This window comes from Gopherus flavomarginatus, chromosome 11, assembly GCF_025201925.1.
Source record: "Gopherus flavomarginatus isolate rGopFla2 chromosome 11, rGopFla2.mat.asm, whole genome shotgun sequence".
In the NCBI taxonomy this organism is placed as follows: Eukaryota; Metazoa; Chordata; order Testudines; family Testudinidae; genus Gopherus; species Gopherus flavomarginatus.
The window spans coordinates 19,650,740-19,722,437 of record NC_066627.1 but is presented as its reverse complement, the minus strand read 5'-3'; the positions used below and the strand labels follow the sequence as shown (position 1 = coordinate 19,722,437).

The following is a 71,698-nucleotide window of genomic DNA, read 5'->3' as shown; positions in this document are numbered from 1 at the left end:
TTGTGGGATGCGAAGAGTGACCAGTGTATCAATAGTGACTGGTTTGGGGAATCATGATGCAGGTTCCACCATCAATCACTCTCCTGTTTTCATTTTCTTTATGTCCTTTCACTCTCTCTGTAAAGACCCATCCATTTTCTTGATGGGATGGACTGGTCCTGATACCCTGCTTATTCCATTGTGCAAAACCTTCATTACCCTTTCTCTGGTGACTGTGGGCTTTATAGAAGAAAGCTGCCTCTTCTGCATGCTGCTAGCAGAGGAATCACCCTGGCGACTGCTTGTGTTGATCATATCTAAATTAATGTGATGGGGCAATTGTTCATGTTTTGCATTTCCAAACAGGGCACTTAACCAGACCAAAGCAAACAACATTCTAACACAACTGAGCATTGCACACAGTGATTATTGCATCAAGACCACATCTTCAGGTTGAACTCACTTACTGGACTCACCCAACTATTCAAGATAGCTGACTGATGTGGAGAAAGTAAATAAGGAAGTGTTATTTACTCCTTCTCATAACACAAGAACTAGGGGTCACCAAATGAAATTACTAGGCAGCAGATTTAAAATGAATAAAAGAAAGTATTTTTTCACACAACGCACAGTCAACCTTTGGAACTCCTTGCCAAAGGATGTTGCGAAGGCCAACACTATAACAGGGTTTAAAAAAGAACTAGATAGATTCATGGAGGATAGCTGCACCAATGGCTATTAGCCAGGATGGGCAGGGATGGTGTCCCTAACCTCTGTTTGCCAGAAGCTGGGAATGGGTGACAGGAGATGGATCACTTGATGATTACCTGTTCTGTTCATTCCCTCTGGGGCACCTGACATCGGCTGCTCTTGGAAGACAGGATACTGAGCTAGATGGACCTTTGGTCTGAACCAGTACTGCCGTTCTTATGGTCTTAGAGATCTAGGCTGGGATTTTCCATGCATTTCAGTGAGAGTCAGACCTATGTCAGCATTGTGAAGGATTGGGTCACAGAGACCCCCTTGGGATTGCCATCTGATGTGCTGAGACTACCTCTGAGCCCATTTCCCCTGCCAGTTTGGGACTTCACTATCCTGTCTTGTTGAGCCAGACACTCTTGCATGCTGCAAACACAGACCCAGGTCTGAACCACATCCCCTAAAAGCTGCAAACTTAACTGAAAACCACTTAGCAGGAACTCCTCTCTCCAGCACCCAGACACCCAGTTCCCAATGGAATCCAAATCCCAAACAAATCCATTTTACTCTGCATAAAGTTTGTACAGGGTAAACTCATAAATTGTTCACCCTCTATAACCAGGGCTTTGGAGTAGAACCTGGAGCTGGCGCGCGGAGCAGCTCCGGAGTAGTGAAGCTGCAGGGTTTTGCCTGGAGCTGGAGCCGAGCCAGAGCACAGCTCCAAAGCCCTGTCTATAACACTGATAGAGAGACATGAACAGTTGTTTGCTCTCCCAGGTACTGATTATTTTCTCTGGGTTAATAAGCAAAAAGTGATTTTATTAAGTATAAAGTGGTTTCAAGTAATAACAGCCAGAACAAAGTAAATTACCAAGCAAAATAAAATAAAACACGCAACTCTAAGCTTAATACAGTAGGAAACTAAATGCAGGTAAGTCTCACCCTCAGAGATGTTCCAAAAGCTTCTTTCCTAGTTAAAAAGTCTCCCTGGTGAGGTAAAAGAAAGGGAGTGGGCACCTGAGCAAAAAAGCCAATGAGATGGCTAGACTCCTTTTTAAAATTGGGAAAAAAAACCTTTCCCTTTGCGTGCTGTTGTTATTCTCCGGAGAGCGGAAACACAGAGCAGCAATTCTGTAAGTAGCTTTCAAACCAGGTATGAAAAAGCATCAGTTCATACCTCGAACCACTTATTTAACAACCTAGATATGTAAGTAGATCAGAAATGTTTACAAAGACGTAAGTAGATTTATTTCTGTTTATTTCTTCTTGGCTTGTGGACTCCTCTGTTCTATCCCCAAATTCTTTTTGTTTTGCTTATAACCTTTAAGCTGGTCCTCAAGACGGTTGTTCTTGATACTTAATTTTCCTATGAGGGTTTTTTAAATCTAGCAAAAGCCTAAGTTCTGGGTGCAGGGCTGGCTTGAGGAAGTGCGGGGCCCAATTCGAACATTTTCAGCGGGGCACTGGCAGGGATGACTAAAAAAAACAAACATGTAAAAAAAAGCCTTTCATTTCTTCCATGTATTATTTACTTTCCATAACTATATAAATAATACAATTATATACTATGTACATTGCATCATATATGCTGTTGATTGCTTATTAATGACCGCCATTTCACATATGTGGGCCCCTGCCACTCCCTGCGGGCATGCACATGTGTGGGTCCCAGCTGCTCCCTGCCCCCCTCATTGAAGCAGGTGTGCAGGGTTACTGCCCTGGGAACTGCAGGGCAGCTGTGGACATGGGGCTGGTTGGAGGCAGGGCAGGGGCTGACTGGAGGTAGGGTCTAGCTGCAGGCAGGGCAAGGGTGCAGGGCTGGCTGCATACAGGGGGGTGTGGGGTGGGCTGGCTTCAGGTGGGGCCACAGGGGTATGCAGCAGGGGTTGGGAGGTCTGGAGACAGAGGAGTGCGGAACTGGCTGGCTCCAGGCAGGGTAGTGCAGCGGGGTTGGCTGGAGACAGGGCAGGAGGTTTGGGGCTGGGTGTGGGCAGGGTATGCAGGGCTGGTGCGGGCTGGGGTGTGTGGGGGCTGGCTGGCTTTGGGCAGGGCCACAGGGTTGTGTGGCAGGGGGTGGCTGGAGACAGGGCAGGGGGTTTGGCAGGGGCTGGCTGTGGGCACGGGGTGCAGAGCTTGCTGGGGGTAGAGCTGGCTGGGGGCAGGGCAGGGAGTGCAGCAGAGGCAGCTGGAGCCTCGGCCCTTTAAATAGCTCCCAAGCCTCCCACTATCCCAAGGCTCTGGGGGTTATTTAAAGGGCCTGGAGCTCCCCCGCTTCTACCCCACCCCGGACCTTTTAAATAGCGGCGGAAGCCCTGGAGAATACATGGGGGCGGCGGGGCTCTGGCGGTTATTTAAAGGATTCGGTGGCAGAGGCAGCTGGAGCCCTGGCCCTTTAAATAGCCCCCGGAGACCTCCGCTATCCCAGGGCTTTGGGGGCTATTTAAAGGGCCCGGAGCTCCAGCTGGGAGAGCGGGGCTGCAGGGTGGCTTGCCGCGCTCCAGCCAGAGCTCCGGCTCTCGGCGCGGGGCCCTCTTAGGCGCGGGGCCCGATTCCTGAGAATCGGCTGAATCGGCCTAAAGCTGGCCCTGTCTGGGTGTATTTTCTTTCTTTTTGTTTTTAATAAAATTTACCTTTTTTAAGAACAGGATTGGATTTTTGGTGTCCTAAGAGGTTTGTGCATATGATGTTTAATTCACTAGGGGCAACAGCTAATTTTCTTTGTTTTCTTTCTCAGCTTTTCCCTGGTGGGGGGTGGGTGAAAGGGTTTGAGGGTACCCCACAGGAAGAAATTCCCAAGTGAACCTTCCTGGGTCGCAAGAGATTTTTTTGCACTTGGGTGGTGGCAGCATCTTCCCATCCAAGGTCAGAGAGAAGCTGAGACCTTGGGAGTTTAATACCAGCCTGGAGTGGCCAGTATTAAGTTTTAGAATCCTTGTGGACCACACTTCTCAACTCAAAGTGCCAGAGTGGGCAATCAGCCTTGACATGGTGACAAAGCAGTGGGATCATTTTGAACCAGGAGCACAGACCTCAGGATTTTAAAAGGACACATTTTTCCTTTTGGCTGCTTGAAAGCAAGGGAGGTTTTTTTCTTTCTTTTCTTTTCTTTTCTTTTCTTTACTGCCTAAGAGGGAACAGGCATGCAAGGAGTTCAACCTGAAAAGCCAGTGAGTCAAAAAGGCAGAGGTTTTTTTCTAGCTTTGTGGCAACGGAATAGCTAGGCTAGAGTAGGGCAGCCCTCTGCATGAGGTTGAGCTCAGGCACTGAAACCCTAGAGAAACCAGTCTTCCCAAAGCGGTACGCGATGGAGAAAACAGACCCAGATCAAGCCCAGAGATCCAGCTCCATGACAGAAAGGCAGGGAGGGGATGGGGGAACCAGGAACTTCCCAGGAGGGAAGAGTCAGCCTTCCCCAACCCAAGATCCAGATGCCAGGATGAAGGGATGCCTTTAATTCAGACCAAGTTCTAACTGACGCAGAAAGGAATTTCTTCCTAGAGATGAAGCACTTGGAAGCGGAGGACAAGCTTTTGGAGGCGGAAGCAGAGGAGAAGATAGAGGTGAAGCACTGGGAAGTAGAGTTGAAGCACTTAGAGCTGGAAAGGGCTAAGCTGGATCAAACAGGTAGCCCTAACAATCCTTTTCCAGGTACCGCTCCCCATTCCAAAAAATTCCTCACATACAAGGTAGGCAATGATACAGAGGTCTTCACAGACAATTTTAAAAGGGCCTGCCTTGAGTACAGCACCCCTATAGACCAGTATATGGTGGAGCTAAGGCCACAACTCAGTGGACCCTTAGCAGAGGTGGCAGCTGAAATGCCTAAAGAACACATGAACTTTTCAAACACAAGGCCAGAATTAGGATGGGACTAAACCCCGAGCATGCCTGTCAGCAGTTCAGAGCCCTAAGGTGGAAACCAGACATGGCATTTTCCTGACACGCCTACCACATTGTAAAAAATTCGAATACCTGGATATCAGAAGCAAATCTTAAATCTCTGGAAGATCTGTCTCTCCTAATACAAATGGAGTAGTTCTTAGAGGGTGTTCTTGAGGACATATAAAGGTATATCCTAGATGGGAAGCCCAAAACTGTAATCAAGGTGCAGGAGATCGGAGCCAAATGGGTGAGGTGGCAGAGAAGAAAAAAGCTAGTGGCAGTTGGTGCGGATACCAGAAGGGGCAACCCTATATGACATCCCACCATCGGGGTCAGCCCAAAGCCCCACTTCGCAAGGAGGAGCCCTCCACACAGCCAGGGAGAACCCAGATGCCCTCTCATCCATCACCCTGCTCTCCAACCACCCACCTCACCCCAGCCCACAGTCAGCTGGGCGATGCTTTAAATGTAATGAGCTGGGGCATGTGAAGGCCAACTACCCCAAAAGCACCAGCTGACTATAATTTATCACTCCTGAGTCCCACCTAGAGCCTTCAGGCCCAGATGCCTCAGAAATACCTACAGAGCAAAGGGAAACTGTAAATGTGGGCAGAAGGAAGATTACTGCGTGGAGAGACTCTGGACCACAGTGTCAGCTATCCACCAATCCCTGGCAGACCCCAAATTAATCGATGCAGAGGCCCAAGTGATGGTACAACACTTTAAGGCCAATTCTTTAACTTGCCTGTGGCCAAGTTGCCTGTCCAGTACAAAGGCTGGTCAGGAATATGGACTTTTGCACTCTATGATGATTATCCCATTCCCATACTGCTGGGAGAAGACTTAGCCAATCATGTGAGGCTAACAAAAAGGGTGGGAATGGTCACCCGCAGCCAGGCTAAACAGGCCTCCACACCTATATCAATTTCTGAGCCTCCTACAGAGACCCAGCAAGAGGTGGTGGAACCAGTCCCCAAACCAGGGTCTATGGCGGTAGTTATAGATCCAGTTCCTGGGACCCAGCCAGAACCAGCCCAAGAATCGGAACTGGTGGAGCAGTCAGCACCAGAGCCCATGCTTGCAATCCCACCACAGTCAAGGGAGCCAGCACCAAAGGGCGCCACAGAGCCTACACCTGCAGCAGCAGCTAAACCGTTGCAAGAAGCTCAACCAGAGCTGGAAATACCACCTAGTGCGCCAGTGGAGAGAGGTTCACAGTTGATGGAGACACCTCCATTACCTGCATTGCTTCTGGTGAGACCAAGCCCAAGTCCACAGCCCAGTGAGGAACCAATGTTTCCAGCATAAAGGGAGCAGTTCCAGGCAGAGCCGGAAGCAGATGAAAGCCTCCAGGGAGCTTGGACAGTGCTACAGAGCGACCCACCACCTCTCAGCTCTTCCAATAGGTGCAGATTTATTGTAGAAGGAGGACTTTCATACAAGGAAACCCGTTTCTGGTGGGCACAAGTAGGACTGAAGTCTTCAAAAAGAGTTGGTAATTCCAACTAAGACCTGGTCTACTCCACGAGTTTAGGTCGAATTTAGTAGCATTAAATCAAATTAACCCTGCACCGATCCACACAATGAAACCATTTTTGTCGACATAAAGGGCTCTTAAAATTGATTTCTGTACTTCTCCCTGACGAGGGGAGTAGCACTGAAATCGACATTGCCAGTTCGAATTAGGTTTAGTGTGGACACAGTTCGACGGTATTGGCCTCCGGGAGCTATCACACAGTGCACCATTGTGACCTCTCTGGACTGCAATCTGAACTCAGATGCACTGGCCAAGTAGACAGGAAAATCCCCACAAACTTTTTAATTTCATTTCCTGTTTGCCCAGCCTGGAGAGCTCATAAGCACAGGTGACCATGCAGTCCCAGAATAGAAAAAGAGCTCCAGCATAGACCGTATGGGAGGCACTGGATCTGATCGCTGTATAAGGAGACAAATCCGTGCTATCAGAACTCCATTCCAAAAGATGGAATGCCAAAACATTTGAAAAAATCTCCAAGTCCATGATGTGGACAGAAGCCACAACAGGGACTCAACACAGTGCCACGTGAAACGTAAGGAGCTGATACAAGCATACCAGAAAGCCAAAGGATCAAATGAACACTCCAGGGCAGAGCCGCAGATATGCCGCTTCTACGCTGAGCTGCAAGCAATTCCAGGGGGGCCACCACCACTATCCCACCCCTGACTGTGGACTCCGATGATGGACTACTCTCAGTCGCCATGCCTGAGGATTCTGCGGACGGGGAAGATGAGTAGGAGAAGGAGGAGGTTGAGGAGAGCACACAGCACACTGTTCTCCCTGACAGCCAGGATCTTTTTCTCACCCTGACTGAAATACCCTCCCAACCCTCCCAAGGCAGTATCCCGGACCATGAAGCCATAGAAGGGACCTCTGGTGAGTGTACCTTTGAAAACATAAAACATGGTTTAAAAGCAAGCTTTTTTTAATGATTAATTTGCCCTGAGGACTTGGGATACATTCGTGGCCAGTACAGTTACTGGAAAAGTCTGTTAACTTGTCTGGAGATGGAGGGAAATCCTCTAGGAACATCTCCATGAAGCTCCCTTGGAAGTACTCCAAAAGCCTTTCCAGAAGGTTTCTGGGCAGTGCAGCCTTATTCCATTCTCCATGGTAGGACACTACTATGCCATGCTAGTAGCAAGTAATCTGGTATCATTACACGACAAAGCCTGGCAGCGTATGGTCCCGGTGGTTGCTGGCATTCAGGCAACATCCATTCTTTATCTCTCTGTGTTATCCTCAGGAGAGCGATATCCTGGTTGAAATATGTGAATTTAATTAAGGGGACATTCATAGGTGGCTGTTCCTACTGGGCTGTATGCCTGTGGCTGAAAAGAAATCCTCCCCGCAGTTAGCCAAGTGGTATGGAGGTTCTTCACCTTGATCTGTTCGCGTTTGGCTAGCAGAGATCTTCCCTGATACCAGCCACAAAGTTGAGGAGGAGTTAAAGCGATCATCCCAGAGAAAAGGATGCAGGGGGGTTTGTCATAAACAGATAGTTAAGGGTTAATGTCTCTTTTATCTGTAAAGGGTTAACAAACAGGGAACCAAACACCTGACCAGAGGACCAATCAGGAAACAAGATACTTTCAAATCTTGGTGGAGGGAAGCCTTTGTTTGTGTTTTTTTGGGTTTTGCTTTGTTCTCTCTGGGTCCTGGAAGGGGCTAGACATGCAACCAGGTTTCTTGCAAATTTCCCTGCTACAGTCTCTTATATATTCAGAATAGTGAGTATCTAGTAACGGTCAGGCGGTTATAGTCTTTTTAATTGGTTTTCCTTTATTTGCAAATGTGTATCTGGCTGGTAGAAATTAAATGTGTATCTGGCTGGTAGAGTTTTAATGTGGATTTGGCTGAAAGTATTTTAAATTATATTTCTGTTGGAGGAGGATTTTTGTCCAGTTTCTATAAGCTGACAGACCCTGTAATATTCCATCTAGAAGTTACAGTGATTTTCTTTATTCTTTTTTTCTTTTATTAAAAGTTTTGCTTTTAAGACCTGTCTGATTTTTTCCCCTTGTTGAGGCTCAAGGGAATTGAGTCTGTACTTAACAGGGAGGGAGAAGGGTGGAATCCCTTTGTTTTAGATTCACGGAGCTTGAATCTGTATATCTCTCCAGGAGCCCAGGGAGGGAACACCTGGAGGGGAGGAGAAGGGGAGGGAAATGGTTTATTCCCCTGTGTTGTAAGAGTCAAGGAATTTGGGTCTTAGGGTCCCCAGGGAAGGTTTTGGGGGGACCAGAGTGTATCAGGCACTAGAATTCCTGATTGGTGGCAGCTTATCAGATCTAAGCTGGTAATTAAGCTTAAGGGAATTCATGCTAATACCCATATTTTGGATGCTAAGGTTCAGAATTGGGAATTATACTATGACAGGGTTAGTTTGGTTTCTACTGCTGGATGTTAACACAAAAACCGCAGCCCTAAATGGACAACTCAATGGGCTTTGCTTGGTATGGGAAAGGAGGGTGCTGCTGTTATGAAGGTTGCAGAAGCCAAAAGACTATGGCTTACCATTGCCACCTGCAAGCCGAATTCTTTTGCCCAGCGTGTTTGATCTCTAGCATCAAAGCTACAGGCCCTCAATATAAGATGCAAAAAATGACCTAGTATCGAAATCACGTATGCTATGTAATGTGAATAGTGTTGTTCACCATGAAAGAGTATACCCATTGTTCTGTAAAATGTATCTTTTTAAATACTTCTCTCTCTTTTTTTTCTCCCGCAGCTGCAAATGTTTCAAGCCTCCCTCCTCCATCCCAAAGGCTATCTCAGATAAGGCGTTGAAAAAAATGCACATACAATGAAATGTTCTCGGAGTTCATGCAGGCGACCCGCACTGAAACAGCTCAGCTGACAGCGTGGAGGGATACAATAGCACAGGAAAGGAAAGTGGCCAGTGAACGTGAGGAAAGGTGGTGGCAGGAAGATAAGAGGAGGCAGGATGCAACGCTGGGACTACTACGGGAACAAACTGACATGATCTGGCGTCTGGTGGAGGTTCAGGAATGTCAGCTGGAGACACTGCCACTGTAGCCCCTGTTTAACTGCTCTCACTACTCCCCAAGTCCCATAGCTGCCTCTTCACCCAGACGCCCACGAACATGGTAGGGGGAGGCTCCGGGCACCCAACCATTTCACCCCAGTGGACAGAAAGCTGTCATTCAACAAGTATTGAAGTGGTCTTTTCCTTCCCTCCTCCCCTCCTCCCACACCCCACCCAGGATACCTTGTGAGTTATCTCCTTATTTTTATAATCAATTAATAAAGAATACATGGTTTTTAAATGATAGTGACTTTATTTCCAAGCTGTGATCGAAGGGGGGAGGGCGGTTGGCTTACAGGGAATTAGAGTCAACCAAGGGGGTAGGTTTTCATCAAGGAGAAACAAACAGAACTGTCACACGGTACCCTGCCCAGTCATGAAACTGGTTTTCAAAGCTTCTCTGATGCGCAGCGCTTCCTGATGTGCTCTTCTAATTGCCCTGGTGTCTGACTGTGCGTAATCAGTGGCCAGGTGATTTGCTTTAACCTCCCACCCTGCCATAAAGGTCTCCTCCTTACTCTCACAGAGATTGTGGAGCACACAGCAAGCAGCAATAACAATGGGGGTATTGGTTTCGCTGAGGTCTGAGCAAGTCAGTAAACTGTGCCAGCGTCCCTTTAAATGTCCAAATGCACATTCTACCACCATTCTGTACTTGCTCAGCCGGTAGTTGAACAGCTCCTGACTCCTGTCCAGGCTGCCTGTGTATGGCTTCATCAAGGGGTAGGCTGGGTCCCCAAGGATAACTATAGACATGTCAACATCCCCAACAGTTATTTTCTGGTCTGGGAAGTAAATCCCTTCCTGCAGCTGTTTAAACAGACCAGAGTTTCTGAAGATGCGAGCATCATGAACCTTTCCCGGCCATCCCATGTTGATGTTGTGATTTACCAGTGCTTGCAACACCATTGAAAACTACCCATTGTGGTTTATGTACTTTCTGCCTTGGTGCTCCGGTGCCAAGATAGGGATATGGGTTCTGTTTATCACCCCATCACAGTTAGAATCCCACTGCAGGAAAGCCATCTACTATGACCTGCATATTTCCCAGAGTCACTACCTTTGATAGCATCAGCTCAGTGATTGCATTGGCTACTTGCATGACAGCAAGTAGATTTGCCCACTCCAAATTGATTCTGGACTGGTCAGTAGCTGCCTGGCATTGCAAGCTTTCAGAGGGCTATTGACACTCGCTTGTGAACTGTGAGGGCTGCTCTCATCTTGGTATTCTTGTGCTTCAGGGCAGGGGAAAGCAAGTCATAAAGTTCCATGAAAGTGCCCTTATGCATGCGAAAGTTTCGGAGCCACTGAGAATCATCCCAGACTGGCAACACTATGAGGTGCCACCAGTCTGTGCTTGTTTCCCAGGCCCAGAATCAGCATTCGATGGCATGAACTTTCCCCATTAACACCATGATGTCCACATTGCTGGGGCCTGCAGTTTGAGAGAAGTCCGTGTCCATGTCCTAATCACTCTCATCACCGCGCTGCCATCACCTTCTCGCCTGGTTTTTCAGCTTCTGGTTCTGCATAAACTGCACGATAATGCACGAGGTGTTTACAATGCTCATAACTGCTGTGGTGAGCTGAACAGGCTCCATGCTTGCCGTGCTATGGCATCTGCTCGGGCAATCCAGGGAAAAGGGCACAAAATGATTGTCTGCCATTGCTTTCACGGAGGGAGGGTTGACTGATGACATTTACCCATAACAACAAATTTTGGCCCCATCAGGCATTGGGAGCTCAACCCAGAATTCCAATGGGCAGCGGGGACTGCGGGAACTGTGGGATAGCTACCACAGTGCACCGCTCAGAATGTGACACTTGCCACGGTATTATGGACGTACACTGCCGAATTAATGTGCTTAGTGTGGATGCATGCACTCGACTTTATACAATCTGTTCTCAAAAATCAACTTCTGTAAAATCAGAATAATTTCATAGTGTAGACATACCTTAAGTATACGGAAAAGTTCTTGAGCTTAGCTCACGATCACTCTAGTGACCATGCTGTGGTGAACAGGACCAAGGACAGTTTGTGGAAATCATTCCACTAGGTGGGGATAGGCAAGGACATTTCTACCTATGTCCGGTCTTGTGAAGAAGGTGTGCCAGAGGGTGGGAAAGCCCCAAGACCAGGTCAAGGCCCCTCTCCAGCCACTTCCCATAATTGAGGTTCCATTTCAGCGTGTAGCTGTGGATGTTCTGGTTCCTTTCCCTGAGAAGACACCCAGCGGAAAGCTGGATATATTGACTTTCATGGATTTTGCCACCCAATGGCCGGAAGCAGTAGCTCTAAGCAACACCAGGACTAAAAGAGGATTCAGGAACTAACTTCCTGGCAGGGACTATGAAATCTCTTTGGGAAGCTCATGGGGTAAACCACTTGGTTCCCACCCCTTACCACCATTAAAATGAATGGCCTAGTGGAGAAGTTTAATGGGACTTTGGGGGCCATAATACATACATTTGTGAATGAGCACTCCAATGATTGGGCAACAAATCACTCCTCAAGCCAAAACTGCAATAGAAAGGGAGATCAGGGACATTTTACAGATGGGTGTAATCTGCCCCTCTGAGAGTGCATGGGCCTCTCCAGTGGTTCTGGTTCCCAGGCAGATGGGGAAATCTGCTTTTGTGTAGACTACTGTAAACTAAATGCCATAAATTACCCAGAAAACTATCCAATGCCTCATACAGATAAGCTATTGGAGAAACTAGGACATGTCCAGTTCATCTCCACCTTACACTTAACTAAGGGGTACTGGCAAGTGCCGCTAGATGACCCCACCAAGGAAAAGTCAGCCTTCTTCACCCATGTAGGGCTGTATGAATTTCATGTGCTCCCTTTCCGACTGCAGAATGCACCCGCCACCTTCCAGAGACTGGTATATAACCTTCTGGCTGGATTCGGGGAATTTGCAGTCACCTACCTTGATGATATGGCCATATTCTCAGATTCATGAGCAGAACACTTGGAACACCTCCAGGCTGTCTTCAAGGACAGTAGGATTAACCGTTAAGGCCAAAAAATGTTAAATAGGCCTAAACAGGGTAATGTACCTTTGACACCAGGTGGGTCGAGGAACTATCAACCCCCTAGAGACTAAAGTGGATGCTATCCAAAATTGGCCTGTCCTGAAGTCAAAGAAGCAGGTCCAATCCTTCTTGGGTTTGGCCGGGTATTACCGACGATTTGTACCACACTATATGTACATTTGAAGTATGGATTGATGCTTTTTCACAACTGCTCTGTGTCTCTGCTCTCCCAAGAACAACTCCACCTCACAAAGGGAAAGCTTTTCTTCCAATTTTAAAAAGTTCTAGTCGTCTCACTGGGTCTTTTGGTCAGGTGCCCACTCCCTTTCTTTTACCTGGCCAGGGAAACTTTTTAACCCTTTACAGGTAAAGCAAGCAGAGAACAGCCACCAAGAGGGACTTTATATTTGTGTGGCTGGGTGTCCATAAAAAGGAGTTCCTCCCCACCCCCTTCATTTATCACAGGGTCACAGAGAATTAATTGGGACAGCAAATACATGGATGGTCTCCAAACTAGAAATCAATTTACCTAACATACAGCTGTGAGATTTGTCCACAGTTCCGACCAGTCCCTCCCACACCCCCTCCAATCCCCCAGAAATCCCCAAATAACCCCCTCCTATAGCCCCCACCTCCTTCACCTCAGCTTCCCATCCAACTCCATTGTGCTCCTGTTTAATCCCATCCAACCCTGTTGCACCACCCCCAAATAGGCACATCCAACCCCCCTCACTGAGAGGAGCCCCCACAGCAAATCTGTGAGTGAGTAGAGCCAATGTACCGGAGTGGGGACCGGAGCCCAGCCCCACTCCACAGGAGAGGACCCACTGCTGTGGGATGAGTGCAGGGTGAACTCGCTCCCCAGTCCCCCATTCTTCCCTTGCTGAGGCCTCACAGCCACACCAGGCTGGGGTAGAGACAGAGAGAGTGGGACCTGGTAGTTTTACTGAGCTCCCCCAAAGGGAATCTTCTCCAGCCCGCAGTGCGCTGGCGCTGAGTCACCAATCCCCGGCTGGCCTGCTCTGGCCTCTGCTGGGCACCAGCTGTGCTTACAATGATCAGAATGGACTTTTTTCATCTTAAAAGCTACGAATCCCTGAGTTTCTGCCCCACACCCTCCGGAAGAGTGGGTTAATGGGGACGTATGACTCTTGCGGGGTGGAGAGAAGGTGTCTGCATGGAGCGGGGCAGGGTTAGGAGTCCAGGGACCCTCTTTCTCCTGTCCCTCCACGTGTGAGTAGAAAAGGGCACTGTGTAAACCATGCTGATCTCCTTGGGGCACAGACCATTCCTTCTCCCAAGCTGCGAGGGGGTGTAAGTGCTTTGGAGGATAGCAATAAAATTCATAATGATCTGAACAAACTGGAGAAATGGTCTGAAGTAAATAGAATGCAATTCAATAAGGACAAATGTAAAGTGCTCTACACAGGAGGGAACAATCAGTTGCACACATACAGAATGAGAAATTACTGCATAGGAAGGAGGAGAGTTGTAAGCAAGACATGAGAAGTAATTCTTCCACTCTACTCCACATTGATAAGGCCTCAGCTGGACTATTGTGCCAGTCCTGGGCACCACATTTCAGGAAAAATGGGAACAAACTGGAGAAAGCGCAGAAAAGAGCAACAAAAATGATGAAAGGTCTATGAGGGAAGATGGAAGAAATGGGGTTTGTTTAGTCTGGAGAAGAGAAGACTGAGGGGGGACATGATAAGAGTTTTCAAGTACATCAAATGTTGTTACAGGAGGAGGGAGAAAAATTGTTCTCCTTAAATGCCGAGGACAGGACAAGAAGAAATGTCTTTAAATTGCAACAAGGGAGATTTAGGTTGAACATTAGGGAAAACTTCCTATTCGGGTGGTTAAGCACTGGAACAAATTGCAAAGGGCAGTTATGGAATCTCCGTCACTGGAGGTTTTAAGAGCAGGTTAGACAAACACCTGTCAGGGATGTTCTAGACAATACTTAGTCCTGTCATGAGTGCAGATGACCTCTTGAGGCCCCTTCATTTATCACAGAACCCAAGGAAACGGCCCATTTTTCTGGCGATCTCACCCCAGTGCTAAAACTCTCCTGCAGCAACACCAGCCTGATCACCCCGGTTCTTTATACAGTTACCTTCCTAGGTGCACTTTCCCCATTTCTAATAACTTTGATGTCTTATATTTGTGTCATCAGCATCATCCCGTGAATCCCATCCACCAGCGGGAGGCAAAAGGCCTTTTCCACCTGTTCCTCTTTGTAGCATTGTAGCACTTTACTATGGGACTATAATGCTTTGTTCTTGTCTCTTTCCAGAGAAGATAGAAGGAACGGTCTAGGCCCCAAGGAGATCACAGTAGTTTAGACTGTGCTTTTTCTCTACTCATCTGAGCAGGGGCGCTGCAGGGGGAGATAGTCGCAGTTTCACAACCTCTTGTTTGCAGCTTGCTCACCAGATACTTGTTCCTGCCAATGTCATGCTTCCCCAGGGAGATCAGGGCCTTCATTTTTGAGCCTCATTTTTGAGCCTTCATTTTTTTAAATAAAAGTAGAAATATGTCATCAATATTTAACAATGAGGGCAATTAGTCATTGGAACATCACTGACAATTTTTAAATCAACATGGGATTTGTTCTAAATCAAGATCTGCTTGGGGAATTATTTTGGAGGAAGTTCTATGGCCTTTATTATACAGGAGGCCAGACTGGATGACCACAGCGGTCCCTTCTGGCCTTGCGATCTGTTAATCCTTTATCTTTCGCCAAAAGCACACCCTGCTCACAACATGCTCTTTTCTTTCTGCGGCATTGGCATTGAGAGAGAGAGAGAGAGAGAAAGAGAGAGAGAGAGTGTACTAGTGTGGAGGGAGAAAGATTCAGGAGATGAATTAATGCAAACAGAGATTGTACTTAGATTTCTTTAAGAGAGGTAATTCTGTGGAAAAGACTTTCAATTACGGGAGCCCAAAGAACAGCTTCTAAAGTGAGACTTTCCAAGGGACCTAGAGGAGCACTAAATAAGAAAAATAAATGAAAAGGGCTAGACAAAAATGAGCAAGTGAACAAAAAGCCTTAAAGTCCTTTGTCGTTTATGTTTGTCTGCAAATGACCAGCAAGGCAACTATGGCGCATTCGCAGAGTCCTTTCACCAGAAAACCTGAAAACACGAGAGCCTGCTGTGACACATTGTACTTCCAAATAGCGCCCTGTAACCCACATATTCATCCTTCATAGGTGGTTGTGATATTCCATACAGAGCTGTCCATGTAAGATATCATAAGAAAGGTCATGATCTGCTGAAACCTGTTGTTCTATCCAAACATGTATGTCATTAGTGTGTATGAAACTATGAGATTTTGCTATATTGTTGTCACTGAAATATGTTGTAAGATTGAAAACCTCTACTGGCAAGTGGGTGTTAACAAGCCACTAATCAACTTTATGACTCAGTTGTACAAGTCCACCACAATGGGGGTTTACTTGATCCCTGTGAGTCAGCAAAGCCCACCAGGACCTGTCTGGGCAACTCTCTTCTAGGCCCCTGAACTAAGGATATAAAACAGGGGACTAGAGCATCATGCTTGGGCCTTTCTCCTCCCTCACCTATGCTGAAAGTCACTGGGAAGCATTTACGGATAGACAACTGTTCGCTCAGGATGGACTTCATCTCAGCAAGGAGGGAAATAGAATTCTAGGATGGAGGCTCGCCGACCTCATCAAGAGGGCTTTAAACTAGGAAGTTGGGGGAGATGGTTGGGAGATGTTCGGGAGATCTCCACGCCAGAATATAACCTGGAGAGGGAAGTAAAGAAAGTGAGCGGGGATACCCTTGCGGCCCCAAGATTTGATCCAAGGAGGAATAGTGGAGTAGAAACCAGAGTAACAGGTAATGCTGGTGGTAGAAAGTTTGTGCACGACGGGGGAAAGAATGTCACTGACACCAAAAGCCGAAAATTAAAAGGTCTGCACACTAATGCGAGGAGCCTAGGTAACAAGATGGAGGAACTGGAGTTACTAGTGCAGGAAGTGAAGCCGGATATTATAGGGATTACCGAAACCTGGTGGAATAGTACTTATGACTGGAGCACGGGTATTGAAGGCTATGTGCTGTTTAGAAAAGACAGGAAGAAAGGCAAAGGTGGTGGAGTAGCCTTGTACATCAATGATGAAATTAACTGTAGTGAAATAAGAAGCGATGGAATGGATAAGACAGAGTCTGTCTGGGCAAAAATCACACTGGGTAAAAAAGCAACTAGAGCTTCCCCTGAGATAGTGCTTGGGGTGTGCTACAGACCTCCGGGATCAGATTGGGATATGGATAGAGACCTCTTTAATGTCTTTAATGAAGTAAACACAAAGGGGAAATGTGTGATTATGGGGGACTTCAACTTTCCGGATATAGACTGGAGGACGAGTACTTGCAAGAATAATAGGGGTCAGATTTTTCTGGATGTGATAGAGGATGCATTTCTTCATCAAGTAGTTGAAGCACCTACGAGAGGGGATGCCATTTTAGATTTGGTGTTGGTGAGCAGTGAGGACCTCGTAGAAGAAATGGTGGTAGGGGACAACCTTGGTTCGAGTGATCATGAGCTGATTCAGTTCAAACTAGATGGAAGGATAAACAAATGTAGATCTGGGATTAGGGTTTTTGACTTCTCGAGGGCAAATTTTAAAGAGTTAAGGAAATTAGTTAGGGAAGTGGATTGGATGGAGGAATTAGTGGATTTAAATGCGGAGGAGGCCTGGAATTACTTTAAGTCACAGCTGCGGAGACTGTTGGAAGCCTGCATCCCGAGAAAGGGGAAAAAACCCATGGGCAGGAGTTGTAGGCCAAACTGGATGAGCAAGCAACTCAGACAGGGGATTAGACAAAAGCAGAAAGCTTACAGGGAGTGGAAGAAAGGCAGGATCAGTAAGGAAAGCTACCTTGCTGAGGTCAGAACGTGTAGGGATAAAGTGAGGAAGGCTAAAAGCCACATTGAACTGGAACTTGCAAAGGGAATCAAAACCAATAGTAAAAGGTTCTACAGCCACATAAATAAGAAGAAAACAAAGAAAGAAGAAGTGGGGCCGCTATACACTGAGGTTGGAATGGAGGTTAAGGATAACCTAGGCATGGCCCAACATCTAAACAAGTACTTTGCCTCAGTTTTTAATAAGACTAGTGAGGAACCTTGCGATGATGGAGGCATGATAAACGGGAATGTGGATATGGAAGTGGATATTACCGCAACTGAGGTAGAGGCCGTACTTGAACAGCTCGATGTGACGAAGTCGGAGGGCCCGGACAATCTCCATCCGAGGATATTAAAGGAACTGGCGTGTGAAATTGTGAGCCCGTTAGTGAGAATTTTTAAGCAATCAACGAACTCGGGGGTTGTGCCATATGACTGGAGGATTGCTAATGTAGTTCCTATTTTTAAGAAAGAGAATAAGAGTGATCCGGGTAATTATAGGCCTGTTAGCTTGACATCTGTAGTATGTAAGGTCTTGGAAAAAATTTTAAGGGAGAAAGTAGTTAAGGACATAGAGGTCAATGGTAATTGTGACGAATTGCAACACGGATTTACTAAAGGTAGATCGTGCCAAACCAATCTGATCTCCTTCTTTGAGAAGGTGACGGATTACTTAGATAAAGGAAATGCGGTAGATATAATTTACCTAGATTTCAGTAAGGCGTTCGACACGGTTCCGCACAGGGAGCTGTTAGTCAAATTGGAAAAGATGGGAGTGAATATGAAAGTTGTAAGGTGGATAAGGAACTGGTTAAAGGGGAGACTCCAGAGGGTCGTATTGAAAGGTGAACTGTCAGGCTGGAAGGAGGTCACCAGTGGAGTCCCTCAAGGATCGGTTTTGGGACCGAACTTATTTAACCTTTTTATTACTGACCTTGGCACAAAGAGCAGGAATGTTCTAATAAAGTTTGCGGATGACACAAAGCTGGGGGGTATTGCTAACACGGAGAAGGACAGGGATACTATTCAGGAAGATCTGAATCACCTTGTAAACTGGAGCAATAGAAATAGGATGAAATACAATAGTGAAAAGTGCAAGGTCATGCATTTAGGAATTAATAATAAGAATTTTGGATATACGTTGGGGGCGCATCAGTTGGAAGCGACGGAGGAGGAGAAGGACCTTGGGGTACTGGTTGATAGCAGGATGACTATGAGTCGCCAATGTGATACGGCTGTTAAAAAAGCAAATGCGATTTTGGGATGCATCAGGCGGGGTATTTCCTGCAAGGATAAGGAGGTGTTAGTACCGTTATATAAGGCGTTGGTGAGACCCCATCTGGAATACTGTGTGCAGTTCTGGTGTCCCATGTTCAAGAAGGATGAATTCAAACTGGAACAGGTTCAGAGACGGGCTACAAGGATGATCCGAGGAATGGAAAAACTGCCTTATCAAAGGAGACTCAAAGAGCTTGGCTTGTTTAGCCTGGCCAAAAGAAGGCTGCGGGGGGATATGCTCGCTCTATATAAATATATCAAGGGGGCTAACGTTAGGGAGGGAGAGGAATTATTTAAGTTTAGTACTAATGTAGGCATGAGGACGAATGGGTATAAACTGGATATTAGGAAGTTTAGACTTGAAATTAGACGAAGGTTTCTGACCATTAGGGGAGTGAAGTTCTGGAATAGCCTTCCGAGGGAAGTAGTAGGGTCACAAGACTTTCCTGGCTTTAAGACAAAGCTTGATAAGTATATGGAGGGGATGTTATGATAGGATCGTTAATTTGGGCAATTGATCTTGAATTACCACCAGACAGGTCTGCTCAATGGTCTGCGGGGAGATGTTGGATGGGATGGGTACTGAGTTGCTGCTGAGAATTCCTTCTTGGGTGCTGGCTGGTGACTCTTGCCCACATGCTCAGGGTTTAGCTGATCGCCATATTTGGGGTAGGGAAGGAATTTTCCTCCAGGGCGGATTGGCAGGTGCCCTGGAGGTTTTTCGCCTTCCCCTGCAGCGTGGGGCACGGGTAGCTTGCTGGTGGTTTCTCTGCAGCTTGAGGTCTTCAAACCATTTTTGAGGATTTCAATAACTCGGTCCTGGGATAGGGGTTGTTATAAAATTGGATGGGTGGGGTTCTGTGGCCTGCCTTGTGCAGGAGGTCAGACTAGATGATCATATTGGTCCCTTCTGACCTATGAGTCTATGAGTCTATGAGAAAGCAACAAGACTGCTGGAGAGACAGAAGACTTCAACACAGGAGCCTGGTCCCAGGCTTGAGTGAGAGGCCTGTGTATTGTGAACTGTAACATCCAGTGGGCTGAGAAAATTCCTTGTTCTAAATACTGCCTCATGCAATAAGGTTTAAGATTTAGATTATGCACTTATTTTGTATTTTCTTTGGTAACTATCTCTGACCTTTTAAGCCTACTACTTATAACAACTTAAAACTATCTTTCTGTAGTTAATAAATCTGTTTTATATTTTACCTAAAACTGTATTTCACTTGAAGTGTTTGGGAAATCTCAACTCAGGGTACAAAGGCTGGTGCATGTCCTGTCCACATTGAGGGAGGGGCGGACTGGGTAATAAACTTACATTGGTCAGGCTTCTGACCAGGGCAAGATGGTACAGCTCTGGGGTACAAGGCTGGGGAGATGCTGGGGAATTGGCTGGTGCCTTTCTCGATGTGATTCCTGAATGGCTCTGGGAACATTCATGGAAGCTAGTTGGATGTGGGTCTCCACATGCTATTGGGCTGAATGAACATCTAGAGGGGTTTGCTGCTTGTCACTAGCAAAGCATTGTCAGGGACAGCCCAGCTGGAGAGTTAAGGGGGCACAGTGGTACCCCAGTTCCGGGTTGTACTCTGGGGATCCCATCACACATGGACAATCTGGAAACGGTTTAAATTTGGTTTTTTTTTGCAACAGTCTGTGCTTCTGTCAACCCAAGTTGGGCTTTTCAAAGAGGCCTGTGGGACTTAGGGACTAGAGGAAAGGTCTACATGTTAAATGCCACATCAGCACAATTTCACCGCTGTAGCACTTAAATGAAGGCACTCCTACACCGATGGGAGAGCTCTCTCTTTAAACTGATTCAGTTGTTTGCCCCCCTACCAAACACCCATTGGGAGGCTTCTCCACAACCTCATCTCTCTGGTGATTAGAAACCAGCTTCAAATTTCCAGCCTGAATTTGCTCATGGCCAGTTCATCTCCATTTGTTCTGGAGCCAACCTTTCCTTTAACTTCAATAGCTCTTCACCATCCCTGGTATTTAACCTCCACCCAATGTATTTAGCCAGAGCACTCTGCTGTCTTTTCACTATACTAAACAAGACAGCCTCTTCCCGTTTCCTCTCAGAAGATAGGCCTTCTGTTTCACGGATCATCCTAGTAGCTGTTCTCAGCACCCGAGCATAGCCTGGGAAAGGGCAGACGTCTCAGTGAAGTCCAGTAGGGACTCTGTTGTGCCAGTCTGTGTCCTTGGGAGGCCTCAGATAATATCAGGATGGGCAGGCACCAGTACAAACAGATGAATAGACAGATAATGAAACTATTGCACAATGAAATATTGCATGGAAGCCAACAGAGAATGGTTCTCCGAACAAAATTAAAACATTCACACCGGGGAGACCAGTCAGAGTTAACTAGTGCCTGCTGTTTTCTCCAAGAAACAGCGACTCTCTGCTGTTAATCCCCAGTGTGTTGAGAGGAGGAGGCCCATTAAATATGAGCAGGTTGTAGTAGGAATGAGAACACGCAGGGAAGAGCAGCAGCGCTGCTGCCAACGCGATTCTTCACTTAGGAGAAAGGACGAGGTAGAACGAGCAGGTCTGTTTGCTTTGTACAATCGTTTGTTTCAAACAAAACAAAAGGGTGGAGGAATATCAAGGGGGGAAATGTTCCTGCTGGCTCCTGAACAGCTGGGAAGGTTAATTATGTACAAGACACATTCAGCTACAAGGTACGGTGCTTCAGCCAGCGCAGAGTCCCTTTGGCATTTGCCTATAGTTAAATCCTGGAATGTCTCTAACCCGCTGGCTCATCTATCCACCTTGGTCACCATGCAGAGGTCAGGGACCAAACTCAGTGAGGAAGATACATCACTTACCAAAGGGCTGATTTTGCCACTGGTATTTCCCATTATCTATCTATCTATCTATCTATCTATCTATCTATCTATCTATCTATCTATCTATCTATCTATCTATCTAATCTTATTCCCATTCTTTGATAACCTCCCCATCACCTTTCAACTCCCTCCCTCTCCTCTTCTCTGGCATTTGCATCTTGGTTTTCAGTCCCTCAGTCTTTCTTCCCTGAAAGTCATGGCTCCTGCCAAGCTCCCCGCTGCATAGTCTGTGGTCCCCTCTCAAAAACTGCTTCACTGAGCACTTTCATTTAACCCCAAGAGTGCTTTCTTGGGAGTTATTCAGATTCTGTGGTGATGATCCCCAGTATAAGTGCTTGCATAGATAGCTATAGAGGTAGTCATGAAACTGATAGAGAAACCAGTTGATTTTAACCAGGGCAATGTTGTTCAGATAAACTGTCTCTTAAAGACTGGACTCCTGGTGGCATTGACATTGTCACTGCGAGGTCAATGAGAGCCAGGGCTTTCCATACAGTCCTCACTGAAAGGGTCTCTTCTTTAGCTGGAATCATTCTTTTAAGTCACCTATGTTTCTGCTCCTCCCCAAACTTCACTCGCTAATTGGAAAAGCTGGGTTACATAGTTTGTTCTCTGTTTGTTACCTGACTGGGTTTAAGCTAGCTCTAACTGTCCTAGACCATATGGAGTTTATAAACAGAGCTGGTCAGAAAATGTTTTGGTTTTGTATAGAAATTTTCAACAAAAAATAAAAACCACATAATTTTTGATGATATTTTACACTGAAAAACTGAAATACATGAAAACCCAATTTTTTTTGGCATTTTGTTTGTTGACAAAAAATTAAAATATTTTGAGGAAATCACACTTTCTGCCAAAAAACCAATTTTCTGTCAAAATGATTGGTGGAAAACTTCTGACCAGTCCTGTGATAAATGCAGATAGGAGAGTATTTCAGCTCAGAGATTGTGGAAATGGATTAAAACAGCCTCTGTAGATAACCTGTCACATTCCTGTTCTTTTTCTTCTAAAAACCGTGCGGTTCACGCTTGCTGTCTTAACTCTGTTCAGATGGTATGTTCTCCCAGTTTCCTTTCAGCAAAGTCAGAGGGACTCTTGATTTCTCTTCAGTTCCTTGGACACCTGCCTCTTCCTGCCACTCCTATGAACACGCCTGTGAGTCAGTCCTGGGTTTCTCACAAACCATTGCCTCAAAAATTTCATACGAACCTAAGAATAGCCAGATGGGTCAGATGAATGGTCTTTCTAGCCCAGTATCCTGTCTTCCAACAGTGGCCAGTGCCAGGTGCCCCAGAGGGAATGAACAGAACAGGGCAATTTATGGAGTGATCCACCCTTTGTTGTCCAATCCTAGCTTCTGGGAGACAGAGGTTTAGGGACACCCAGAGCATGAGGTTTTGTCCCTGACCTTCTGGGTTAATAGCCAATGATGGACATACCTTGCAGGAATATATCTCTTTCTGTATTGAACCCAAGCATATTTAGGCCTTCACAACATCCCTCAGCAACGAGTTCCACAGACTGGCTATTCGTTGTGTGAAGAAATACTTCCTTATGTTTGTTTTAAACCTGCTACCTATTAATTTCATTTGGTGGCCCCTAGTTCTTGAGTTATGAGAAGAAGTAAATAACATTGCCTTATTTACTTTCTCTATACCAGTCATGATTTTATAGACCTCAATCATATCCCCCTCAAACTCTCTCTTTTCCAAGCTGAGCAGTCCCAGTCTTTTTATTTTCATCCCCCTAATTATCTTTGTTGCCCTTCTCTATACCTTTTCCTTTTCTAATATGTCATTTTTGAGATGGGGCAACCAAAGCTGAACACAGTATTCAAGATGGACAAGTGCAAAGTACTCCACTTAGGAAAGAACAGTCATTTGCACACATACAAAATGGGAAATGACTGCCTAGGATGGAGTACTGCCGACAGGGATCTGGGGGTCATAGTGGACCACAGGCTAAATATGAGTCAACAGTGTAACATTGTAGCAAAAAAAGCGAATATCCAGCAGGAGTGTTGTAAGCAAGATATGTGAAGTAATTCTTCTGCTCTACTCCGCACTGATAAGGCCTCAGCTGGAGTATTACTCCAGCTCTGGGTGCCACATTTCAGGAAAGATGGGGACAAATTGCAGAAAGTGCAGAGAAGAGCAACAAAAATGATGAAAGGCCTAGAAAACATGGCATATGAGGGAAGATTGAAGAAATTGGGTTTGTCAAGTCTGGATAAGAGAAAATTGAGAGGGGACATGATAACAGTCTGCAAGCGCATAAAAGGTTGTTACAAGGAGGAGGGAGAAAAATTGTTCTTCTTAACATCTGAGGATAGGACAAGAAGCAATGGGCTTAAACTGTATCAACGGAGGTTTAATTTGGATTTTAGGAAAAACTTCTTAACTGTCACGGTGGTTAAACACTGGAATAAATTGCCTAGGGAGGTTGTGGAATCTCCATCATTGGAGTTTTTAAAGAGCAGGTTAGACAAACACCTGTCAGGGATGGTCTAGATGCCCCATGAGTGCAGGGGCCAGGGCGAGATGACCTCTCGAGGTCCCTTCCTGTCTTACGATTTATGATTCTATGTGGGTGTACAATGGAGTTATATAGAAGCAATATGATATTTTGTGTCTTATTATCTTTTCCTTTCCTAATACTCAGTTAGCTTTTTTGTCTGCTGCTGCATATTGAGTGGATGTTTTCAGAGAACTAGCCACAATGAGTCCACAATGATCTCTTCCTTGATTGGTAATAGCTAATTTAGACCTCATCATTTAATACGTATAGTTGGGATTCTGTTCTCCTATGTGCATTACTTTGCATTTATCAACTTTGAATTTCATCTGCCATTTTGTTGCCCAGTCACACAATTTTGTGAGCTCCCTTTGTAACTCTTGGCAGTTTGCTTTGCTCTTAGCTGTCTTGAGTAGTTTTGTATTGTCTGTGAATTTTGCCACCTCACTGTTTACCCCTTTTTCCAGATCTTTTATGGCTGTGCTGGACAGACCTGGTCCAATGAATCCCCATTCCCCTCAGTTTTATAAAGAAATGCAAACTGCCCTAATTATTCTGCCTCTTTTTACTGCTCAGTCATATCTGGGTACAGATTGCACCTGTGGCTGTAGCCAGAAAACAAAACCCCTAAGTGTTTGATTCCATCCAGCTCTGTTGGATTGGGAATAGGACCATTGAGATGGTGGTGGATGCTACCTTCAGCCTGTTTGCTTTTCTCCTGCTTTGTCCTCTTCCCTCCACAGCAATGGAGAACCAGACAGCGGTGAGTGAGTTTGTCCTCCTGGGCCTGAACCATCTCCTGGTGCTACAGTACCCTCTCTTTGTTCTCTTCCTCCTGCTCTACGTGACCAGCCTGCTGGGTAATGGGGCCATCATAGCTGTGATGTTGGCTGAGCCCCGGCTTCACACCCCCATGTATTTCTTCCTGGGCAACCTCTCCTGCCTGGACATCTTCTACTGCACGGTCACCGTGCCAAAGATGCTGGTCGGCTTCCCCTCGAGGCACCAAACCATCTCCTTTGCTGGCTGCCTTGCCCAGCTCCACTTCTTCCACTTTCTGGGCAGCAGTGAGGCCATGCTGCTGGCTGTCATGGCCTACGACCGCTATGTTGCCATTTGCAACCCGCTGCGCTACATGCTGGTCATGAGCCCACAGACCTGCCTGCTCCTGACAGCGGCCACCTGGTCCAGTGGCTTCCTGCATGCCCTGATGCACACAGTCATGACATCACAAGTGAATTTCTGTGGCCCCAATGAAATCCAGCACTTCTTCTGTGACATCAAGCCCCTTCTGAGCCTCGCCTGTAGCAGCACCCACCTCAATTTAACCCTGCTCAATATCGTTACCGGGGGCATTGGCCTGGGTTCCTTTGCCCTCACACTCCTCTCCTACCTCTACATCATCTCCTTCCTTCTCCTGAAGGTTCGCTCCCAGGAAAGCAGGAGAAAGACCTTCTCCACCTGCATCTCCCACCTCATGGTAGTGGCATTGCTCTATGTGCCAGTCATCTTCAATTACATGCTCTCCTCTGCGGGAAGCTCCTCTGATAGGGAGATGGTTGCCACCTTCATGTACAGCATTGTCACCCCAGCCCTGAACCCTCTGATCTACACCCTGAGGAACCAGGAAGTGAAATCTGCTCTGAGGAAAGCACTAAGGAGAAACTGCTTCCTGGAAAAGAATAACTGAAGTAGAGACAATAATCAACCCAACAAAGGGTCTGCCTCTGATATTGTCACGGAGAGTGGGCTGTACAATGTAAGGTCATATATTTTAGGGAAACATTAATTACCATTTGTTGTATTATTTACATTACAACCGTGCAGGGAAATCACAGGGTAGGGAACCATTCTAAATTGTCCTTGTCATCTCTATCTGCATCATAGCTGTACCAAGCGAAGAGAGCATTGGGAATGACTGAATCATCATTGTTCTAATGGTTTTTTTTTAACACCAGTGTGAATGAAACCTGCCCAAAACCAAAAAAGTTGGGGGAGAAGGGGGAGGGAGAGATGTTTGACCAATTTTTTTTTCAGGGTCTCAGGTTTTGATGAAAATTTGAAAAAAATTGAAAAGAGCAGACTCGTTCTGTGAACAGTTTTGTTTAGTCAAAACTCATTTTTAAATTAAAATAAACAAACGATGGAAATTTTTCAATAAACTTTTATTAGCATCCTGTCTGATTTATTATTATTACCATCTCAGGGTGGTAGAAATCTGCAGGTAAATTTGCTTCAGAGCTTTCATTTCAACAGAAGAGGTAAATATTTAGTTTTAAGAAATGTAAAAGTGACAAAAATGGCTATTGCAAATAAACTATAATTGTTTTTTCACGTTGGGTTTGTGCAGATTGGGTTGACCTTATGAGCTCCTCAGAAGTGAAAGATTAAAGGATTGGAGAACGTGCTTTCTAGTCGTGCACTCAGGGGGCTCATTCTATTTAGCTTAGCTAAAAGGATGGTTAAGGAGTGACGTGATCAGAGTCCATAAGTACCTACATGGAGAACAAATCATTAGTAATGGGCTCTACTGGCTAGTAGACACAGGTGTAACAGGATGGAAGTTGAAGCTAGAGCAATTCCTAGTGGAAATAAAAAGTGCCCATTTTTCACAGTGAGGGTGATTAATCACTGGAAGAACTTAGCAAGGGTTGAGTGGCTTCTCCATCAATGACAATTTTAAAATTTCCAAGGGGCTGAAGGAGTGCGCTGCCATTGGTATTCTTGGGACCTTTCCTGAGACAGAGGCTGGCAGTCAATATTTGCTGGTCGCTTTGGACTGCTTCACAAAAGGGCTTGTTGTGGCTTGTACAATAAGAGCTCTAGAGCTGTGACAGCAATTGCGGTCCTAGTGAATGAATTCTTCCCCACATGTGGGATTCCGGATGAGTAACACACAGATCAAGGGACACACTTTGAATACAAAGCATTTCTGCAGATTTGGGAAATTCTAGGGCTCCTCAAAACCTGTCCCACCCCAGCACACCCACATCTGATGGGATGGTGGAAAGGTTCGCTAGGACACAGGGAGCTGAGCAGGCTGCCTTTCTAGAACAGCACCGAAGGGACTGGGGCCAGCATGTCCCATTCCTTCAATGGCTTATAGCAGTGGTCTTCAACCAGGGGTACACGTACACCTGGGGTACACAGAGGCAAAGGCACCAACTTCCTTTCTACCTGGGGGGTGCTCGACCCCCCCTCTGCCCTATGCCCACCCCCACTCCATCTCTTCTTCCAAGTCCCCACTCCTACCCCACTTCCTCCTGCCACTGCTCCACCCCAGCCCCACCCCCACTCCACCCCTTCTTCAAGGCTTCACCCCTGCCCCACTTCCTCCCACCCCTGCTCCACCCCAGCCCACCTCCACTCCATCCCTTCTTCCAAGGCTCCACCCCTGCCCTGCCTCTTCGTACCTCCACTCTGTCTCCTTCCTGCCTCTTCCCACCCCCTCCCCCGAGTGCACCCCATCCCCGCTCCTCCCGTTCTCTCCCAGTGCCTCCTGCATGCAGCTGAACAGCTGTTCTGTGACATGCAGGAGATGCTGGGAGGGAGGGGGAGGAGTTGATCAGAGGGTCTGCCGGTGGGTGGGAGGCACTGGGAGGAGGGAGGGAGCTTGGCTGCCAGTGGTTGCTAAGCACCCGCTAAGTTTTTCCTGTGGGTGCTCCAGCTGTGGGGCACCGACGCAATGGGTGTCTATTCACGGAACTCTTCCAGAGGGTACATCAACTCTGTAGAAAAAGCACTAGCCGAGTCAGTACAAACTACAATTTCATACAGACAATGGCTTGTTCATACTGCTCTATAGACTATACACTGAAATGGAAGTGCAATATTTATCTTACAGTTAGGCCATTCAAGCAATTAAAAAATGAATCACACAATTAAAAAATTAATCGTGATTAGTTATGTGATTAATTGCATGTTTAATTGAGCTGTAAACAATAATAAAATACCATTTAAATATTTTTGGATGTTTTCTACATATTCAGATATATTGATTTTAATTAAACACAGAATACAAAGTGTACAGTGTTCACTTTATAGTTACTTTTTATTACAAATATTTGCATTGTAAAAAACAAAAGAAATAGTATTTTTCAATTCACCTAATACAAGTACTGTAGTGCAATCTTTTTATCGTGAAAGTTGAACTTACAAATGTAGAATTATGTCCAAAAATAGCTTCATTCAAAAAGAAAACAATGGAAAACTTTAGAGCCTGCAAGTCCACTCAGTCCTACTTCTTGTTCAGCCAATCACTCAGACAAACAAGTCTGATTACATTTGCAGGAGATAATGCTGCCTGCTTCTTGTTTACAGTGTCACCTGACAGTTACAGCTGGCACCATAAGATATTTACGTGCCAGATGTGCTAAAGATTCATGCTTCAACCACCATTCCAGGGGACATGTATCCATGCTGATGATGGGTTCTGCTTGATAACCATCCAAAGCAGTGCAGACTGACAGATGTTCATTTTCATTATCTGAGTCAGATGCCACCAGCAGAAGGTTGATTTTCTTTTTTGATGATTTGGGTTCTGTACTTTCCACAACGGAGTGTTGCTCTTTTAAGACTTCTGAAAGCATGCTTCACACCCCGTCCTACTTCAGATTCTTAAACCTTGGGTCGAGTGCTGTAGCTATTTTTAGAAATCTCACATTGGTACTTTGTTTACGTTTTGTCAAATCTGCGGTGAAAGTGTACTTAAAATGAACAACATGTGCTGGGTCGTCATCCGAGATTGCTATAACATGAAATATATGGCAGAATTCAGGTAAAACAGAGCAGGAGACATAAAATTCTCCCCCAGGGGGTTCAGGCACAAATTTAATTAATGCATTATATTTTTAATCAGCGTCATCAGCATGGAAGCATGTCCTCTGCAATAGTGATTGAAGCATGAATGGACATATGAATATTTAGCATATCTGGTACATAAATGCCTAGCAGTGCCGGCTACAAAATTGCCATGTGAATGCCTGTTGTCATTTTCAGCTGACATTGTAAATAAGAATGGGCAGTATTATCTTCTGTAAATGTAAACAAACTTGTTTGTCTTAGTGATTGGCTGAACAAGAAGTAGGACTGAATGGACTTGTAGGCTCTAAAGTTTTACATTGTTTTATTTTTGAATGAAGTTATGTAATAAAAAAAATCTATATTTGAAAATTGCACTTTCACGATAAAGAGACAGCACTACAGTACTTGTATGAGGTGAATTGAAAATGCTATTCCTTTTGTTTATCATTTTTACAGTGCAAATATTTTTAATAAAAAATAATAATATAAAGCGAGCACTGTACGCTTTGAATTCTGTGTTGTAATTGAAATAAATATATTTGAAAATGTAGGAAAACATCCAAATTATTTAACAAATTTCAATTGGTATTCTGTTGTTTAACTGTGCGATTAAAGTTACTTGTAGCTTTTTTTGCAATTACTTTTTTGAGTTAATCACATGCGTTAACTGCAATTAATTGACAGCCCTAATAACAATCCATTTATTTTATAATGATGTGGTTAAAAATGAGAAAGAAGCAAGTTTTCAATTTCTGTGTGGTTGTGACACTTTTGTCGTTTAGATCTGATTTTGTAAGCAAGTGGATTTTAAGTGAGGTGCAACTTGGTGGTACACCAGACAACTCAGACTCCTGAAAGGGGTACAGTAATGTGGAAAGGTTGAGTGCCCCTGGCTTATAGAACCGCAGCACAAAGCGTACTCCAACATTGCTCACATAAAGGCAAGAGCTCAGGATCCAGGCAAACCTCTTGTGTGGAGTTCTGATGAGTTATAAAAGATGCATGTCCTGGCTTGCCATGTGGTAACTTGCTGTAAGGGCAGGCCCTGCCAGGCTCTTGGCCTCTTCTGTGTCTCATGTGATTGCTGAAGTGTTGCTGTATTTTAACATGTCATTTGTTTGGTGTGCAAGCTGAGTCACCCAGGAATGGTATTTTTCTTTGATGCTTCCAACACACTTACCCGGCCCACCAGGGGCTTTCGCCACACAAGCGGTGACCCCTGTTTGAGAAACCCTGGGTTGGCAAAGCCCTGCCAGGTGGCTTTCCATGGTATGGTTCTAGGACTGGAGGGGTAGCCATGGGTTTGATATGAAATGGGCTCAGGCTACCAAACGGTCATCCCTTTTTACCAGCATTGAGACAGCACCTGGATCCCTTCCAACACCGAGAGATGAAACGTCCAGCTGAATTTGCTGTGAGCTAGCCTGTTCCTAACAACTGGGGAACATGGGATTTAAACAGCTCATGTATAAGCACAATATAATGACTCCTAAATGGAGTTTAAAGTGTGTGTGGTGATGGAGGGTTTGCAATTAGGCCCTTTGGGTATTAATTAAAAACATTATTGCGGCATGATCTAGCCCGAGCTCAGAGCAAGGAGTTTTCATTGGCATGACTGGTCCAAATCACTCCCTGGTGTAACTGCACCAATTTCACCATGGTTACACCAGGGATGTATCTGGCCCAGTGCATTGACATCACCGAGAGAGTGGCTCAGGTTCTGGTAACAGAGACAGAGACAGCACTGGAGCCAGTGGAATGACTCCAGATTCACACCGCCATGAGAATCTGGGCCATTGGGCAAGTTCAAAGTTCTCCAGTAGCTCAAAATACTAACGTGCCAGTTACACCAGATACTTTGTATGTGTCCGCACAACCTCCATCCCCACCACCAGGGATCTGAGTTTAGCACACTGGCTCTTTGGTGCCAAACTCGCAGGGCCAGAGTGTTAAAGGCATTTATTTGCCTCAAGATGTAGCTAGGCATCAAGTGAGATGTTCAAGTGCCTCATTGCTATTGAATCAATGGGCATTCAGGGCCTGCTTCCTTCTGAAAATGTCACTGGGTGCCTGCATTTTTTCTAGCCACTTAAATACCATTCAAAATCTTGCCCTCAGGAGAAAATTGAGCTAAAGGGCAAACTCCATAGATGATATTTGTTAGAATTGGGTCCTTCCTCTTCTGTCTCTCATCACTGTGGAGTGAAATCAGAACCAAACACACAGAGAATACTCCCTTCATTGGGAGCTCCTAGATTCATACTTTCAGAGCTCTCAAAACAGAAGAGGTCATGATGAGCATCTTGTTTTACCTCCTGCAAACTACAGGCCAGTGATTTTCTCCTCCCTCTTAAATGTGGACCAGACCCACTGAGCTAGGCGCTATTCTAATGATAGGGCTCCTTCAATCTCTCCTGCTGAAGCTGTTCCACTTTGGATAAATACTGAAATAGTCATTGGAGGACTCCATCTTGGGTCTTCCACTGCCCCGCTGAATGCACGACCCACTAGGCTGTAGTGTCAGGCCTGGTCTACACTACACAGTTAGGTCGACATAAGGCAGCTTCCGTCGACGTAGTCATGTCAGTGTCCACACTACAGCCTTGCTCCTGCCCAGGTAAGTGCCCCACTCCCTCCACATCATCACTCCACCTCCACCAGAGCCGTAGGGCTTATGGCGGTGTAGTTAGGTTACTTTCGTCGATTGGCTCCTGCTGTGAAATTGACAAGAAAGCCAGGCAGCAAGAGCCCAGCTGCTCCCTGCTCCTCTGGAGAGTTAGGAGGCCAGACCCCACTCCCAGCTGGGAGCTGGGGCTTCTCCACACCAGTTCTCCCAAGGGGCCGTGAAATTGACAAGGCTCTCCAGCTCCTGTCAGGAAATGGGGACTTGAGAAACCTAGGGTGGGTTCCCCTGCTCCCAGTGGGGAATGGGGAACCGAGGGTGGGGACAGCCTGCCAGGAGCCTGGGAGTCTGTGCGCAGCCAAGCTTCCAGCAGGAAGCTGCCAGTGAAGCTGAGAGCCCGGGCTCTCAGCTCCGGACACAGCCCCTTTTAGGTAGGTGGAAGCGCTCCTCGTGAGGCCATGCACCACCGACACAGGAAGGGTTGTGTGACCATGCACCGCTGCGGTAATTACTGCAGTGGCTGTAAGTCCGCCTACTATAGGGCGACTTTACTTTCTAGTCTAAACATACCCCTAGTGTCTCTCTTGCGCTCTCTCTCCTCCTGGCCCAATGACTGAATTCTATCTCTACTGCTGTGATGCTCAGCGACAGCCATGAAATTAAAGGAAGCCACAGAACTGTAACAATAAACAAGGAGAAGAAGACTTGACACGTGATTAGACTTGGCTGAAAATTTTCCATCAAAATCCAAATTCCTGAAACTGTAAACTTTCAGCTGATTTCTTTCCCCAATTTTCAGTCCCAAATTTTGAGTGTGGGCTGTTCTTGGGCCACATTTTTTTAATTTCAGTTCCTGAGTAGTGAAATGTTTTTGGTTTCCAATTTTTCAATGAAAAGTCTAAATGTACCATGGAAAATTGGAACAAAAACTCAAACCGTTTTGTTTTGATCTAAATGTCCTCTGGGAAAGAAAAAAGACCAACAACACTTGACAGCACCTTGCTGATCAGAATGGAAACCGTTGGTAAGTCCCAACCCATTAGCATTAATTGACTGTCTCTGTGTAGTGAGGCGGCCTGGCTCCCAGCCGCTCCAGAGAGGCACAAGTCCTTACAGACGCCAAAGTGGGTGGAGCCACAGGAGCCTGCGGTCCCCCGCCCCCAGAGGTCAAGGAGCAGGTCAGGAAGTATAAAAGCCCAGCCCCAGAGCTCAGAAGCTGCCTGGCCACCGGAGAGGCCAGACGCTGGTGCCTTAGCTCCCGCTGGGGAGACTCCTGCTACCTGCGACTGACCCGAGGACTAGCTGTACCTGCGGAGCCTGGATGCCGACCGGCTCTGGAAGAGCCCCTAGGCCGGCCTGTACAAAGGGACCCAGAGGAGCTGCCCAGTTTACCCCTCGCTCAGTATCCTGAGGAGCCCATGGTGTGGGATGCTGCGGAAGACGCCGCCGAGACGGAGGTACCGATAGAGGGGAAGGTCGGAAGTAGCCTGGGGGCAGCCGACCCTAGTCTGGCTGCAGCACACCCAGAGCCAATGTCAGTGTGTTGCGGCCAGGATCCCCACTGACACAGCAGCAGGCTGCCTGCCGCTGTTATGGCCCTGGGCTGGGAAGCAGAGGAGTGGGCAGGTCTGCATCCCCCCTGCCACCTGACTCACGGGTGGCAGTCTCCCCCCTTGCCCCGACGCTCAGGCCCAGGAGCCTGGGCTTACCTTACAGAACTGTTTGCTCAGCCCTGCCTGAGGGCCTGAGCCCTGAGCTTTCGTTTGTTGCCCCAGCTAGTGAGGCGGCCTGGCTCCCAGCCACCCCAGAGAGGGGCGAACCCCGACAGCACATGCTTACATGTGGTACCAGAAGCGGGGATCTCCGTCCCAAACCCTGATCCCTGTGAGGAGGGATCTGAGGAGACTTGTTCGAGGCAGCCATGGACCTGGACAAGCTTATTAAATTCTTGGCAGAGAACCAACAGCAGCAGCAGCAGGCGGCCCAGCTTCAGCAGCAGCAGCAGCAGGCCGCCACCCAGCTCCAGCAGTAGCAGCAACTGGTCCAGCAGCTTGAGACACAACAGCAACAGCTGATCGTGGAACTGGGATACCAGAACAGGGACCACTAGCAACAATGCCTGCAGCAGCTGGCGACATTACTGCCCCATCCCGCCGAGCCCCAGTCGGTGGGGCCCCTGGCACCACCCGGCAACACCCTGCATATCTGGCTAATGAAGATGAGCCCCAACAATGACCCGAAGGCCTTTCTCGTAACATTTGAACGGGTGGCAGTCGTCGCTGGTTGGGTTCCAGACCAATGGGCTATCCTCCTGGCCCCGTACCTGACTGGGACCGCTCAGATGGTCTATCGGGGCCTGTCCACGGATGCAGCATGGGACTACAGCCAAGTAGAGGCGGCAATTTTTGATGCCCTGGACATGAGTCCGGAAACTTCCGGCAGCGGTTTCAGAGCTTGACCTACCCCACAGGGGCCAGGCCCCGGATGGTGGCTCAGGAGCTAAGGAAGGCGTGCAAGCGGTGGCTGCAGCCCGAAAGACGAACTCCGGAGTTGCTCGCTGAACAAATTGTGCTGGAACAATTTGTCCACATACTCCCGCCGTGAGGAAGGGCCTGGGTCCTCTGTCATCGGCCTGCGATGCTAGACGCCGCCATCACCCTGTTGGAGGACTTTCTAGCCGCCGAGGCACTGGTGGGTCTGACAATTAGAGTAGCCTCCCCCCGGTTGGGTGCTCTAGCCCAGAGAGGAGGGGGACGCCTGCCTGGATTGACTCACAAGTTTCCTTGTGGGGCCCAGAGCCCCGGACCCGTTGAGTGGAGGCCCCAGGGTGACAAGCTCCAGCACCTTCTCCAGTCGCTCGAGGGGTCAACCGGAGCCCTCCCAGGGGAGCCGCAGGAACACGTCCACGGCTGGGACGGGCAGATCTTGGGCCCTGTTTTTCCTGCAGGGAGTATGGCCATTTACAACAGGACTGCACAGCGATGGAGTGCAACTTTGGCCAGGTTTGCTCAGGGGAAGCCCGTGCCTGAATTCCACAAGGCGCCAAGATCACAGTGCCAGTGGTCATTGAGGGTTACCCAACGGTGGCCCTCATTGATTTAGGCTGTGGCCAGACACTGAACTGCCAAAACTTAAGCTCCCAGGCCGATGCCCGTCTGGGGATGAACCAGTTGCAGTTTATCCACGGGAACATACGATTCTACCCCAGTACTTGAGCCTAGGTAACAGTAGACGGGTTACCCGACCGATGGTGGTGGGTCTCGCCCTGCACCTTGCATATCCAGTGATCCTGGGGCGGGACTGGCAGGAGTTCCCAGAAGTCCTGTGCTGCAACACCGGGGAACGCCCGAAGGTCACGCCAGTCTTGGAAGGAGACCCCCCGAAACCGGAGAAGGGGAAGCACTCGACCCTACCAAACCAATGCGAGAATCGGAGGACTCTCCCCCGGAAGCTGTTGGGGAGCCCTCGCTTCACACTGACTTTTGCCGTGATCAAAGGGCCGATCCCACGCTCAAGCAGGTGTATGAGCAGTTGACCACGGTCGATGGCACCGTCATTGATCCATACCGGGAGGCCCAGTGGCCACACTTTGAACTGCATAAGGAGCGCCTTTATCGGGTGGAGAGGGACCCCCGCATGGGGGAGTCCCAGGCCCAACTCCTTGTACCCCAATGCCATTGGCGAGTCATCATGAAACTAGCCCACAACGTCCCGGCGGCTGGACACCTGGGCCACAAGAAGACTCTGTCCCAGATATTGATGCGCTTCTTCTGGCCGGACATACACCAGGAGGTAAGAAACTATAAGTCCTGCCCAGACTGCCAGTTGGCTGCTCCTGCACAGACCCCAAAGGCGCCCCTGCTCCCCATACCCTTGATCGAAACCCCCTTTAAGCGTGTGGCCATGGACTTAGTGGGGCCTCTCCCCAAAAGCATTGCCGGGTTTCAGTATACACTGGTCATGGTGGATTATGCTACCCAGTTCCCCGAGGCAATACCCTTCCAAAACCTCACTGCCCACAGTATCGCAGGTGAGCTCGTGAAGATCTTCGCCCGCATAGGCCTGCCCCGGGAGATTCTCACAGACCAGGGCACCAACTTTACTTCTTGGCTGTTGCGACAGGTGTGTGAGCTACTGGGGATCAAGCAGCTACGTATGTCCATCTCCCATCCCCAGACCGACGGGTTGGTCGAACGATTTAACCGGATCCTTAAGGACATGCTGCGCAAGATCCCCCAAGAAGATCTCGGCCGATGGGACCAGTTACTTCCACCTCTGCTCCTGGCGGTTCGGGAGGTTCCTCAGTCATCTACAAAATTTTCCCCTTTTGAATTACTGTACGGTCGTCGCCCAGGGGGCCTATTGGACCTAATGAGGGAGACATGGGAGCAAGCCCCGTCACCCGCCTAGAGCCTCTTAAAATACGTACTCCAGCTCCAGGAGCGTCTTACGCAGGCTAGGGCCCTGGCACACGAGAATTTGAAGGCCGCCAAGAAGCTCAGACACAGACCTACAACCAGGATGCCCGGACTCGCAACTTCCAACCCGGAGATCGGGTTTTACTCCTCCTCCCCTCAAGCGAATCAAAGATTCCGGCCCGGTGGCAAGGGCCTTATGAGGTGGTCCGAAAGATTGGGCCTGTCACGTATGAGATCCACCAGCCCGACTGGCGCAAGAAAAGGCAACGCTATCATGTGAACCTTCTCAAACCTTGGCGGGAGCGAGAGGGACTCTTAATTAATCCATACCTGCCGGAACCTGAGCTGGGTCCCCAGATAACATGTTCGGAGGACCTCGGAGGGCCCCAGCTTGGAGAGACACTGACCGAGGAACAACTCAAACAGACCCAGTGTATCCCTCGCACCTTCACAACCCAACCGGGATACACCACCCTCGTCCAGCACACCATTCAGACAGAGCCTGGGGTGGTGATCCGGGGCATGACCAGGCCCTTGCCATATCACATGCGATAGGTCATCGAAGAGGAAGTACAGGCCATGCTGGACCTGGGAGTCATCGAACCGTCACAAAGCGAATGACGCAGCCCGGTAGTGCTGGTACTGAAGCCCGATGGCACCCAACGGTTCTGCATCGATTTAAGATGTGTCAATGCCATCTCAAAGTTCGATGCGTATCTGATGCCCCGGGTAGGTGAACTGCTCAGCTGGTTGGGAGAGGCCTGCTACATTACCACCCTTGATCTGAGCAAGGGATATTGGCAGATCCCCCTCGAGCCGGCCTCCAGGAAGAAGACCACTTTTGCCACCCCTACGGGTCTGTATCAGTTTACGCGGATGCCCTTCAGCCTCCATGGGGCCCCAGCCACGTTTCAGCGGCTGATGGACTGCCTCCTCCAGCCCCATCGTGTCTACGCTGCTGCCTACCTGGATGATGTCATTATTTATAGTCACCAATGGGAGAACCATCTAGAGCGGGTAGCAGCAGTCCTGAGGTCCCTGCGGACAGCCGGGTTAACTGCCAACCCAAAGAAGTGCCACATTGGCTGGTAAGAAACGACCTACCTGGGGAATGCCACAGGGAATGGACAGGTAAAACCCCTTGTGGGAAAAGTTCAGACCATTGCAACCTGCCCACCGCCGGCCACAAAATGCCACGTATGCCAGTTCCTGGGACTGGCCGGCTATTATTGGCGGTTCATCCCCCAATTTGTTACAATTGCGGCCCCCTTGACTGGACTGTTGACCAAGGATAGCCCGTGGAAAGTAGTATGGACCCGAGAGTGCGTGAGCCCTGAACTGTTATTTGTTGCCCCGCCCTGACCTAGGGCCCGGGCTTAGTATACTGAACTGTTTGCTCAGCCCCTGCCTGAGGGTCTGAGCCCCTGAACTATTGTTTGTGCTCCGCCCTGACCTAGGGCCTAGGCTTAATAGACTGAACTGTTTGCTCAGCCCCTGCCTGAGGGCCTGACCCCTGAGCTGATGTTTGTTGCTCCAGTTAGTGAGGCGGCCTGGCTCCCAGCCGCCCTAAAGAGGGGCGAACCCCGACAGCACACGCTTACACTCTGTTAGAACGCTAAACAGAGTGGGCAAAGATTGAATTGCTTATAAAGTCCGAATTCCCCTGAGTCCGTTTCCATCTTGCCCCTGATGGATATTGATTGCGCTATACAGCACTTCTCCCCTAACACTAATTTGGAGCAAACAAACAAGAAGAGCATTATTAGCCTGTTTGGTGGGTCACATACTTGAGGGACAAGCCACCTGCTCTATTTTGGCCATCACATTCTCTGGGGATCTTAGGGAGAGTTTAAAAGCTCCTCTTCACTCCATTCCCGGGTACTCAGCATCAGTAACACAAGCACGAGGAAACAAATTTTTCATCTCAGAGTTTGGCGTTTGCCTAGCGAGTTAGGTGTCCAGATCCCGTTGACTTTGCTCTGAAAACCCCAGCCCACTAGTGCCAAGGAAGCTCCGTCATTGCTTCAGAGGCTGCTGTGATTTGAAAAGTTTGTCCATAACAAAGATTACAAATCAGAGATTAAGCAACAAAAGGCTCCTTGGCTTGGCGGAGGGTGAGTTAAGTGGGGAGGGCTGTGTTGGTTCACCACTCACCAGCCCAGATAAGAGCAATGGAAGATGCTGGAAATGAAGAACCTCAAGGATGAAGCCCTCAATCTCACCGCTTGCTAAGCAAAGGTAATCTCATGGTGAAAGCAGTCAAGGTGGCTTCAATCCCTCGCTTTGGGACCCTGGGCAAAGTGACATTTTTTTAAAAGCACCAAAATAATTTAGGAGCCTAAATCTCCTTGACTTTCAAAAAGATCTAGGCTCCTCCGTGTCTACAGGACAGATTGGCAACATTATTTAGGTGCCTGAAGATGCAGACAGACTCCTAGTGGAATTTTCAGAAGTGTTTGAATACATTAGCTGCATAACTCTCATTGATTTCACTGGCGGTAGGTTCCTAGCCTGCTTGGGTGCTTTTGAAATTCCCAGCAGGGGCCTAAATACCTTGGAAAATCTGGCCCTTAGGCACCTTCAGAAAATTTCACCCTCGGTCACTTTGTGCCTCAGTTTTCCTATCTGAAATATGTTGTAAATAGTAGTTCATTGTCTGGCTTCTGTATTCAGATTAACATGCCCACTGAGGCAAGAACTGCCTCTCACTATGTCTGTGCAGCACCTGGCCCAATGGGGCTGTTATTCTGCATGGGCCCTGTAGGTCCTATGGTGGTTTAAATATCAATAAGATTTGTTTTGTCCCCTATGGAACAAATACCCTATGGGTATTGGGAGAGTGAAGCATCATTCACGGCTGCTTTCTGTGTGCTTTCTGTTCTCTGGCTGATGGCAGAAATTCACTCTCACCAGCATAAAGTTCAATAAAAACATATACATGATTGGCTGGCATATGACATATTTTGGAAAGAGACTCAGGAAGACACCAAGTCTTGAGCAGCTTACTCAGTTTTTATCCAGTCTTTACTCCTTCCAAGCTCTCGCTGACTTTGCCTGAATCCCAAGTGAGCTTCAGCATTTGAGCAACGGTGAGGGAAGTGTCAGAGAGCGTACAATGTTGCAGTGCCCTCGTAGTGCTCCGCCTATTGTGATGCTAGGACAAAGAACTACCTTAGAGACAACCTAATGCCTTTCCAAAGGGAAGAGGATGTAGGAGACCCTATTCACAGTTGCTTTGCACCTTGAGTCACCATTCACAAGTGTGCAAAAGAGTGCAAAGCAGGGGTGAAATGCAACTACCAGTGTGAATGAATGGAGAGTTTTTACATGGCCTTGTTTCTTTTAAAGACACATCCTGTCTTGATTTAAAAATTGCCAGTGATGCAAAATCCACCACAACATTTGGTAAATTGTTCCAATGGTTAATTACCCTGATGGTTACAAAACGTATGGCTGATTTCCAGTCTGAATTTGTCTAGCTTCAGCTTCCAGCCTTTTGAAGCCACTTTGAATTCTCTTTGCTCAGGTGTTCAAGACAACACAGCAGACAGGGCAGTGGGAGAATTAGACCATTTTATTTTATTGCACAGGTTTCCATAAACCTTCCTGTAAGGTATCTATCTATCTATCTAATCTCCTGGTCAGTGATTGACACATCTTCTCTTAAAAGTGTTGGTTGGATGAACTCTGAGTGCCTCGTGAAGGTGTCAGAGAGAGGGAAGTTATTGGTGACTTGGGTTGTGAGGGATCTGTTTGCTGCACCCACTTTGCTTTTGGATGGAGGTTCATACTGAAGATCTCCATACTGCAGCTCCCCTGATGCCCTGTGCTTTGCAAAAGAGCTACTTCAGCAGACAAACTTGGAACTGGAGGTGTCTGAAAGATGCAGAAAAAATGAATGATTTTTTATGAGTTTTTTCTTTTTTCTGTTTAAATCTAAAATTGGATTTATGAGCAAAAAATATTGAAAACTCAAAATTTGGAAAATTGAATCTTTTCTGCTTAGAACAAATCATGGATTAGATTCCCAAGGCACTGGGGTAGGCTCTTTCCTGGGGAGCCAGGGTGGGCTAGTGAATAAGAATTTAATCAGAGCTTTTCCTTTGACCTGCTGTGAGACCTTAGAAAAATCACATCTTTTCACTCTTCATCAGCTTGCTCATATGCAGAATGGAGATAATGGTACGTACTCACCTTTGTCAACTGCTTTGAGATCTGCAGTTTAAAAAAAGAGAAATACTCTTATGATTCAGTGTTAAAATTGTGATGGATTGTGTAGGGACAGAATCTTCTTTGGTTATTCCAGCTTCCTACTCAGAAATATCAAAGGGGTATTTTTCAGGATGTTAAAAGTTAGAATTGATGCCAGATATGTATTATGAAACCTCCAGTAAGCTAGCGGGTGTATAGAGTGGGGACTTGCTGGCCAATCCACCTCTGTCCACTACCATCAATTTATCTTCCCACAAAAACATTTAACACCTGTAAATTTCTTTGCATTCTTTGCAGTCTCCATGGACTCTGCATGAGTCAAGTAAGTTGAAGAGATGTGGAAAAGCAACCAGACCTGTGTGACAGATATCGTGTTCCTGGGGTTCTCAGATTTCCAGGCACTGCAAGTCCTGCTCTTTGTGGTGGTATTCACCTTCTACATGGTGGCCCTGCTGGGTAACTCTCTGATAGTTATTGTCACAGTGACAGATTGGGCTTTTTGCACCCTGATGTATTTCTTCCTCAGGAACTTGTCCTTCTTGGAAATTGGCTATACCTCGGTTGTGATCCCCAAGATGCTGCTGAACCTACTGTCAGAGACCCAGACCATCTCCTTTGCGGGCTGCAGCACTCAGATGTACTTCTTCATTCTCTTCAGCATCACAGAGTGCTGCCTGCTTTCCGTTATGGCGTATGACCGCTACGTGGCCATATGCCACCCCCTGAAATACACCTTTGTTATGAGCCAGAGAGTCTACGCTCAGATGGCAGCTGGTTCCTGGACCATTGGTACCTTGGTGGCTTTCTGTCAAACAGCTTCAATATTTACTCTGCCTTTCTGTGGGTCTAATACTACCAACCATTTCTTCTGTGACGTTCTCCCTGTGCTCAGACTGGCCACCACAGACACCCGCAAGAATGAAGCTGCTGTTGCCATAGTGACAGTGGTCTTTATCTTCATCCCATTTTTGCTCATTCTCTTGTCCTACATCCTCATCCTCTCTGCCATCCTGAGGATGCCCTCAGCTGCGGGCCAGCGCAAAGCCTTCTCCACCTGCTCCTCACACCTCATTGTGGTTTCTCTCTTCTATGGGACTGTCACGTTCATCTATGTGAGGCCCAAGTCAGTCTATTCTCTGGGTAGTGACAGACTGCTCTCTCTGCTCTACACGGTGGTGACGCCCATGTTCAACCCCATTGTTTACAGTCTAAGGAACAAGGAGGTGAGGAGAGCACTCAGAAAGTCAATAGTAAGACAGACTTCCTTCCTCATATGGTGTGGGTGAAGAGTGACTTTTATTTGTGGGACATTGGGGGCAGGGGGAGGTCATTGCTCATTTCCAGTGTTTTCTAAAACTATTGTGAACCTGGTTTTCACCACTCTTGCATGAGCCTCCTCTGTTACTCTTGATTTACACCAGTGTAAGTAACTCCATTGCCATTAAATGGACCCAGTTCTCCTTTCATTTGCTGGCTTGTAAATAAGAAATAACCACAGCTGGTTGAATGGCACTGTGCAGCTGTAAAGTCTTTGACTCTGCCCATAACTATGCTTCCTGGACATGAGAACATGTGTATCTTATACAGATTGTTTGATTTAAAAGACAGGGTGTTTGGCACACCAACTCGGCTCTCTTATAGCATCTCTCAGCATGGTGGGCTCTGTAAAACAAGGAATAGCGACACTCTGCAGAAAAGTGATTATGTACAAATTAGGGCTGTTGTGCCATATTGGCTGGCTAATGAGAGAAGTGAGCAAACCTATAAATAAATGGTCCAGCTCCTCTGTCTGCTTCTGCTTGGGATGTTAGTTCTTTACGACTGTTGAGCTAACCATTGTGGATTCATTAAAGTGTCTGTAAATCCTAGAAATTCCAGGGGGTTTAGCGCAGATGATTAGTTACTGGAAGTTCATCCCAGCAATTGATTGGTTATTTATCAATCAGAGTGAAGCAATTAGCTGCATGCAGTCAGTGACCAATCACAAATAAGGAATAGTTAAGGTGAACAATTCACGACAACTCACTGGCTGAAAACTGTACAAGTAACATTTTCATGTGTCAGTTGGTCCTGTTCTCTTCCATTGAAGCTCAGGGGGAAGTCATCACACACAATCCACAAAACCCATCAGTACAGGGAGCTGGGACTACACACAAAACCATGGACAGACACGTCTGTCACTGGAGCTAAAGGAAATAACTTTAGGCTGGTAGCTGGGATGACTCTTTAGTCTTTCTGAGGCTGCATCCACAAGCGAGACCATGCTCCAATGCCAGCATATTACAAATGTTCATGGTGTGGGAAGGGAGAATGGAGCTGGCCCTTATGTTCCACTAAGTCTGCAGGTTGGCTGGAGAGCCATTACTTTATGTAGGCTTGCTGCCATGACACAGGTTCAAATCCCTCCACTGGTTCTGAGGTAGGTCAGCCAACTGGGGTAGCAAGTTAGGGAGCCCCTGACATAGGTTCTGGAACTATGGGTGATGAGGGTGCTGCAGCACCCCCTGGCTTGAAGTGGTTTCCTTTATATTCAGGATTTGAAGTTTGGTTCAATGAGTCTCAGCACCCCCACTATATAATTTGTTCCACCACCCCTGGCCCTTGATGATGCTCAAACACAGCTAAGTTGGGTCAGAAGACTGGCTCAACCAAACACTTCATCAACTGACCCCCATCCGAGTGAGAGGATGTTGAACATACCAGAGATTTCACTTCAGCACAATCCAAAACCAAGATGATATAATTAAAAACAAGACTTAGCACAGAACAGAGCCAGAATATCATATTACAGCTGAACAGAAAAAGGGGGCTAGGGATAGGGTTACCAGATGTCCTGATTTTATAGGGACAATCCTGATGTTTGAGTCTTTTTCATATATAGGCTCTTATTACCCTCCATCCCCATCCCAATTTTTTACACTGGCTGTCTGGTCACCCTAGATGGGGGAAAGAGTTGGAGAATGACTTTTAATTGAAAAACAAAAAATCCCCAGATCAATATGTATGATTTCAACAAATGAAAACCAAAATTTTCAATATAGATCCAGAAAAAATTCAATTTACTGTTGAGAATTTTAGATATCAAACAAAATAAGATATCACAATCCCCCCCCAAACAACAACAACAACAACATTTTTTATGGGAATTTCCATTTAGTTAAAAAGTCACTCTTTGGACAAATAAATGTTTTGGCGACATTTTTTGACCTGCTTTAACCTCAACACAATCCAAGACTCAGGTGGGGTAATTAAAATCTAGAATTGTTAAGAACGGAGAGACATCATCAGATTTTAACCAACTGTGCAGTATGTTAAACCAGATGGACAGTCCTCTGGGTAGTTTTGCAATAAAAGAACAGCCTCACCTTTCTAGAGAGGCCTTTTTTCCTCACTTCCTGTGATGCATTAAGCTACTTGGTATGTCAGAGAAGAATCTTCCCTTGTTTCCTCTCTATTGTTACATACATTGATTGCCCCAGATCATGTGAGGTACCTGGCTGTTATTGTACCAAATACACCACTACCCCGATATAACGTGACAGGATATAACAGGAATTTGGCTATAACACGATAAAGCAGCACCCTGGGGGGCTGGGGCTGCGCACTCCGGCGGATCAAAGCAAGTTCAATATAACGTGGTTTCACCTATTACATGGTAAGATATTTTTGGCTCCTGAGGACAGCGCTATATCAGGGTAGACTGGTGTTTTCACTCAGGTTTGTTCCCGGATTGATTCAGGACAATAGTAACTCTGTGGCTAAACAATTTTGATTCCCACGTTCTGGTTCCACAATTTCATCTTGTCATCACCAATTACACCAAGCAAGTACGTGTGTGCGAATGCACACGTGCGCTCCCCTCCACACGCACTATTGAGGCCACACACAAAATGCTACTGAAGTACCCAATCAATTGGCACGCACACCTTTAGTTATTTTTAAAGCTGGTCAAAATTTTGTTAAGCCGTTTTCTGTAAGAAAATGCTGCTTTGACAAAATTATTTTTTTTTTATGAGGACGTGTTAAGTCTCACAGAATGTTAGATGGAAATTTTGGAACAATTTGTTTCAACGTTCTTGTTTTGATAACAGCAAAACATTTCATGTCAACCTTTTCCTTATTATCTGGGAAGGTAACTTAGGGTTAAATGGACATTTCAGTAATAAAATAATTTCTGTGTTTAGAAATTCCTTTTGGCTGAAAAGTCACTGATGTTTTGAAATTTGACTGGGATCAAGTTTATCCTGCAAGTTGCTAAGGACGTCCACCAAGGATCACATTGTACCAAAATTACCTACCCAAAAGGGCAAAAAATTGGAAGTAATTTAACGTCTTGTGATAAGACTTTGATTTATTATCCTGTGATTCTAAAGCTCTTGTTATTCTCTAGCATCATGCCATATTTTACATTAATCCATTTTAACTTTGATAGCATGGCTATAGGAATGTTTTATCTTATGCACTTCCATATTGATCTTTAAGTTCTGCTTTGATTAGTGAAACACTCTGGGCTCTACACTTTAGGGCCTCTCTGTGAAGGAAATCAGTGCTTAACTTTAAACCTATGCTCATGTCCCATTAAAGTTTGTGTATGTTCTCAAGTGCCTGAATCAGGGCCTAGCTAAGCAACATCAACATTCAAAATGATGTGAACAATAGTGTATCTATTCTAACGCTCTCAGTATCTATCCATTGAACAGAGAGTTTCCGACTCCTAGCCATGGTTGCAAAGTGCTTAAACGCTATGGTCAGTGGTGAGCTGGAGCCGGTTCCCACCAGTTCGCGGGAACCGGTTGTTAAATTTAGAAGCTTTGGTTATGAGATTTCCCCTAATATTTTTTTCTTCATTCAAAATATACATGATGAAGTTCTACATGCAAATCAAGCTATATCTTGAGGAATATGAAATGTGTCATGTTGAAGGTCTCTGAATGAATCATTTCAGTACTTCAGGATGTCTAGAATGTGTCTTGAGTAATCTAGAATGAATACTAATGAGCAGTATGTCTGGTGGATTCTTCAAGTGGTCTAGATTATATCTTCAGAAATCTTGAGCATCTCTTGAGGAACCAGAAAGGTATCTTGTGGGTTCCGCGTTGTCTTAGGAGAAATCTAGAACATTATCTGAGGAACATGGTGTGTATTTTATGGAATCATTTTCTCCCTACTAATTTCCTTAGGGCAGCTTTCACTTCCTTGTTCCTCAGACAATATATGAAGGGGTTGAACATTGGAGTTACAATGGTGTAGAACAGTGAGAGCAGTTTGTCGGTGTCCACTGACTCCTTTGACTTTGGTTCTAAATACACAGTCATGGCAGAGCCATAGAACAGAGTTACCACAGTGAGGTGTGAGGAGCAGGTGGAGAAGGCCTTGTGCCGGCCCAGGGCTGACGGCATCTTCAAAATTGTCCTGGCGATTTTAATATAAGAAATAACTATCAAGAAAAAGGGGATGATTAGGAATAGCAGGACTGCCATGAGGATAACCATTTTATTCCTGTAGGTGTCCACGCAGGACAGCTCCAGCACAGGGGGGACATCACAGAAGATATGGTTAATTTCATGAGACCCACAGAAGGGCAAAGAAAACACCGAATACGTCTGCCCAAAATGTAGCAGGATGCTGACAAGCCAGGACCCAGATACCATTGTAGCACAAAACTCCCTGTTCATAATGTGTGTGTAATGCAGGGGGTTACATATGGCCACGTAACGGTCATAGGCCATGGCTGTCAGAAGAAAACACTCTGTGCCAGCTAGTAAAAGGAAGAAATACGTCTGGGCAGCACAGCCGATGAATGAGATACTTCCATCCTCTGCCAGGCAACTAGCCGCCATCTTGGGCAGGATGACAGAGGAGTAGCAGATCTCCACAAAGGACAAGTTCCTGAGGAAGAAATACATGGGGGTTTGAAGGGCAGAGTCCAGCACTGTGACCAAGACAATGACACCATTCCCGAGCAGGATCACCATGTAGATGACCAGGAAGACCACAAAAAGCAAACCCTGCAGGTTTGTGAGGTTGGAGAAGCCCAAGAGGATGAAGCCAGGTGTTGTGGTGTGATTTCCACTCGCCATTGGATGAGTGCATTGAATCCTGAAAGATGCTAAAGGCAAAGGACAAGGCATGTCACCTAGAGTGCACGCACATAACGGTCTCTCACAGACATGAAATCAGGCATCTCAGCTGTCAGCAATAGAAACCTGCATAGATACCCACACCCTTATGACTGTGACAGTGGTGTATTCCGTCTCATGTACGTACGGGAGCATGGTGAAATTGCTGCCCCAGCATGCCCACTTCTGGCTGGGTGTGGCAACTTCTGCCTTGATTTTCCCCACTGTCCTTTAGCCTCCAGCCACAAGAGTGTCCCAGCCCTTCATGTTTCACAGTCATTCACCCAAAGTCCAACAGAAATGTCTATTAAACAGACCTGCAGCCTGGCTGGGTTCAGCTGGCAGCCACCTTGTCACAGCTGTGCCTCTACTGTTCTAGCCAGATCCCTGGCACATTCCTCCATCTGAAGGGGTCCACGCAGGCCACAGTTCTTTGGGGCACCTGAGTCCACTCCGGCTGCTAGCTGACCCCTGCAGTGACCGCTCTGCTCTACTCTTCTTTCAGGCTGCTTCCCAGAGAGAGGGAACTCTCTTCTCCTCTCTGCTCACTCTCCATTCCCCAGCTGGGCTCCCCCTGCTTGGCTTGATCTTTAACTAGACCTCGCCCATCCTAGGTGAGAGCAGGCAGAGTCATTGGCCCCTTAGACCCATTTTAACCCATTCCCAACATGCGTGGGGTGAGAGCACCCCATCACAGGCAGCATGATCAGAACTGCTTCTCTTCTTGTCAAAGGCCTTGTCCTGTGACAGGTAACACAGGTGCTCTTTGAGCTTCAGAGTCTGAGGCCTGGGATTTCAGAGCAGGATGAATTTAGGGGGGAAGGGTCACCTAAGGCTGGCTGACATTTTTTCAACCAAAATTTGAAAAATGAAATATTGACAAAAAGTCAGTGGAAAAAAGTTTTTATACTTTAAAAAGAAGAAAAAGTTGGGACGTAAAACACATCCCCATGTTTTTATACTCCCCCGTCCCACTGGAAAAGTGTTTAAAAATGTTAACAAGTAAGAAAGATGCTGCTTTCTCTCCTATTTTAAACCTTTAAAAAGCCTCACCCCCCTGTTTGATACTGAGAGGAGTACAAGGAAATAAATAAAAACAGGAAAGAAAGTGAGTTTTCTCCATTTTCTCTCATTTTTTTCTTTCACTGGAAAAAATATTTTTTTAAACACACAAACAAGTGCTAGAAATTAAAGAGAAGGGCCACTGGCAGCAGAGTCCAGATCCAATTTTGGGTGGTTTCTGGTTTGTCCTGTTATCGGACTAGAAACCATCTTACCCATGAACTCCAAAGCCTGGCACCAGAACCTTCAGCACCTTTATCGCTCCCCTCAGCTCCCCCTCAAGAATATCTTAACAGAAGCCCTTAGCCTTTGCCCTGACCTCCCTGCTTCTTTTTACCAGCTCCCTGAGGAATACCCCAGTGTCAACTGCACCCAACTCCTTCTAACATAAGGAGAAGGAACCCATGTACGGTAATATTGGCTATGAACAGTCTGTAGCCAGGAATAGTTTATTTGACTGAAAATCCAGCTCTGGTGTTCAGGCCTGATTCCACAGACACTTATCACCAGGGTATAGTGCTTACTACCATGACCAGTTCCATTCAAAGAGGCCTAAAGTGGACAGGTAGCAGCACCTAGTGAAATTCAATTAGATTTGGGTTCCCAACCCACTTAGAATCCTTTAAAAATCCCAACCCAGACATCTGCCACTCATCCCTCTAGCGAGTGGCACCTAACTCCAGGAAGAGTCCCACAGAATGGATATTCCTACTTGGAGATTAAGGTACTACACTATGAGAGGGAGAACGGCACATTCTGGCCCTTGATGAATTTAAAGTAGAACCATCTTTATAAGAATTAATTAACTGAAGCTGAAAATGAGAGAGGTTTCAATAAATAAAAATGTAGATGTTATTTAAGAAGCTACAGAGAAGCTGGGACTCTGAAAGCAAAGGGATAGGATGAAAAGTGCTGAAGGCAAATCCAAACAATAGGGAAAAATCAATGGAGGAAAATATCAGAACTTCAAAAAAGTGAAAGTTTTAAATAAAATATACCTTTTTCTTAAAGATTTTGTAAAAATGTTTTGCTCAGCTCATAGAAGGGTTGGTATTTTTCAAAAATGTGAAATTTTGACCAAAAAAAATTAAAATATAATGTTTGCATTTTTCACCAGTCCCAGGTTTTTGTTTTCAAATTAAATACAGGTCTGGGAAAATGAATAATTTGTTTCTCACATCCTCCATTGAATCCTGCCACTACTAACAGACATGAGTAATATTATTCACTAGTGTAAGCTGGCTGACTCCTGAAGTATCAATAACTTGTTGCTTTAGGAGCACAGGACAAAATACAATCCACTGAAACGTAATGGGGCAGATTCTGCTTTCAGTTATTTTGGCGTAAATCTGAGCTAGCTTCACTGAAAATGAGGCTGCCCAATGGCTAATGCATCGAATTCAGACCCTCCTCACACATGTACTGTTCCTGGTTTTCTTGTTTCGCCATCTCTAAAATGGGGCTATTGTTCATGTTGGCTGATCTTTTCCAAAGCTCAGACACAAGGGCAGAAATACACATCTGGACACAAATACACAACAGGAAGACTTAGTGGCACACTCACAAACACAATGGTATAAACACAAATGTTTTCTTGCTCACACAGAAACAAACAAACCTGCTAATTATGAGCATCAAAACATACGTGGACAAAGGGTCACAGGTATCACACATCCCAACCCCTACCCACACACTAGCAATACGTATACACAAGGACACACTCCCTAAGAAATCCCTAACAGACAGACACAGATACAGGTGCAAACACACAGTTAGAGACTGTAACACAATCACAGACAGATGCAAATAGACACCACTGCAAAGGAACTCTATTTTTGGGAACACATATTTGTTATAAACATACATGAGGACTTTTACAGACACATAAAGCTTACTTCAAACACATGCAACAATTACTGTGAAATACAGCTCTGGACTCCCCAACAAACACCTGTGCACAGACTCACAATTCAAACATGTGCTTGATATTGCTTTTTGAACGAAAAATTCATACCTTTGTTATGTTATAGCTTCTTTTTTAATGACCTAAAATAAAAATGAATTATATAGATGGCTGATGAGGTCACTGACTTGAATGATCTATCCTTCACCAAAGGGAAATTGTTCAGAGATGGTGCTATTCGAGCTAAAGCAGAATCTCCCAAGACTATCATTTTCTGAGCAGACCTGTCTCGTTTAAAAGCAGCTTTTGGAAATGCCCCAAATTAAGGGCACTACTTTGTGACTTGCCCTCTCATTTTTCAGTTTGTGTCACTCCAAAGGTCTGGAAGGGTGTTATCTGCTCTGATAGTGACCCACCAGCATATTTAAATCCATTCACTCCAAGTGGCTAGGGCCAACTCAAAAGGGGCAGAGCTAAGATTATTTTGCAGGGCTGGCATGTACCTTAATACTTTGTTTCCTGCTCTTCAGAGATTGAAGTTTAGCTCCTGGAAGGGTGTGAGGCTGTGCTGGGTGCCTGAACTCTGCATCAAGAAAGGTTTTGGGTGGGAATGTGGACTAAGGAAATGATTTTTTAAGAGAGGGAGGTGCTCAGCAGTTCCTGTTGATAGTCCTAGCTACTGTTGAAAATCCAATCCTAACATGTTCAGGATGAATAAAGTTGGCCAGAAAATGGATGAGAAAAAAATCTTGAACTATTGTTGATTAAATACATAAATAATAAACAAACAGATAAATAATATGTCTTCTGCGGGAATTTTCAAAAGTACATTATGGAGTTAGGAGCCCCGACTTTCAAATCAACTTATTTCCACAATTCCCTTTGGTGCTTTTGAAATTCTCACCCTTTCCTCAATAATTTTTGCAATTAAAATTTTCTAAGAAGGTCTATTCAGAATTTATATTTTATTTTCACAGAAAATATCAGCTGTCCTATCGATCCACTCACCCACCCATCCAGCCCCTTACCACAGCCAGGTGGAAAATTTTATGAAAATTTTCACTGTTTCAAAATTTAGTTTCAGGTTGCAATTTTCAAACCTTCCTGGCAAAAGTTTATTAAAAAATAGTGTTTAGTTTAATTTTTTTTGAAGAATCAGCATTTACAAATGAATTTTTTTTAAAAAAAATTCTGGACCGGCTCCAGCCCATTATCTATCCAGCTTAAATTGCTTGTCTCTGCTGCACAAGAAGCTAGGATCCTGACACACACATGAGTAACTCCTTTCACATACTCTCAACAGAGTCACTCGCATGAAGGAAGTGAGTCATGGGCATTGGTTTTGTAGCACCATAGCACAAAAGCTGACTGCTGAGGCTTAGTCAGATGTTTCAGACCAGGCAAGCAAGTGACCAACACAGCTTTAGCTTGACCGAGGCTGATAATGTACAAGAAAAGTTACACTGCCCATGCCCCGCAGAGTCTCTCAGCCTGGTCTTCTGAGACAGCCAGAATCCTGGACACATATGTGTTTGCTTTTCTTTGCCTAAAGGAGGGGAAGAGATTGGTGAAATAAATGAGAGGGTTTTACTCGCTTCAGGAGCAAAGATGAAAGAGGAGTGAGTCCACGCTCCCAGTAAGAGACGCTCTCTGGCCCTCTCTGTGCTAGTCGCCTTCCTGCTTTTGCATCTTTTGGAAAACACTCGAATGTCCTCAGCTGAAGAACTTTCTCATCAGTCTGTCCCCACTGGCCTATATGCATTTGTTGCAGTGATCTCTCACTGAATGACAAGGCAGAGGCCCTGGGGGACATGGTTCCTAACTCATTCTCCAAAAGACACTGTTAGCAGTTTTAGAAATGGGCTCGGGCTGCCACAGGGGACTTGGTCTCATTAGCTGCATCCGAGCAGCCTCGACACTAGTTCTAGTCACTTTAAGGTTACAGGGGCTGCATTCAAAAATGAGAGGAACCCACCCACCACAGCCAGCACTGACCGGGATGCTCCAATGACAGAGCTGTGGGTCTGAAACTTGAAGGCTCAGGGGCTGTGTTGGAGGTACATAGTGGTTCTTATAGTTAATCATGATGGGAAGCATCTTGGGGTGGGTCCGTGGGGCAGCAGCGGTGTGGGTCACTCACAGTCACTAACACACTGTGCTTACACTGCATGGAGAGTTTGTGGTCCTGGCCCAACAAGACAGTAAATATGTGGCTAACCCTTTGCATTGGAATGGTCCCACTGACTTCTATGAGACCAAACACATGCTTAGCGTAGGCCCATGCTTAGAGTCTGTGGGCAATCCCAGTCTAGAGTCTCTCTTTCGTTCTTAGAAATAAAACTAAGATTTTGTCATGGTTACTTTTAGCCATGGCAGCCAAAAATAATGGGAGCCGTGACCTGTTTATGACTTCACTAAAAATAACCAGGGGGCAGGGCTAGGTAGGGGGGAGTAATCACAGCTGGAGTCCCATGGAACCTACACGCCTGGACCGTGTAGGACAAGGGGAGTCAATTATTTTTTGTTAAGATCCAAATTTCTTTTTCAAGATCCAAGCTCTAGAGAAATGTTTTTCACACCGCAATAACAATCATGAGAATAATAAGGAAGTAAAAAGCTGAAGCCAAAGAAGTCACGGAGGTCCAGTAAAGTTACGGGATCCGTGACCTTTGTGACTAAATTGTAGCCTTACTTAGAAATATATGACTTGAATGCACATGATGGAGCGCCTAATTCCACAGCTGTCCTTACCTCTGTATTGGGAGAAAGCAAAACTCTAGTTCAGAACCCCTCAGCATTTGCAGGGAATGCTCAAACCCACATTACATGGTTTTGGCTCATCCGTGGAATGGTTTGGAGTATTTTTTTTGTTTGTTTTGCCATGGAAACTTTTGACAAAACAATTTTTTTTTCTATAGAATTTTTCAGCAGAACATGGTGGCTTTTTGTCAATCCCCATCCGTCCATCCCCCCAAAAACCTCATCTTGAGAACAAAAATTATTTCCATTTCTTGTTGAAATGCCCACAAGGAAGGTTGGAAAAATCTCAGCCTCATTTCTCAGGGCTTGTGTAGACAGTTTGCAGCAAGCCAGAGTGTAAATCTACCTTTCACTGGTGTGACACATATGGAGTGTCCATGTAGACACTGGTGCCGCGCACTAACATTCCCTAGTGCACATTAATCTACTCTTGTTTCAAAGAGAGGTAAACGAATGAATAAAAATGCATCAAGGAGTTTGGTTCATTGAGAGAATCACAAACTCATAGAAGACCCCAACTAAATCATCCCAGCCAGGGATTTGTCAACAACTTCCTTTTGAAACAAAAAGCAGGGATGGGGAAGGTGGAAAAAAGAAGAAAAAAAGAAAAAAAAAATGGAAAAGATAGACAGACTAAAAAATCCCCCAAAAGAAATGAAAAAAGAGAGAGAGAGAGAAAGAGCAAAAATGTAAGAAGATAGAAAAGAAAAGAATTGTCTTGCTTCAGGGCTAGATGAGCCTCAGCCCCATCTCCTGGTCTTACTGAATGGACCCATCCCAGGTGTCAGGTCATGATCCTTCGCCTCTCTGGTGAGGAATCGTGGGACTCTCCCAGGCCTAGAGCAGGTCCCCAGGTGACAGCTCCGTGGGTACTAGCCAGGATTGCTCAGCAGATCCAACTGGACTCGGTAGACGTGCATGTCCCCTTGCGGAGCTGTGACCTGCAGTGATAATAGTCACCCAAAACAGCCTGTTTAAAACAAAGTGTTGTTCAATCTTTATAGTAGGAACATTGCACAGTAAGAGACAAGGATTAAAGCCCCTAGCAGGCTCAGCTTCCCTGAGGAATCCCTCAGCCTCTGGAAGGTCAGGAGGCAATTTTGTCCCATAAAATCAGGCTCTCCTCTAATCAGGAAGTGTGTCTTTTGAAATCATTCTCAGTCTTTTGATCTTGGGGAAGCTGGTCTGGCAGGCCCCCCATGGGCAGGCAGGTGAAGGTAGCATATCACAGTTAATTGTCATGATGTTTGCAGAGGAGCTCTTATCTGAGCTACTGTCCATCTTCCTGGGTGGTTTCCTGAACACCAAGCCGTTGAATTAAACCAATATGTGCACACAAGAATGCCTTTACAATAGTCAGATTTCAGACAAACACACGACTCATACAGTATTCACAGATTGCAGCCCTTAGAGCTCGCTTTAGCAGTTATTTTATTCAGCAGTAAGGCAAGGAACCTGCAGGCCTGGACCCTGTAAGACAAGGGGAGTCAATTATTTTTTGTCAAGGTCCAAATTTCTTGGTCAGGATCCAAACTCTAGAGAAACATTTTTCACACCGCAATAACAATCATGATAATAATAAGGAAATAAAAAGATTTCACAGCTTGTTCAAAAGCACCTGGTGGTGTGGATTTGGCCCACGGTCCTCCTATTGACTACCTTGGCACACCATGTTATAAAAGTGGCATCCCAGCCTGTGGGCAGGAGGAGAGAGAGCATAGCCCTCGGGTTGTGCCAGGATGATGGCCACAGGTGATGAGGAAGACAATGGCTGACATTTCAGGCTGTTCTTCAAGGGATGGATGTTCAGGTGGACATTCTGTACTATCTGTATCTACCTCGCTGTGTTAGAGTGTTTGTAACTTGGCTAAACATATTAATGAATTATGACAAATACAGAAGGGTTTCTAAAGTGTGAGGGTTGCAACTGAACACATTGGGATTCCCAACTCAACAGCAATTTTAATATTACTGGGCCTGATGTTAGGATAAGAACCTGAAGAGTGATCACTGGCCATAAGTCCCATTTTGGCAGGGATAGATTCTTTTTAAGCCCTGCAGTGGCTGTCCAGACATTTCTGGAAAAGTGGGCATTTGTCCCCTTTGATCAGTTGGCAAGAGCAAACAGGACACATGTGCACACTGTTGTCAAAAAGGGGAGGGCAGAGGAATGCGCAAGGAGGCGAGTGGCCATGCCAACCCTGCACAGGATGGGAGGCAGGGCTCGGGCGGTGGGCAGACAGGGCTCGGGTGATCAGTGATCCCAGCCCCGCAAGGGGAGAGGAGCCTGGGAGAGCTTAGTGTGAGGAGGGGAGGGAGAGGGGCTCGAGCTAGCCCCATATGGTGTCTTGTTTTCCCTTTAAGAAATATGATCACACTACATATGCAATACCCTCACTGTCTATCTATCTATCTATCTATCTATCTATCTATCTGACAAGGTGGGTGAAGTAATATTTTTTACTGCAGTGGCTCTCATCCTTTCCAGACTACTGTACCCCTTTCACGAGTCTGGTTTGTCTTGTTTATCCCCAAATTTGACCCCACTTAAAAACTACTTGCTTACGAAATCAGACATAAAAATACTAAAGTTTCACAGCACCTATCACTGAATAAACTGCTCACATTCTCATTTTAACCATATAATTATAAAATAAGTCAACTGAAATATAGTGTACTTACATTTCAGGGTATAGTGTATAGAGCAGTATATACAAGTAATTGTTCGTATGACATTTTAGTATGTACTGACTTCATTAGTGCTTTTTAGGTCACCTGTTGTAAAAGTAGGCAAATATCTAGATGAGTTAATGTACTTCCAGGAAGACCTCTCCTTACCCCCAAGGGTACATGTACCCTGGTTGAGAATCACTGTTTTACTGGACCAACTTCTGTTGGTAAGAGATGGAACAGATTGTTCAGCATAAGTAGCTAACAAGTATTTCAAGGGACAATTCAAGGTGAAGTGGCCCGTTAACACCCCTCCAGTCATTTGCCTGTGTGAGATCATTCGAGAGAGTAGGGACTGTATGGTTTCACCCACATAGTTGCTATTGGGCATTTAGTGATTTAATGAACTCACACTGGAAAATGATAAAAGACAAAGGCCATGTCTACTTGAGCAATTTGTTCCACCTTGTGTTTAGCTGGGATACACTGAGTATGTTTCCCAGACCTGAAGGAAAGCTCGAAAGCTTGCCTCTGTCTTGCCAACAGAAGGTGGTCCAATAAAAGATATCACCTCACCCACCTTTTCTCGCTAATATCCTAGGACTGGCATGGCTACAAGGACACTGTATCCATCCATCATCTGTCTATCCCCATATAACCCCTCTATCTATCTATCTATCTATCTATCTATCTATCTATCTATCTATCTATCTATCTATCTATCTATCTTCATAGAGCACCCATTAAAACTGTACTTAGCAGTCCAGACCCTGATTACATTGTTTTCAGGAACAGAACTATGCTAAGTTCAGTGGGTGATGGTTGTGTAACTCCTTTAGGTTCCTTTGGAAATTCCAGCTCTGAAATAGAATTCTTTGAACTATTCCTTAGTATAACACAACAATCAGGGAAGAGGAAGAGCACACCAGTGGCTGACTCCCTGTGCCCTTGTACCATGTGTAATCATTTATACCAATGCAAGGTGAGTGCAAAGTGATTCCGTATCAGGATTACCCACTTCTACTGGCAGGTTCCCACAGCCAGTCAGCACTCACATGGAAATGATTACACAAAGGTACAAAGCAGAGGAGAAAAAGGACCAAGGTAGAGCTATGCACCAATGTGCTTGGTTAAAAAGAAATAACGCGCAGAAAAAATATTGACTTTAAAAAAATATTCTAATCTCATATAATCATGTACTGTAAAACTTACGGGCAGTGGAGCAAACAGTGCGTTTCCCAACTCTGAAGAGGCCACATCTCAAGGGGTCTGAGTATTTAAGTTCTTTTATGTCTCTATTGAGACAGGTTCTCTTATGCATTGAATCCTTGCTACGTCAAAGATTCAGAGATGAGACAAGGGCTTTTAGTTTTTCTTTGGCATGGAGAATAGAGGGTTCAAGTTTCCAGGGACAGCTGTTTTCCCAAAAACTTTTTGAAAACGGGACTTAAGTCTTTAAATTACTGATTTGAGCTTATTACTCATAAAGAACCTCACTATTTCTCTCTCTGCAAGGTCCATGTAGGAGTAAGTGCCTCACACTCTTAATTTCGTGAGCCTCACAACACCCCTGTGACGTATATCATGCTATCGTCCGCAAATTGCAAACAGGGAGCAGATGCACACAGAGATGTCATGCAGTGTGCGGGGTGTCCTTGAAAAGGTATTTAAGAGCCTAAAGATGCAGACAGGAACCTAGTGGGTTTTCAAAATCGCCTACACAGGGAACGGCCCAATTCACAAATGCACTTAGGTGACTACCTACCACTTTAGGCAGCTACAGATCCCAAATTCAGTACCCTCGGGTTTCACAAAACTGCTGCTCAGGTGCCACCAAATGCCGTCAGTTCCTAAACTCACCAGGCTCCTACTTTTCTGCTGGAAAATTTCTCCAGGTGCCTCTGGATATGTCCTTGGTAGCTCCAGGCCAGTCATCCTGACAGCTGAGTCCCAGAGCCATGCATGAGCTGGGGGGGAAAAACCAGGCCTTTGCCTCACTTGCCCATGGGGCTCAGCTGGGTAAGCATGTTCAGAGCTCACCTGAACTCTATGGATTGGGCCTGTATAGGTGAGCTTACACAAGGCGACGACAGGCTGGAGTGTGGGGAAGAGGAGGACCTTCCTCATAAGTTTCAGCCCAGTGGTTAGGTTATGTAGCTGGGACATGGGATAACCGTGCCTCAGGTCCCCCCTCTGCCTCAGGGGGAGATGGGACTTGGACAGAAATCTGCCATCTCTCTGGTTTCATAGATTCCTAGGCCACAAGGGACCATTATGATCATCTAGTCTGACCTCCTGTGTAATAGAGGCCAGAGACCTGCCCCACAATAATTCCTAGAGCAGATCTCTTAGAAAAACGTCCAATCTTGGTTTATAAATTGTTAGTGATTGAGAATCCTCTGCAACCTTTGTTAAACTGTTCCAATGGTTAATTTCCCCCACTCTTACACATTTATGCCTTATTTCTAGTCTGAATCTGTCTAGTTTTGACTTCCCGCCACTGGATGGTGTTAGAACCTTCCTCTGCTAGACTGAAGAACCCGTTATCAAATATTGGTTCCCCAGAAGATACTCTAAGGTGTCAGGCTGGTGCTTAAAACCCTTAGTGAATCTAGCTCCTGGCAGGATTTAAAAAATTCATCCAAGCAGCATATGTACCCAAATCCTTATGAAAATCTGGCCCACAGAGACCGAGCAATTTGCCCGAAGGTCACACACAAAGTCCATGGTAGAGCAATACATAGAACCTGGATGTTCCGCCGCTGGACGTAGGATGCCAACCACTGTACCGCCCTTCCGCACAGCTCTTCAAGGGCAAATTCAAATCTTTTTGGTGTGTATGCTCTTCAGGGGCACAGTCTGTGGATAAAACTGAGCAGAACGAGGCCCTAGTTCTGCAACCTTTGTCAGTTCCCAGAGTAATTAAGAAAAACAACAACAACAACAATTAATTCCAAATGAATCTTTATTCAGGCAAGTCTGGATGGATGTGAACTCAGTTCAATTTCTGAGAAAATATTTCTGGGAATCGGTTAATAATATTCATCCTGATCAGTTATTAATAAAGGGATGAATCCAATTAATAAAGGGATTAATCCCTTTGTATATTGTATAATTGTATCTGTCTATTAGAGCCCACAGAATTCCAAAGCTAGTTAAATAAAGAAGGTAAATGGCTAGAGAGAACAATTTTAATGGAAATTGGGCATTACAATCCTTGACACGGCTTTTAAAATCTAACCCATGGTGTAAATCACAAGCCAAATCCTCCACTGCTGTAAATCAGAGTTACAGTGACTTCACTGGAGTGACGCTGCTTCACACTGGCGGAGGGTCTGGCCCACTGCCTCCAATGGATTGATGCCAATTTACACTGTTGGACGGTTGACTGAAAGGGAGCTATGCTGGGGATCTGGCACTTTATTACCAGCCGGAGATCCAAGGCTACGAGTTTGGGGAGAATATGTTGCACTTCCCATGCAAATAGAGGCAGCTGAATCCTTTCTTTAAGCGCTGAACTCACCCTTAAGGTCAGGTCTACGCAGGCAGTTATTCAGGAACAGCTATAACTGGGGAATCACTAGCTGGGGGGCAGCACTGCGGACAAGGATCTGGAGGTTCCTCTGGGTCACAGATGGAACATGAATCAAGAGTATGATGCAGATGCGAAAAAGACTACTCTCATTCTAGGGTGTGTAAACAGGATTGTCGTATGGAAGACATGGGAAGTCGTTGTTCTACTCCACTCGGCACTGGGGAGGTCTCAGCTGCAGTGCTGGGTCCCATTCTGGGTGCCACACTTAAGGAAAGATTTGGACAAATTGGCGAGAGTCCAGAGGAGAGCAACAAAAATGATCAAAACCAAGGAAGGCTGTGGAGGCCCTGTCACTGGAGGTTTTTAAGAACAGGCTGGACAGATGCCTCTTGCGGCTTCAGCACAGGGGGTAGGACTGTTGAAGTCCCTTCCAGCCCGGCATTCCTATGGCTCTAACTCTCCCTCTGTGGACACACTATGGGATTTCCAAATGTGCCTAGGTGTCGAACTCCCATGGAAATCAACAGATGCTATTCTGAAAACCCCCACTAGGGGTCTTACCTGAAACCTCAGGCACCTAAACATCTTTACAAATCTGCCCCATGATCATCCCTTGTCCTGATGGACAGAAATGACAGTGGGAAACAGTCATTTGGACATGAGGTTTGTCACAGAGAGCCCAGAAACCATATAACCCTTTGGTCTCCTGGGATGTTTGGATTATGGGGTTCCACAGTTAGGGTGTGATGTTACCATATGTAATCATAATGGTACCTCCACAGAGGAAACTCCCTGGACGTGCAGTTGTTATGTACACATCACACTGGGCATATGGTCTCCCCTGTGACGCTGGGTGTGACAATTTAACCACTTTGCAGAATGTAACCCCTGCAGGTAATATGGATGACAACTTGGAAGACTCCTGATCTAAGATGGCTGTAGCTAGGAGCCGGAAATACTTCCTGATAAGTGAATGCATGGGAGCCACTGTGGGAGCGGGTGCAACCAGCACTTTTCAATGTGTCTTTCCAGTCCCATAACATGGGTGGTGCACCCCAGAAAATGGTGGGTGGACTAGATACACCTCAGCTGCAGTTCATACATAGAAGTGTTGAAGCAACAATTTAATTGGGGGGTGTGTGAGGAGACATACATGGAATTATCACTGGAAAAGAGATTTGTGGGCAGCAGGAAACACAGGGTTGGGTGTATGAAGTCTGAGGGACCATGGGGTAACTAAGTAACTGATGAGCCAAAATGTGAAATTGCAGCAGCAAATCAATGAGCTAGGGGCACAAAAGCTGTCTGCAACCACAATGGGATGGAAAAGGGTGGCAAAAGTGAACCTGTGGCTAACTCAATGGACAGGAAACCTCGTGACATGAGTGGAGCATGGCTTCAAAAGGCTAACTTGGGAGGGGGAGGTGTGTATGGGGATACAAAATGCTCAATTCTGGGGCTAGCACCTGTGTAATAGTTACTGTGGTACCTTGGAATGGGACAGCTACTAACGTGGGCCCCATGAGCCCTACGGGAATAATGAGAAAGGGAGGAGCTCGCTGGGAACCACAGGGAGATAGATGGGGAGGATAGAATGGTGTAAAATGGGCAATAATTCAGTTAAGTAATTGTTTGTCCAGAGACAAGATTTGAATGTGTCCCTCCTCAAGGAGGGGTAGAATTAATGGCCTGTTGCAAATGGGGGCCATTAGGAGCATGGGGTGTTTGGGAATGTATACAACACTTGGGGACACAAGTGCAGCAGCCTCTGGCACAATTATGCACATTTATACGCTGCCATTGGTACTTCGGTGCACAAATGGATCTGTGGAACTCATTGCTGTGAACAACCGAACCAGTGCATACTACCCAATCCCATACCAAGTGGTCAAGCTGGTTTAGACAATACTCCATTTTTCTGTGAATAGTCAGTGGACTCATGATATGGACAAAAGCCTGTGAAACCTGCAGGCACAGGTCTCTGCAACTGCCAACAACTGGACACATTTCAAATATACACTTCAAGATGGCGTTAACAGGGTTTTAACCCTGTTAGAGGAGGCAAAGCAGTGTTTCTGGTGGTGGCTCGGATGTTGGCCTATATTACGATGGGCAGGACTGACAATATTACTGGGGATTATTGTGGCTATTGGCCTCTTGTTAAGTATGCTAATTTTGCGATGTATACGGCGGTGGTTAAGGGGGACACAGACCCACAAGGTACAGCCACTAATTGTCAAATATAAGTAATGTAATAGGCCCTCCTCCCAGTGTACTAGACAACTGGGACCCAACCTTCTTGGGCCCACTATAAGGGAAAGGCTGGAACACTAATTGGAGTAGGTGCGGTATGACCGTATGAGAGAAGGTGCAGGGCATTCTACTGCATAAGGGGCAGTGGGACAGATGGAGCATCGACACATTCCACCTTGACGTCTGGCTCTATCAGGAAATGTGTCACCATATGTCCTATGCTTTTCCAGGGGATCCCAAAAGAAAAAGAAAGGGGTGGAGTGTTAGAATACAGATAATCTGGCCTACCTGTAAAGGCCTATACTTTAGGAACTTAGGTGTATTTTTATCACTTAGCTAGTTACAGGGGTATAAAACAAAGAATCAAAATCACAGTCCACCTGTGTATGGGCCTTCTCTCGCTAGGACATTCTGAGGCCTTGTTCTTAGGCTAAGGCCTTTGGCTAAGCAGCAGGGGCAGCCATAAGCTGGGAAACGTATGATCACATCCTCACATCCCAAACTGGTCACATTGAAATAAGGGGGTATTGGGCTGTTAGGAAGATGATCCTGTCCTGATAATGCTATCATAACTCTAGTCCCAGATTTGGACCTTAGCGTCCAAATATGGGGGTTAACATGAAAACCTCCAAGCTTAGTTACCAGCTTGGACCTGGTACTTGCTGCCACCACCCAAAAAATTAGAGTGTTTTGGGGCACTCTGGTCCCCCTGAAAAACCTTCCCTGGGGACCCCAAGACCCAAATCCCTTGAGTCTCACAACAAAGGGAAATAATCCTTTTTCCCTTCCCCGCTCCAGGTGCTCCTGGAGAGATACACAGACACAAGCTCTGTGAATCCAAACAGAGTGACTCCCCCTCTCCGTTCCCAGTCCTGGAAACAAACGTACTTTCCTCTTCACCCAGAGGGAATGCAAAATCAGACTAGCAAATCCAACACACACAGATCTCCCCCTGATTTCTTCCTCCCACCAATTCCCTGGTGAGTACAGACTCAATTTCCCTGAAATTTCCCAGTAAAGAAAACTTTAACAGGTTTTAAAAAGAAAGCTTTATATAAAAAAGAAAGAAAAATACATACAAATGGTCTCTCTGTATTAAGGTGACAAATATAGGGTTAATTGCTTAAAAGAAATATGAATAAACAGCCTTATTCAAAAAGAATACAAATCAAAGCACTCCAGCACTTATATTCATGCAAATACCAAAGAAAAGAAACCATATAACTTACTATCTGATCTCTTTGTCCTTACACTTAGAAACAGAAGATTAGAAAGCAGAAACTACTTCTCCAAAGCTCAGAGAAAGCAGGCAGACAGAAAACAAAGACCCAGACACAAAACTCCCTCCACCCAGAGTTGAAAAAAAAATCCTGTTTCCTGATTGGTCCTCTGGTCAGGTGCTTCAGGTGAAAGAGACATTAATCCTTAGCTATCTGTTTATGACACGCCCCCCAAATTGTAGACAGTGGGGAAGCTCACTGGCGGCGATTTCCTTCTAGAACTTTAAAATAAACAGATTAATACAACACATGCACCTTTACATATACCACTAAGTATATAACTAACAGACTTCTACATTTTAAGAACACTTTTTAACTACTGGATTCTGGGAAACTCTCACGGGAGAGTGCATCCGCTACTTTGTTAGAAGCTCCTGTGATGTGCTGAATTTCAAAATCAAAATCTTGGAGAGCTAAACTCCAACGAAGAAGTTTCTTGTTGTTCCCCTTGGCAGTATGGAGCCACTTTAGTGCAGCATGGTCAGTTTGTAGTTGGAACCGCCGTCCCTAAACATATGGGCGTAGCTTTTTCAGGGCGTACACAATGGCATAGCATTTTTTTTCACTGACTGACCAGTGACTTTCCCTCTCAGACAGTTTTTTGCTGAGAAACACGACAGGATGGAAGTTGTGATCTGTTGCTTCCTGCATGAGCACTGCTCCTATACCACGCTCAGATGCATCCGTGGTTACCAGGAATGGCTTGTTAAAATCCGGGGCCCTGAGCACAGGGTCAGACATGAGTGTCGTCTTAAGCTGAGTAAAGGCCTTTTGACACTGATCAGTCCACTTAACTGCATTTGGCTGGGTCTTTTTGGTCAGGTCGGTCAGTGGGGCAGCGATTTGGCTGTAGTGTGGTACAAATCGCCTGTAGTATCCGGCCAAGCCTAAGAAGGATTGGACCTGCTTCTTGGACCGTGGGACACACCACTTTTGGATAGCATCCACCTTGGCCTGTAGGGGGTTTATGGTTCCTCGACCCACCTGGTGCCCCAGGTAAGTCACTCTGTTTTGGCCCATTTGACACTTTTTGGCCTTAACAGTTAGTCCGGCCTGCCTGATGCGCTCAAAGACCTTTTCCAGGTGTAGTAGGTGTTCGGGCCAGGAGTCTGAAAAAATGGCCACATCATCGAGGTAGGCGACTGCAAATTCTCCCAGTCCAACTAGTAGACCATCTACCAGCCTCTGGAAGGTGGCGGGTGCATTTCGAAGGCCGAAAGGAAGGACATTGAATTCATACACCCCCGCATGGGTGACGAATGCTGACTTTTCCTTGGCAGGTTCATCTAGCGGTACTTGCCAGTACCCCTTGGTTAAGTCTATTGTAGAGATGAACTGGGCCCGTCTCAACTTTTTTAATAGCTTATCGGTGCGTGGCATTGGATAGTTGTCCGGACGAGTTACCGCTTTTAGCTTACGATAGTCCACGCAAAAGCGTATTTCCCCATCTGGTTTGGGTACCGGAACCACTGGAGATGCCCATGCACTGGTAGATGAGCGGATTATACCCATCTGTAGCATGTTCTGGATCTCCCGTTCTATAGCAGCTTGGGCATGAGGAGACACCCGGTAGGATGGGGTTCTGATTGGGTGAGCATTACCTGTGTCAATGGAGTGGTATGCCCGTTCAGTCCGTCCTGGGGTGGCTGAGAACAATGGGGCAAATCTAGTGCACAGCTCCTTGATTTGTTGCCGCTGCAGACGTTCCAGGGTGGTTGAGAGGTTCAACTCTTCCACGCCACCGTCTTTTTTTCCGTCGTAGTAGACACCGTCAGGCCACTCAGCATCATCTCCCTGGACTGTAAACTGACAAACCTGTAAGTCTTTGGAATAGAAAGGCTTGAGAGAATTAACATGGTACACTCTAGGCTTTAGTGAGGAATTGGGAAATGCTATGAGGTAGTTTACAGTTCCCAGGCGCTCTTGGACCGTGAATGGCCCTTCCCATGATGCTTCCATCTTATGGGCCTGTTGCGCCTTCAAGACCATCGCCTGGTCTCCTACCTTGAAGGAACGTTTTCTGGCATGTCTGTCATACCAGGCCTTTTGCTCTTCCTGAGCATCCTTTAGGTTTTCTCTAGCAAGGGCTAAAGAGTGTCGGAGGGTGCTTTGTAGGTTGCTTACAAAGTTCAGAATGTTAGTTCCTGGAGAAGGCGTAAACCCCTTCCATTGCTGCTTCACCAATTGTAATGGCCCCTTAACCTCGTGACCATACACAAGTTCAAACGGTGAAAACCCTAAATTGGGATGTAGTACAGCCCTGTAGGCAAACAGCAACTGCTGCAACACTAGGTCCCAGTTATTGGAGTATTCGTTGATGAATTTACGTATCATGGCCCCCAAAGTTCCATTAAACCTTTCCACCAGGCCATTGGTTTGATGGTGGTACGGGGTGGCAACCAAGTGATTCACCCCATGAGTTTCCCACAGTTTTTGCATAGTCCCTGCCAGGAAATTAGATCCTGAATCAGTAAGGATGTCGGCGGGCCAACCGACCCTGGCAAAAATGTCTGTTAGGGCCAGGCACACAGTGTTAGCCCTGGTGTTGCCTAGAGCTACTGCTTCCGGCCATCGGGTAGCAAAGTCCACTAAAGTCAGTACGTACTGCTTTCCTCTGGGTGTCTTCTTTGGGAAAGGACCCAGAATATCCACAGCTACTCTCTGAAATGGGACCTTAATTATGGGGAGTGGCTGGAGAGGGGCCTTGACCTGGTCTTGAGGCTTACCCACTCTTTGGCATACCTCACAAGACCGGACATACTTGGCAACATCCTTGCCCATCCCCTCCCAGTGGAAGGACTTCCCCAACCGGTCCTTGGTTCTGTTCACCCCAGCATGGCCACTGGGATGATCATGGGCTAAGCTTAAGAGCTTCCCCCGGTACTTAGTTGGAACCACCAACTGTTTTTGCGGCTGCCATTCTTCCCGGTGTCCACCAGAAAGAATCTCCTTGTATAAAAGTCCTTGGTCTATAACAAACCGGGATCGATTAGAAAAGCTGAGAGGCGGTGGGGTGCTCCGTGCCACCGCCCACGCTTTCTGAAGGCTGTCATCTGCTTCCTGCTCAGTCTGGAACTGTTCTCTTGAGGCTGGGGTCACCAGTTCTTCCTCAGACTGTGGACTTGGGCTTGGTCCCCCTGGAAGCGATGTAAATGAGGGGGTTGTTTCCGTTGCTGGTGAACCGCTCTCCGCTGGTGCACCTGAGGGTATTTCAGGCTCTGGCTGAGCCTTTTGGGTATGGCTGTCTTTTGCTTCTGCCAGTTTTGGCTCGCTGGCACCCTCTGGCGTTGAGTTAGATGATGTGGTTGCACTTGCTGGTGCTGGTTGCTGTTCCAGTTCCGGGCCTGGGACTGGAGGTGCTGTGGCTGTTTCAGTGGTAGGCATGGAATCCGGGTCCACTACCTCTGTCTGGGTCTCTGGTAACACAGACGGGGCCTCTGTGGACGGCTCAGGAACAGGAATGGGTCTGGAAGCTTGCCTGGTTTGGCTACCTGTAACCATTCCCACTCTCTTGGCCCGCTTCACCTGGTTGGCCAAGTCTTCCCCCAGTAGCATGGGGATAGGATAATTGTCATAGATTGCAAAAGTCCACATTCCTGACCAGCCTTTGTACTGGACAGGCAGTTCAGCTGTAGGCAAGTCTACAGCTTGTGACATGAAGGGGTAAATTGTAACTTTGGCCTTTGGGTTGATGAATTTGGGGTCTACGAAGGATTGGTGGATAGCTGACACTTGTGCCCCTGTGTCTCTCCACGCAGTAACCTTCCTTCCGCCCACTCTCAAATTTTCCCTTCGCTCCAAGGGTATTTGAGAGGCATCCGGGCCTGGGGATCTTTGGTGTGATGGTGGTGTAATGAATTGCACTCGCATGGTGTTCTTGGGACAGTTGGCCTTGATATGTCCCAGTTCATTACACTTAAAGCATCTTCCATCTGATGGGTCACTGGGCCGATATGAGTTACTGGAGACTGGTGAGGTGGAAGAATAGGGCGTCTGTGGCTTGACTTGGGTTGTATGTGGGGTCTTTGGCTGTCCTCGGTTGTAAGGTTTATGGTCGGTGTGCCCCCTGGGGTATTCGTTCCCCTTGACCGTAGCTTTCTTGCTTTCTGCTACTTCCATCCATCTGGCTCCAATCTCCCCCGCCTCAGCGAGATTTTTGGGTTTTCCATCTTGTATGTACCGTGTGATGTCCTCAGGAACACCATCCAAGAACTGCTCCATTTGTATGAGGAGGTGCAGTTCTTCCAAGGTTTTAACATTGTGTCCTGATATCCAGGCCTCATAATTTTTCCCAATGTAGTAGGCGTGTTTGGGAAATGACACATCTGGTTTCCACTTTTGGGTTCTGAAACGCCGACGGGCATGATCCGGGGTTATCCCCATCCTGTATCTGGCCTTGGTTTGAAAAAGTTTATAGTCGTTCATGTTCTCTTTAGGCATTTCAGCTGCCACCTCTGCTAAAGGTCCACTGAGCTGTGGCCTCAATTCTACCATGTACTGGTCTTCAGGGATGCTGTACCCAAGACAGGCTCTTTTAAAATTTTCCAAGAAGGCCTCGGTGTCATCACCTGCCTTGTAGGTGGGAAATTTCCTGTGCTGTGGAACGATAATTGGCGCAGGGTTGTTAGGGTTGGCTGTGTTTTGCTTAGCCTTTTCTAATTCCATGGACTGTTTGTGGGCTTCCCTCTGGAGTTCCATCTCTTTTTGTTGTTTTTCCATGTCTCGGCGGTGGGCTACCTCTTCTTCTTGTAGTTTTCTGTGGTGGGCTGCATTTTTGGCTTCTTCTTGTTTTTGTAGCCTTTCCATCTCTTGTTTGTGAGTTGCCTCATCTCTGGCCATCTGTGTTCTGAGCAGTTCCATCTGTTTTTCCATTGCCTCGAGCTGTACTGCCTCTGGTTTTCGTGACATCGTGTTTTCTTGTGTTGGGGTGCCCTCCGGTGTTTATTGTCTGAACTGCAGGCTCTCTGTTGCCTCCTGAAGTCTGCCTAGCAACAGTGCTTATTTCCCTTTCTTCCTCTAGCGTAAACTAGAAAAACCACTTTATTTGCATGTATATAGTGCTGGTACTTGCCTCCTAATGGGAGGGCTATTGTGTGACAAAAGACCCTTAACAGTCTGGTAATGGCTTCTTGCTTAACATGAAAGCCACAAACTGCCAGAGAGAGCAGAAAAAAAATTCTCTTTTAAACCCAAACTGTTTCTCTCTGCTAAAAAGCCCTTAGCAGAGAAGAGAAAAAAATAATATTCCTACTGGCTCCTGGATTTTGTCTATCCCGTAACCGCTGCCACTCATATCATAACTCTAGTCCCAGATTTGGACCTTAGCGTCCAAAATATGGGGGTTAGCATGAAAACCTCCAAGCTTAGTTACCAGCTTGGACCTGGTACTTGCTACCACTACCCAAAAAATTAGAGTGTTTTGGGGCACTCTGGTCCCCCTGAAAAACCTTCCCTGGGGACCCCAAGACCCAAATCCCTTGAGTCTCACAACAAAGGGAAATAATCCTTTTTCCCTTCCCCCCTCCAGGTGCTCCTGGAGAGATACACAGACACAAGCTCTGTGAATCCAAACAGGGTGACTCCCCCTCTCCGTTCTCAGTCCTGGAAACAAAAGCACTTTCCTCTTCACCCAGAGGGAATGCAAAATCAGGCTAGCAAATCCAACACACACAGATCTCCCCCTGATTTCTTCCTCCCACCAATTCCCTGGTGAGTACAGACTCAATTTCCCTGAAATTTCCCAGTAAAGAAAACTTTAACAGGTTTTAAAAAGAAAGCTTTATATAAAAAAGAAAGAAAAATACATACAAATGGTCTCTCTGTATTAAGGTGACAAATACAGGGTTAATTGCTTAAAAGAAATATGAATAAACAGCCTTATTCAAAAAGAATACAAATCAAAGCACTCCAGCACTTATATTCATGCAAATACCAAAGAAAAGAAACCATATAACTTACTATCTGATCTCTTTGTCCTTACACTTAGAAACAGAAGATTAGAAAGCAGAAACTACTTCTCCAAAGCTCAGAGAAAGCAGGCAGACAGAAAACAAAGACCCAGACACAAAACTCCCTCCACCCAGAGTTGAAAAAAAAATCCTGTTTCCTGATTGGTCCTCTGGTCAGGTGCTTCAGGTGAAAGAGACATTAACCCTTAGCTATCTGTTTATGACACGCCCCCCAAATTGTAGACAGTGGGGAAGCTCACTGGCGGCGATTTCCTTCTAGAACTTTAAAATAAACAGATTATTACAACACATGCACCTTTACATATACCACTAAGTATATAACTAACAGACTTCTACATTTTAAGAATACTTTTTAACTACTGGATTCTGGGAAACTCTCACGGGAGAGTGCATCCGCTACTTTGTTAGAAGCTCCTGTGATGTGCTGAATTTCAAAATCAAAATCTTGGAGAGCTAAACTCCAACGAAGAAGTTTCTTGTTGTTCCCCTTGGCAGTATGGAGCCACTTTAGTGCAGCATGGTCAGTTTGTAGTTGGAACCGCCGTCCCCAAACATATGGGCCTAGCTTTTCCAGGGCGTACACAATGGCATAGCATTCCTTTTCACTGACTGACCAGTGACTTTCCCTCTCAGACAGTTTCTTGCTGAGAAACACAACAGGATGGAAGTTGTGATCTGTTGCTTCCTGCATGAGCACTGCTTCTATACCACGCTCAGATGCATCCGTGGTTACTAGGAATGGCTGGTCAAAATCCGGGGCCCTGAGCACAGGGTCAGACATGAGCGTCTCCTTAAGCTGGGTAAAGGCCTTTTGACACTGATCAGTCCACTTAACTGCATTTGGCTGGGTCTTTTTGGTCAGGTCGGTCAGTGGGGCAGCGATTTGGCTGTAGTGTGGTACAAATCGCCTGTAGTACCCGGCCAAGTCTAAGAAGGATTGGACCTGTTTCTTTTGACTTTGGGACAGGCCACTTTTGGATAGCATCCACCTTGGCCTGTAGGGGGTTTATGGTTCCTCGACCCACCTGGTGCCCCAGGTAAGTCACTCTGTTTTGGCCCATTTGACACTTTTTGGCCTTAACAGTTAGTCCGGCCTGCCTGATGCGCTCAAAGACCTTTTCCAGGTGTAGTAGGTGTTCGGGCCAGGAGTCTGAAAAAATGGCCACATCATCGAGGTAGACAACGGCATATTCTCCCAGTCCTGCTAGTAGACCATCTACCAGCCTCTGGAAGGTGGCGGGTGCATTTTGAAGGCTGAAAGGAAGGACATTAAATTCATACACCCCCGCATGGGTGACGAATGCTGACTTTTCCTTGGCAGGTTCATCTAGCGGTACTTGCCAGTACCCCTTGGTTAAGTCTATTGTAGAGATGAACTGGGCCCGTCCCAACTTTTCCAATAGCTCATCGGTGCGAGGCATTGGATAGTTGTCCGGACGAGTTACCGCATTTAGCTTACGGTAGTCCACGCAAAAGCGTATTTCCCCATCTGGTTTGGGTACCAGAACCACTGGAGATGCCCATGCACTGGTAGATGAGCGGATTATACCCATCTGTAGCATGTTCTGGATCTCCCGTTCTATAGCAGCTTGGGCATGAGGGGACACCCGGTAAGGTGGGGTTCTGATTGGGTAAGCATTACCTGTGTCAATGGAGTGGTATGCCCGTTCAGTCCGTCCTGGGGTGGCTGAGAACAATGGGGCGAAGCTAGTGCACAGCTCCTTGATTTGTCGTCGCTGCAGACGTTCCAGGGTGGTTGAGAGGTTCACCTCTTCCACGCTACCGTCTTTTTTCCCTTCGTAGTAGACACCGTCAGGCCACTCAGCATCATCTCCCTGGACTGTAAATTGACAAACCTGTAAGTCTCTGGAATAGAAAGGCTTGAGAGAATTAACATGGTACACTCTGGGCTTTAATGAGGAATTGGGTAATGCTATGAGGTAGTTCCCAGTTCCCAGGCGCTCTTGGACTGTGAACGGCCCTTCCCATGATGCTTCCATCTTATGGGCCTGTTGCACCTTTAAGACCATAACCTGGTCTCCTACCTTGAAGGAACGTTCTTTGGCATGTTTGTCATACCAGTCTTTTTGCTCTTCCTGAGCATCCTTTAGGTTCTCTTTAGCAAGGGCTAAAGAGTGTCGGAGGGTGCTTTGTAGGTTGCTTACAAAGTTCAGAATGTTAGTTCCTGGAGAAGGCGTAAACCCCTCCCATTGCTGCTTCACCAACTGTAATGGCCCCTTAACCTCGTGACCATACACAAGTTCAAACGGTGAAAACCCTAAACTGGGATGTGGTACAGCCCTGTAGGCAAACAGCAACTGCTGCAACACTAGGTCCCAATTATTGGAGTATTCGTTGACGAATTTACGTATCATGGCCCCCAAAGTTCCATTAAACCTTTCCACCAGGCCATTGGTTTGATGGTGGTATGGGGTGGCAACCAAGTGGTTCACCCCATGAGTTTCCCACAGTTTTTGCATGGTCCCTGCCAGGAAATTAGATCCTGAATCTGTAAGGATGTCGGAGGGCCAACCTACCCTGGCAAAAATGTCTGTTAGGGCCAGGCACACAGTGTTAGCCCTGGTGTTGCCTAGAGCTACTGCTTCCGGCCATCGGGTAGCAAAGTCCACGAAAGTTAGTACGTACTGCTTTCCTCTGGGTGTCTTTTTTGGGAAAGGACCCAGAGTATCCACAGCTACTCGCTGAAATGGGACCTCAATTATGGGGAGTGGCTGGAGAGGGGCCTTGACCTGGTCTTGGGGTTTTCCCACTCTTTGGCATACCTCACAAGACCGGACATACTTGGCAACGTCCTTGCCCATCCCCTCCCAGTGGAAGGACTTCCCCAACCGGTCCTTGGTTCTGTTCACCCCAGCATGGCCACTGGGATGATCATGGGCTAAGCTTAAGAGCTTCCCCCGGTACTTAGTTGGAACCACCAACTGTTTTTGCGGCTGCCATTCTTCCCGGTGTCCACCAGAAAGAATCTCCTTGTATAAAAGTCCTTGGTTTATAACAAACCGGGATCGATTAGAAGAGCTGAGAGGCGGTGGGGTGCTTCGTGCCGCCGCCCAAGCTTTCTGAAGGCTGTCATCTGCTTCCTGCTCAGTCTGGAACTGTTCCCTTGAGGCTGGAGTCACCAGTTCTTCCTCAGACTGTGGACTTGGGTTTGGTCCCTCTGGAAGCGATGTAGGTGATGGAGTTGTTTCCGTTGCTGGTGAACCGCTCTCCGCTGGTGCACCTGAGGGTATTTCAGGCTCTGGGTGAGCCTTTTGGGTATGGCTGACTGTTGCTTCTGAGATTGTGGAGCACACAGCAAGCAGCAATAACAATGGGGGTATTGGTTTCGCTGAGGTCTGAGCAAGTCAGTAAACGGTGCCAGTGTCCCTTTAAATGTCCAAATGCACATTCTACCACCATTCTGTACTTGCTCAGCCGGTAGTTGAACAGCTCCTGACTCCTGTCCAGGCTGCCTGTGTATGGCTTCATCAAGGGGTAAGCTGGGTCCCCAAGGATAACTATAGACATGTCAACATCCCCAACAGTTATTTTCTGGTCTGGGAAATAAATCCCTTCCTGCAGCTGTTTAAACAGACCAGAGTTTCTGAAGATGCGAGCATCATGAACCTTTCCCGGCCATCCCATGCTGATGTTGTGATTTACCAGTGCTTGCAACACCATTGAAAACTACCCATTGTGGTTTATGTACTGACTGCCTTGGTGCTCCGGTGCCAAGATAGGGATATGGGTTCTGTTTATCACCCCATCACAGTTAGAGAATCCCACTGCAGGAAAGCCATCTACTATGACCTGCATATTTCCCAGAGTCACTACCTTTGATAGCATCAGCTCAGTGATTGCACTGGCTACTTGCATGACAGCAAGTAGATTTGCCCACTCCAAATTGATTCCGGACTGGTTGGTAGCTGTCTGGCATTGCAAGCTTTCAGAGGGCTATTGACACTCGCTTGTGAACTGTGAGGGCTGCTCTCATCTTGGTATTCTTGTGCTTCAGGGCAAGGGAAAGCAAGTCACAATGTTCCATGAAAGTGCCCTTACGCATGCGAAAGTTTCGGAGCCACTGGGAATCATCCCAGACTGGCAACACTATGAGGTGCCACCAGTCTGTGCTTGTTTCCCAGGCACAGAATCAGCATTCGATGGCATGAACTTTCCCCATTAACACCATGATGTCCACATTGCTGGGGCCTGCAGTTTGAGAGAAGTCCATGTCCATGTCCTAATCACTCTCATCACCGCGCTGCCATCACCTTCTCTCCTGGTTTTTCAGCTTCTGGTTCTGCATAAACTGCACGA

The 71,698-nt window shown here is 46.4% G+C and overlaps 3 protein-coding genes across 3 annotated transcripts; 2 read left to right on the top strand and 1 right to left on the bottom strand.

The window, feature by feature from the left end:
- Positions 1-24,406: 24,406 nt before the first annotated feature.
- On the top strand, positions 24,407-25,464 carry LOC127030968 (olfactory receptor 12D1-like). The gene has a single exon (XM_050917647.1). The coding sequence runs from the start codon at positions 24,454-24,456 to the stop codon at positions 25,462-25,464; it is 1,011 nt and encodes a 336-aa protein (XP_050773604.1). The 5' UTR covers positions 24,407-24,453.
- Positions 25,465-40,165: 14,701 nt separating this feature from the next.
- LOC127030967 (olfactory receptor 10A4-like) lies at positions 40,166-41,116 on the top strand. Its single transcript, XM_050917646.1, has one exon. The coding sequence runs from the start codon at positions 40,166-40,168 to the stop codon at positions 41,114-41,116; it is 951 nt and encodes a 316-aa protein (XP_050773603.1).
- Positions 41,117-44,983: 3,867 nt separating this feature from the next.
- LOC127031140 (olfactory receptor 10AG1-like) lies at positions 44,984-45,973 on the bottom strand. The gene has a single exon (XM_050917911.1). It carries the CDS (start codon positions 45,959-45,961, stop codon positions 44,984-44,986), a length of 978 nt encoding a protein of 325 aa, XP_050773868.1. The 5' UTR covers positions 45,962-45,973.
- Between the last annotated feature and the right edge of the window lie 25,725 nt (positions 45,974-71,698).

What these genes read in the sequence shown, in the direction of transcription:
- LOC127030968 (XM_050917647.1), top strand. Translation starts at nt 24,454, where the DNA reads ATGGTGGTGGATGCTACCTTCAGCCTGTTTGCTTTTCTCCTGCTTTGT.
- LOC127030967 (XM_050917646.1), top strand. Translation starts at nt 40,166, where the DNA reads ATGTGGAAAAGCAACCAGACCTGTGTGACAGATATCGTGTTCCTGGGG.
- LOC127031140 (XM_050917911.1), bottom strand. Translation starts at nt 45,961, where the DNA reads ATGCCTTGTCCTTTGCCTTTAGCATCTTTCAGGATTCAATGCACTCAT.